At 41.4% G+C, this 59,993-nt stretch overlaps 5 protein-coding genes across 6 annotated transcripts; 3 read left to right on the top strand and 2 right to left on the bottom strand.

The window, feature by feature from the left end:
- Nucleotides 1-2,801: 2,801 nt before the first annotated feature.
- On the top strand, nt 2,802-13,515 carry mtmr7a (myotubularin related protein 7a). Its single transcript, XM_018675395.2, has 14 exons — nt 2,802-3,367; nt 3,707-3,829; nt 3,971-4,133; nt 4,264-4,421; nt 4,513-4,641; nt 5,952-6,086; nt 6,341-6,473; nt 8,568-8,677; nt 9,972-10,097; nt 10,507-10,556; nt 10,639-10,839; nt 11,037-11,171; nt 11,299-11,425; nt 11,545-13,515. Exons 1-14 carry the CDS (start codon nt 3,344-3,346, stop codon nt 11,884-11,886), a joined length of 1,956 nt encoding a protein of 651 aa, XP_018530911.1. The 5' UTR covers nt 2,802-3,343; the 3' UTR covers nt 11,887-13,515.
- A 774-nt stretch (nt 13,516-14,289) lies between these two features.
- On the top strand, nt 14,290-20,587 carry cnot7 (CCR4-NOT transcription complex, subunit 7). The gene is made up of 7 exons (XM_018675393.2): nt 14,290-14,462; nt 15,187-15,310; nt 15,407-15,600; nt 15,956-16,117; nt 17,293-17,437; nt 17,554-17,664; nt 18,919-20,587. The coding sequence occupies exons 2-7, from the start codon at nt 15,194-15,196 to the stop codon at nt 19,048-19,050; spliced, it is 861 nt and encodes a 286-aa protein (XP_018530909.1). The 5' UTR covers nt 14,290-14,462; nt 15,187-15,193; the 3' UTR covers nt 19,051-20,587.
- A 94-nt stretch (nt 20,588-20,681) lies between these two features.
- On the bottom strand, nt 20,682-32,327 carry zdhhc2 (zinc finger DHHC-type palmitoyltransferase 2). Its single transcript, XM_018675392.2, has 13 exons — nt 31,891-32,327; nt 28,482-28,508; nt 27,883-27,977; nt 27,012-27,132; nt 26,723-26,792; nt 26,580-26,612; nt 25,621-25,741; nt 25,138-25,270; nt 24,408-24,534; nt 22,750-22,842; nt 22,349-22,464; nt 22,152-22,226; nt 20,682-22,064 (listed from the first exon to the last, which is right to left on the bottom strand). The coding sequence occupies exons 1-12, from the start codon at nt 32,015-32,017 to the stop codon at nt 22,186-22,188; spliced, it is 1,104 nt and encodes a 367-aa protein (XP_018530908.1). The 5' UTR covers nt 32,018-32,327; the 3' UTR covers nt 20,682-22,064; nt 22,152-22,185.
- A 2,685-nt stretch (nt 32,328-35,012) lies between these two features.
- Nucleotides 35,013-52,710, bottom strand: micu3b (mitochondrial calcium uptake family, member 3b). Of its 2 annotated transcripts, XM_018675388.2 has the most exons (15): nt 52,384-52,710; nt 50,417-50,564; nt 48,343-48,374; nt 47,981-48,059; nt 45,857-45,904; nt 45,679-45,761; nt 45,518-45,589; nt 44,566-44,607; nt 42,573-42,668; nt 41,844-41,932; nt 41,441-41,612; nt 39,456-39,564; nt 38,246-38,403; nt 37,489-37,557; nt 35,013-36,241 (listed from the first exon to the last, which is right to left on the bottom strand). In XM_018675388.2, the coding sequence occupies exons 1-14, from the start codon at nt 52,627-52,629 to the stop codon at nt 37,489-37,491; spliced, it is 1,443 nt and encodes a 480-aa protein (XP_018530904.1). In that variant the 5' UTR covers nt 52,630-52,710; the 3' UTR covers nt 35,013-36,241. The 2 variants fall into 2 exon arrangements, with proteins under 2 accessions (XP_018530904.1, XP_018530906.1); XM_018675390.2 differs by lacking the exon at nt 42,573-42,668 and having other exon boundaries at nt 52,384-52,706.
- A 63-nt stretch (nt 52,711-52,773) lies between these two features.
- On the top strand, nt 52,774-55,811 carry fgf20b (fibroblast growth factor 20b). Its single transcript, XM_018675370.2, has 3 exons — nt 52,774-53,814; nt 54,104-54,207; nt 54,374-55,811. Exons 1-3 carry the CDS (start codon nt 53,529-53,531, stop codon nt 54,617-54,619), a joined length of 636 nt encoding a protein of 211 aa, XP_018530886.1. The 5' UTR covers nt 52,774-53,528; the 3' UTR covers nt 54,620-55,811.
- The last annotated feature ends 4,182 nt before the right edge of the window (nt 55,812-59,993 follow it).

Genomic DNA, 59,993 nt, shown 5'->3' with positions numbered 1-59,993 from the left:
TAATCAAATTGGAATTGTAAGTTGCTATAATGCACCAAGAACAAGCTGCAGTAAATCACTAAAGCTGGTGAATGAGTTAATCTGCTTGTTACACTAATCTGGTTTGAAATATTTCATTGCCAAACACAACGGGATTCTCTCCAGGCCAACCAAGTTACAACTATGGGACCAAACAGCACTTGGCACTTAAAAAGATGTCTATTTTTTGGACTATATATAATAACAACAAAACTCTTTTACTTTGTTCTAATAATGTCTCCAGTAAGACAAAAACACTTGCCTTTGGAATGGGCATTAAGTTTCTTCACATGCAGGTCGTCTCTGTAACCATGGAGAAGATGGAAAGGAGTCACTGGCTCACCGTATCTCATTGTTGACCTGCGCTAATTGTGTGAAGCCAATTGAATGCATTTGCCCTCCAATGGCTGAGTGACCTAGCTTCAAAAACGTGGATATGGTAAACAGATTGAGTGGTGTTTGCCTTGCGGACAGCGGGACTGCTCGCTCCAGTTAACACTGGTGTCACCAGGAAATGTTAGAGTGAACAATTACTGATAAGACAGACAACAGCTGCATGTAGAATCAAGACAGCAAGAGTGACCTCTAGATAAAAAAACACCAGTTGTTGGGCCTGGAGGATACTTAGACCTCAATTTGATGTGCCAAAGTTGACTGGATGAACACCACACTACAGGATGATCTAAACCACAACACCAGAGATAACTTGAGGTAATGAACAACAGTAACATCCAATTCCTTTAGTGAGCTATAATTACAGAAGAAAATATAGGGTGAATAAATATTAGGCAGACAATATAATATAAAGCAAATATGAAAGCAAATAAAAGCAGTTTGTCCAACATCACATGCTGACAATGGCAGATTGGATATGTAACCTTAAATCAACTTTATTAACTTCATCTTGTTCAATGTCACTAAGCTGAAAAAACAGAAAGACCACTCAGTATAAAAATAGGTGTGCTTGTTTAGGAGGCCAGTGTGAGCCATGGTTTAACCTCTTAAATTTAGTGTAATGGTACAAAGCTTCTTCATATTACATTTTAAGAACAGTCTGAGGACTAAAGCCTGAAGACATGAGCTGTTCTTACTTTGACTTAATACTCTTTTTATTAGGAAAGAGAATGAGGCATTATCTATGGATGTATCAATCGTCATCAGGTAAGATTCCCTCTCTCTGCTCTGCTGAAAGTGATTTCCTGTCTCTAGCTAGCATACAAGCTTTTTGCAAACATTTAAATGTAATAAAAATGACCTTTCATAGTTTAGGGCAAGAAGGAAACTACACTGGCCAAATGTCTGATTGTGGGTCAATAGCTTTAATCTTGGATTAATATATTGAGAATTCAGCACCATCAATCTTTTGTTTCGACACTTCTGGCAACAGAAACAGATTCCTTTATATATGATCTGATGTCCAAGAATCTTTTGGCCTGTGGGTTAATTGTGGCCTTAGGCTGACTTTATTACAAGTCCCTCGGGATACGCTGACCCTTCCAAAGTGAATTCCAAACTGAGAAAGACACAACATGGGTTACAGTAAAACTGGCTATGCAGGGGATTTCACAGGTTTACAAATCTAAATAAATATTTGGTTTCAAAATTTCCTGTCATGCTCATTTAGGATCTTTTTTTGGCCTTTTATTATGAGGCAATTTCTCCTACAAGACATTTACCAGTGATAAAACAAATATCACTCATAAACAAATATCACTGCAGTCATTAAGTCATCATTATGTACTGTATAGGCACATAAAACGATTTGTCATCTTGGCAGGGGCAAGTAATATCACAAGTGTTTTTTATAATCACGAGACAATCAAGCTTTTTTGGTTTTTCATGGATGAATACAGCACAGTCAGAGACGGCGTGCAGCAGGGGCTGCCAGGCGTCAGTAAGCCAATCATTTCTGCTTAGTTTAACTAACCACTTTTATTGTTTTTCTTTTCTGTCTACTGTCCTGCAACAGATGGCTGCTGTGCTCAGTGGTCTGCAAAATACTGCAGAAAGTGCTGTGAAAATTTGGTGTGACTTGCCAAAACTATGAGCATGTCAGAAGAACTCGATAAACTAAAACATGTCACTTGGGTGTACAGATAAAATGTGTGTACATCTAATTTAAAATCATACGGGATTCATTCATGTTTGCACAGGGGAGCTTCTCAAAATAGCTTCACACTCTGTTTAACAGTGAGACAATAACTTAAACAAACAAGATATTTTAAGCTCAGTGACAGAATGTACAATACAGTATCCCCTAAATTTAGCCTTTAAATAACATCTTCAACTCTCTGCTGGCTTTAGCACTGTCACACACCCCTGAACATCTGGGGCTGGTTGAATTTAAATGATACCAGGTTTGACTGTGTTACACCCACACAGGTGTTTCCACTTGTGTTGCCTGCTTTGACCTCTTCTCCTAACTTCATCTTTCTCCTGCTGACTTATGTTATACCTGATAACATGATAACACACCTTTATCATGGTGACCTCTTCTCAGCAAAGTTTCACCCAACATGAACCTCAGCAGGTCTGTTCAGCCAGAATGAATAAAAACACCAGTGCAGACTTTTTGTTGTTGTTTTCCTGCAGTATCGGCTGTCTGTGACCGGGCCTTGAATGTTTACAGTCAACAGGAACTTTTATACACAAGTTTTAACCATTTCTAGTCATGTAAACTACGGAAATTCATCTTTTTGAACCGGAGAATGGGCTCAGGCTCTGTCCACAACAGGAAGCTAATTGAACTCACCTGGCAGCACAGGTGTGAATTGTTTTTTGAATGAAAACCAGAGCCCTTGCGCTGGAAGATATTGTAGTCTTTTCTGTACAAACCTGTTAAATCATAGTTGTCTTAACAAAGTTACTCTTGGCATCATTAGTTCAATTAAGATAGCTTATTTATCAATAAACCACTTCCTCAACCAGTATGTCTATTTAGCAGTGTCAGTGTGTATGACGCATTTTTCTCTCACCTGGCCTGAGGTCAGTGAACGTCTGGTATTTACGTACCTTTCGTCGGTGAATACTCAGTAAAATTACATTTCAGTAGGTAAATGTGGTCAGCAGCCTGAAATGGCCTTTAACATTTCCTTCAGGCCACAGCTCGGCACTTGGCGGGCTTTAGGACCCTGCAGAGCGACTCCCGTGAAGACAGCACAGGCAGGAGCAATGTTATGGCAGGGTTCACCTGAGCGCTACTGACGAACAACCTTAACCATTTCACATACTGTTACCACCACTGTACACATGTTGTACTGTTGGTAAGTGTGTTGTCTAAGGTGCAGTGGTCGCAGGAAGCTGCGGCTCATCTCTTCAGCTGCTGATGGAACACATCCGACTACCAAAGGTAACCGCGGATCTCGTTGCAGTGATTAGCTTCAGTGTCCGCGCTGTACTCTCCACTTACACTTCAACACAAACCGCCATGTTTACTCACAGTTAATGCAGAGTTTTAGTGCAAAGACATAAGCAAACATACAGGCTTAATGTAAAGGGCGTGTGCTGTGTCGGGCCACGTAGGCAACCGGGGTCCTCCTGCTGCTATCAGCTACATTTGAGGGCTGGGTGTGTTTGTGATAAAGTGCAGTCAACACATGAGCACAGCTGTGTCACAGCCGTATAACAGCTGCTCATATTCTGAGGAGGACGAGGATATTTGATGCTGTTCTCCATCTTCCTCCTCCAGGTGGAGAATGTCAGGCTGCTGGACAGAGTCTCTCCCAGGAGGAGTAGGGTGGGCACCCTCTACCTGACAGCTACACACTCCATCTTTGTGGAGAATGAGGCTGGAGTGCGCAATGAAACATGGGTAGGCATTAGCTCAGTACACAGACTGGATGAAAAATCAGTTAGTTTGTGTGTGTGTAACACATCCAACCATCATGTTTTCAGTGTCTGCATGGTAAATCAGCATAAAGCAGTCTTTCACCTTCCATTTATCTTATGGTAGGTGCTTCACAGTTTGGTGTGCAGTGTGGAGAAACAGGCCGCCGCAGCCTCAGGATGTGCTCTCCTCATTCACTGTAAGAACTTCCAGGTTCTTCATTTTGTCATTCCACGAGAGCGAGAGTGCCATGATGTTCACCTGTCCCTGCAGCGTCTCTCCCAGCCAGGTGAGCTGTGGTGTGATGCCAGGAAATGATTAAGTGATGTTTTCACACAGAGCCTAGCAGAGGGCCCTGTTATCATCTTGGAGGTTTTGCTCATCGACCTTTAGCTGTGAGGCGGTGTTGTGTCTTGCAGAGAGTTACGCGGAGCTGTACTGTTTCTCCTATAAGCCTAACGTTGATGAGGAGGAGAGACGGCAGGAATGGGACTTCTTGGACCTCAAGGTCGATTACAGCAGAATGGGACTCCCAAATTCCCTGTGGAAACTCTCCCCCGTTAACCGACACTACAAGGTCAGTGAGCTGACATCTAGGGCCAGTTGTACTTTTTCATCCTAATAAGGACATCGCGGTCGCTCAGAGTTTTGTAATGTCATTTTTAAAGGTGAGTGACACTTACCCCGCTGACCTCTTTGTACCGGAGTCTGCCACTCCTCCAGTCATCGTGGGGAGCTCCAAGTTCAGAAGCAGAGGCAGATTTCCCACTTTGTCATACTACTCCAAAGAAAATCATGTAAGTTGGCTGCACACATTTTCTCTTTATTTTCCATATTGTCCATAATTCTAGGAGCATGAAGCATCTCTAATATTTCTCCAACTCAAAACAACACTGACAGAACCAGTCTCTCTGATTCAGACCCAGCATAGGAATGGTTTGATATTAAGCTTGTTGGAGGAGATCATGTATTAGGATGCAAAATATCACAATAACAGTACTTCATTTTTGCTTGCTTTGCGTGGCTGGTTTTTGTTATTGAAATGACTCATGACAGTCATCCTCAGCACCACCCTTCCTCTTAAAGCAGCCAAAACGTTTTTGTTTGCAAGGGAAGTGAGTTCTTAAAGTCAAAGACCCTCAAAATAAACATTAAGTCACTGTCACTGACTTTTGGTGCTGCCTGCAAATGTTTTCTGGTCATTTTTCAGGCAGTGAATGTCTCTTTTTATTTTTTTCCATCCTATTTTCCAGCTGTACATCTGATAAAGACACTAGGCCTGAAATGAAAATAAATCAAACTGATGATGCTCTGATGGCACAGCGGCAGCACCAGACTGCATTTGGCTTCTAATTTTGTAAGGCATGAGAGCAGTGTATCCTACTACTTAACTTTTTGTCTGAAGTGTAGCATAATGTTATTTAATTTGCTTTCCAAGCATAGTCAAGTTCACATCACTGAGCTACTGGTTCTGTTCCTGTTCAGCTGAGACTGACCCACTGATCATGTGGGTTAAGCGGTTGCCGCCAATACTGTATCTCAGCTATAACAGAGCAGAGGTACAGGACAATAATGAGGCTATTTATGAGGAGATGAAGCAAGAAAGATGTCTAATCTGCCGTCTCATCAAAACACCACCACCAGCTACAATTATTCATATTTGTAAAAGCCATATATTTGGATCAAGAACAAGTCATCAAGAACAAGCCAGAACATCCATAATTTATCCCATTAATCCCTGACTGGACAGTTGGGACTGTTTTATGTGTGCGAGGTCAGATTCCCAGGGTTGATGGTCTTGTGTGTGGATATCAGTTTGGACAGAGGGGCTCCACTCTGGTTCATGAGCCAGAAGAGAGAATCACAGAACAATCTCTGGCTCTTTCCCCTGTGGCTCTTAAAAGGAGATCCGCGAAGTTGTGTGGTTGATTAATTTAAATTGAACATGCAGGGAAAGAAAAAGCAGTGTGAATTTGTATTTACCATGATTCTCACAAATTGATTTTTTTTTTCTAAATGTCATGCAAAGAAATAACTCACTTAAAATCAGCTGTCAGACAAGTAAATGCTCCTGCATGAAACCTGAGTGCCTCTTGCATCCTCCCAGGCTGCCATCTGCCGCAGCAGCCAGCCCCTGTCAGGCTTCAGCGCTCGATGCCTGGAGGATGAACAGATGCTAGAGGCCATCTTGAGGTCCAATCCCCGCAGTGACTTCATGTATGTGGTGGACACCAGGCCTAAGGTGAGCCCTTTGTGCCTAAGGAACGGCCTGCAAAAATACAAATCTTACAGTACTATTCTGTGTGTTCAGGTGGGCTTTATTTTCCATGCGGCGTTTTGCCAGCTGGATGTGCTCACAACAAAAGTCTTGAAAACATCCTAGCTCTAAGCTAGCTGAGCCATGATCAGTATTATATAATGGACATTTGTGTAAAACCATACGTTTTTATTATTTTGCTCTTGAAATACTCTTGACTAACAGTCACGTTTTTCTAGCTGAATGCGATTGCAAACCGAGCTGCAGGTAAAGGCTACGAAAATGAAGACAACTACTCCAACATCAAATTCCAGTTCATCGGCATCGAGAACATCCATGTTATGAGAAACAGCCAACAAAAAATGCTAGAAGGTAATTATCATGTCCTCTTTCTCACACCAGAGTTTAGATTTGTATACTGTAGTTTATAAAGGCCACAGCAGTGCATTCATCGCTGTGTCAGAAATGTCTCACTACATCATTGTTTGTGGAGAGAAATGTATATTTTCAGGCATGGTCTGTTTAAATTAGCTGCTTCTTCCGTTACTTAAGCAGAGCAGGACCCCATGCTACCCCTGTGGCTTTCATATGCACTCATGCAGACTGGACTGTGCTGCAATCAGACCTCAAATGAGCTCACAGGAGAATTTCTGGGTATTGTGCAGGGGTGCTCCTAGGAGGACTTTGAATCCATCTGGGTTTTATTTCAGAGCTATTTTGGTTTCCCAGAGTGGACAATCCGGGACCTTATCCCCCAAAGAGAGACTGAGGGCGTGAGAATGATGTGATTTCAAGTTTGAAAAGTTATAGCTGTTCTTAGTTGTGATAACTCTTTGCCCCCTGGCAGCACAAGGGAAGTCTTAAAATGCTGGAGACAGCCCTTCAGAGCCTGCCTGACTCTCTCTCTACCCGATTGCACACTTCAATGAGATTTAGAGGACCCCCTGCCTGGCAGCATAAGCTCAAACATTTCTCCTAAGTAGAAGTACACTCCTAAGTGTTACAAAACCAAAGGCTGAATAAACCTGTTCACCTGCTCGCTGTCCTATCAGTGGCCTCACAGAGATTTTACAGGTCAGCAAACTCATGTAGTGTCAGCAGAAAACACTTTGTCACCTCAGTCAGCACCTTAATGAGTGAGGACACAGCAGATGTTTTCATACAGTTACCTAAAAGTGTCGGAGTTACGAGTGTTAATGTGATAAATTCTCCTCAGCAAATAAAATGTCAGCCGTGGAGAAACAGGGTCATGTCACTTTGCCTCTCAGTGCATTTGTAAATATTTATGTTGAACCCTGAAGATGGAAAAATAAATTTTAGATTCTGTTTTACAAGATAAACAAACAATGCAGGAAGTTTTATGGTACAGGGATGGATCTGTATTTAATAATCTGCCTTGTTTTTGTTATTGTACGTGGGTATGTCTTGTATTCATATTTTAAAATGCACAGTAATGTTCTACACTCACATTGCAGCTCTGTGAGGCTGCACTTAGGCACAGTAGTTCTTTTCGGTTAACGCTAACATCAGCATGCTAACATGCTCACACAGACATTGTTAACAAGCTAGCATATGTTAATTAGCACTAAACTCACTATAGTTCTTTTGCAGGTCATTTGGTCGAACACCGTATTTGACAAATTAAAGCAACTATTTTAAAATAACAGCTTCAAAATAATTGTTTTGTTGCCTGTTTTTGCACTATGTAACTTGGGTTCAGTGGGTACGATCTTTGAAGAAGCTAGCTCTGTAATTCTCTCCTTCATTAATCAACCCCTTTGATGAATCTTAATTTTGTTGCCTGAGTGATTGATAGGCTTTGATTCCTGTACATGAGCTGTTAGCTTCTAGGGGTATGCTGCCTCCAGGATCTGTAACCACTCAGCTGCTACTTAGCAAAAGTTACATAGTGTTGCTTTAAAATTTTGACCTGACAAAGAATTCAGGAGATGACCAAAGTTCTCATGCGCCATCCTTATAGGGGACGTGTATGAAAATATGAATGTATGAATGTCTGTACAAAAATTTCATGGCCATCCAATCCATCTGATAGTTGTTGAGATATTTCACTAAGACCCAAAAAATCTGTTGGTGGTGAAGGAGTCTTTAAATTTATTAGGTTTCATCCTCTAGTGACCATGAATGTCTCTACAAAATTTCATGGCAATACATCCAGTGGCTGTTGAGTTATTTCAGTCTGGCCCAAAGTGCTGGATGCTAGTGTGACTTAAAACACTGACTGTGGTCCAGATGAACCATCACATGAGAAGCTGAAGGAAATCTGTTTAGAAAAACAAAATATCCTTGCATGACCCATATTTTCCCGTGCCATGCACTGATTCCCCCATAAACTCACTGTCATGGATGTTGTCTTTATACTGAAAGAGAATGTGAGGTTTAATAAAGCCCAGTGATCAGGTATGCTCCATGTTTCCTGCCAGTGAGACAGCTGTATTGTGGTTACAGTGTGTGAGCTGCGTTCCCCCTCCATGTCCGACTTCCTGGAGGGTCTGGAGAGCTCAGGCTGGCTGAAGCACATCAAAGCTGTTTTGGATGCAGGCATCTTCATCGCCAAGGTCAGTCTGGAGGTTAATCCCTGCTGTCTGCTCCACCACTGCATTCAATATTAGCTTAGGTGTGTGTGCTTGTGTTTGTGTGTGTGTTATATCCTGCATGTGTTTGTATGATACACATATTGTCTGTATGTGCACAGACAGTTTTTACTGAGCAGTGCTTAGTTGATACAGAAACAAAGTATAATTCTTCTGTTGCCAAAAAATTAGTGTCACTTTGAGTTATTATACAATTAGCAGACTTTTGGCTCCAACTTGCTCTCTAACACTCTAGGTAGTACATGGCTGAGGTTAGGGAATGGTTGTGGTTGGGGTCAGTCAGTTCAACTGACAATCAGGAGTTGTATGCAGCCCAACAGGAAGTTCTGGTTACTAGCAGATTCCCCATCTCAAAAACTGCCATTTACCAGAGGGCTTTTAAACACTGATAAAATACCATCATCAACCATGTCAGTCTTCTCATATCAGATAAAAACACACAGGCCGCAAAATGATGGGTGAGAATATAACAACTATAAAAGTATAACATCTGTCTTATTGTGTTGATTGTATGTAGTATTATATATATTCAATCTTGACTTCCACATTTGCTTGCTAGCAGTGTTTCTTGCTTTTAGTGGCACACAGTGGAATCACAGTGATCAGTGGAACAGTATGAAACCAGCTGCAGGAATCTGTCTTGTGTCAGGTGTGCTCATGTGCAACATACTATATAAACATTGGGCACTCGCACGTAAGTCGCTCTATAGTGTTAATAGTGGCTGAAAACTACGCATGAAAATTTTATTTTTATGTTTTTTATCTGTCAGTCTGTCCCGTTCTCATGAACATGATATCTGAGGAATGTTCGGAGGGAATTTCTTCAAAGTTAGCACAAACATTCACTTGAATTCAGCAATAAACTGATTAGATTTTTATGGTCAAAGGTCGAGGCCACTGTGACCTCACAAAACACGTCTTGGGCCATCAATAATTCACATGCTCATTAACTGCCACTGGACTGGTTGGCAGCGGCAGTAATTCTAGTTTCATGTTGCAGCTGCAACATGATAGAAAACTAGGCAAAACTTTTTTTTTTTTTCTTTTTCAAGTCAGAGTCAAAGGACAAACATCTTTTCTGATAATTCACTGAAACTGAAGTACTATCTATTTGAAAGGCAAATGAGTCCCATTTTTTGCCATTAGAAATCCACATTGACCAAATAGTGGTGCTTGCAATCAACAACCCTGTCTGACATGATGATATTTTCATGTTTACAACGTGTGTGTGTGCGTGTGCGTGTGCGTGCGTACGTAGGCTGTTGCAGAGGAGGGTGTCAGTGTCCTGGTTCACTGTTCAGACGGTTGGGACCGTACAGCCCAGGTGTGTTCAGTGGCCTGTGTGCTGCTGGACCCCTACTACAGGACCCTCCGAGGACTCATGGTAGATACTGAATCTTTCCCTTTGCATCTAAAAAGTAGGACTGAATGTCACATAAACCACTGGTACACTCTGTATCATATTAATATATCTAGTTACCTTCTGGCTTTAGCTGATAGTAGTCTATACTGGGCTCATGAGGCTTGTTTCTTTGATCAGAAGGATTTGTGCAGGCTAACGTGGAGTCCAAAAAGAGCCACTGTGGAAAATAAATATAATACCGAGGGCTGCTTTTGGGAATTGCCCCTGAAGTCAGAGAAAAATGACCTCACACAGAGGTTGAAGTCATTCTGCAGGGATTTACTGTGCACTATGTCTGAACCTTTAATCGTGACATACTGGAATTCAAGATGTACAAAAATGATAGTCTTCCCTCTATATCAGGACATAAATGTTTTGTGTTTTTTTTAAGGTTCTCATTGAGAGAGACTGGGTCTCATTTGGACACAAGTTCTCTCACAGGTTTGACTCTAAACACGACTTTCATGCCATCTACGATTTGGATGTTTACTTTGATCTAACTGTATCTACCTCTCCAACCCAGATGCAACCACCTGGTTGGAGACCCTAAGGAGGTGTCTCCCATCATCGACCAGTTCTTGGAGTGCGTGTGGCAGCTGATGGAGCAGTTCCCCTGTGCCTTTGAGTTCAACGAGAGGTTCCTCATCACCATTCACAGCCACATCTACTCCTGCCAGTATGGCAACTTCATTGGCAACAACCAGCGGGAGAGGACAGAGCTGGGGTGAGATTTAAACCTGCTGCTACCATCAGTTTCTTTTCCTTTTCACAGCACAGACATCTGGTCTGAGAGAAGACTGACGACTGAAGAGAAGTGACAGCCAGTAGTATTTTACATCACTGGGCTGGACAACTCTAAGCTAGAAACTGAACAAAAAACCAAACTGATTATTCTATGTCTGCCATTTGACATTCATACAGAGTGCGTGAGAGGACTCACTCTTTGTGGAGTTATCTGTGGACGAATCGCACAGACTACATCAACCCTCTGTACAGGCCCGACCACAGCCAGACTCAGGGGCTCCTGCGGCCATCTACTGCCCCCTACTGCTTTAAGTAGGTTGTCACTAACAGCAAATAAAACACAGCTTAGTTTCAAGAATTAGTTTAGAAATACAGTTCTCAGTTGAATACTTGCCTCCCTGATGGTTAGAATTTTCACAGATAAACTTGTTTTGTATAGATTTTGGAGTGGCCTGTACAACCGATTTGACCGAGGGATGCATCCGCGACAGTCTGTAGAGGATTACCTGAGGGCCATCCAAGAGGAGACGCAGCAGCTGGAGGAGCAGCTGGCCTCACACAAGCAGGTAGGACGGTGCTATGAATTCATAGTTCAAGTCATTTCTCATGAGAAAAAAATGCCACTCCAGTGATTTTGCTTGTTGTAGAAGATGACTCTAGTCTTCATGCCTTATATTATTGATAGAAAATTGCTCAACTGGAGCAGGAGCAGGTGTGGAGTGTCACCCAGAAAGCAACCACCTTTGACAAGAGCCCGACAGCGTGGGCTCTCAGCAATGACATCACTGTGGCCAACACCCCTCAGGACTACACTGGGGGTTTCATCACCAGCAGCCCCTGTCAACCAAAAGCACCAGACAGCAGCCTAATCCTCCTGCCCCAAGACCTGAACCAAACATTGGAAGCCAGCCTCTCCAATGGCAGCGACCAGGAGTCGGGGATTGCAGACCTGAGCTGTCGTTCACCCCTCAGCGAGGACAGCACCAGGGATCCAGACTCAGACGAGGCCGTCTACTCTGTCGCCTGAGCAAATGTAGCATGTGGTTGAAGCCACAGCAGCTTCACAGCCACTGAACAAACACCAATACCTTTGTACTCACCAGGTAATCCAGCTATTGGCTGACCTTAGCGAAGAGTCTTGTTCGGGTTACACAGGTGACTTGCACTTTTGTTTGCATGTAGTGTGGTGTACTCTTCCTGTTACCACATACATACTAGTTAAATGTTTTGTGCTGTAGCTGATCACATTTTATTTCTTTAGACCAGTGAAAGAAATTCTGAAAGGCTGTACACAGATGATGCTTCCAAGGCCACAGACACACTTAAGTATTGGAGTGATCTCAGCAGAAAAGAGTTAAATTAAACGCAAGTTAAGAACAATTCAGAACAGTTCAATGGACATGTAAACTGAGTGTGTAAGTATGAGACCTTTTTACTATGATCTTCCATACATTTAATTTACTCATTAGGCCTTTGGCTTTACAAACACTTTTTGAAAAAGGAAATCATTTTAGGCACACTGATCTTAAAGGCCACTAAATAATTTAATGAAGTGGGATATTAGGACAGGATCAAACAACAAATGCAAACTAAGGGATAAAAAGAGCAGATGTGTGCAGAATATAAGCTGCTGTCACAGTGTATTAAGAGGATGAGTCATCTTTGTTGCAGTGTTTGCACAGATCGATCTCCTTAAGTTCCTTTTCTATTAAGTGTTTTGATAATTTTGTCTAATATCTGTTTAAAAATGCTGTTGCACCTTATGTTCAGTGCTGGTCCACAGGCAGTCTGCGTTAGAGATTCAGTTGGGCCTGAAAGAGCAGCAGTGATCCTGCTCTACCCGAAGTGTGGTTCAAATGGCAATGTAGCAGCATTTCAGTCCCAAAGGAGGTGTTATGAACCAAAGTCACTCAGCACACCACAGTGACCTCAGCTGGGTTTTGGAGACATTACACTACAATAACCAGTGGTCAGCTGTGCTGACTGGCACCTTATGTTCCAAACCAGGGTATTTCAATATAATACACAATATCATGTTATATTAACTCCACAGTATGTGAAAATGAGCTTTGAATTTTTACTGAAGTCAGGAGAGCTGTATACATTCCTGCCCAAAATATATCTCAACAACAGATTTGTTACCATCAAATCAAAATGTTTTACCAAAAGGAATCAGCTGTCTGCTGGTGTAAATGGTGCAGAGTACATGACAGGACACTGAACCAGCAGATTGGAGCATGTGAACACAAATATTCTGTTGTTTAAGGAAGCAGATTACCGACTGACTTTTTGATTATTTGTTCCACCTTAATTGTAAAATTAGGATTAAAACTACTCACTGTTATAGTGTAGTACACATTACTGTAGGTGCACTCCAGTTCTGCATATGAACAATGTACAGAGCAAAGCATGTTAAGATATTTTTGTACTTTGACCTTTTTTTTTGACTACTGTAATTTTGCTTTGATGCATGTTGTTTTTATTTGTATCAGAGGCTTTAAAATGTTTGACCCTGTATAAAAGAAAGAGCTTTATATTGCTGTGTTTATTTGTTCAGATGGGAATAGAGCCAAATTTATCAAACTGACCTAAATGCAAAGTTGTGTCACTTGTGTCCAAGTTCTTGTGAAATAAATAAATACATCATTGTCAGTTATATTGTTCTAATGATAAATAATGTGTTAACCAATGAGCTGCACAGCTTGGCATGTCGTCGATGTGAGACAGTAGAGCAGATGTGCCTCACTCCTGTTTCCCATTTCCCACTTCCCACCACATTTAAGCCTTGATACAGAGAGAGGTGCTTTGTCAAACACTTCATGTCTGAACAACTGTATAGACAGACAGTGTAATTTTAACCAGTATGAGTCGGTCTCTACCAGCTTTTATGACATTTTCAGTCAGGTTCAGTCAGTGGCAACAGAGGCTATCGCACATTTTAGGGATCACAATCTCTGTTGTTGCTGAACATCTGCCCAGCTGTACTGGCCATGAGCCAGATCCTGAAGCCCTGCCAGTACCAGTGGTGCTGTTCTGTGGCTCACCCAGCTGTCTGCTCTCATTTATTATCTGCAAGTAAAAAGAAGTTTGCTTTGAGTCTCAACATTATAGTCTTTAACTGTAGTCACAAAAGTCAAGTCTAAGTAAAAACAAAGTGCAAGAAAATGCTAATTATTATGTATATACAAAAATATAACTCAATGAGAAAAGGGAAAATTAATGGATCTTAATTTAAAGAAACAGCTGCTGCAACTTGTGTGTTTAAATGCCTTATTGACTTCTTTAGTTTAAAAATAAAACAAAAACAAATGTTTCCAAATGTTCCAATGTTCTCAAATGTTTTAAAGTTATTGAAGCAGGAGCTGTGACGTGGGTGATACGACCCTTAGCTTACATACATCACGCACATGACGTTTCCGTTTTACGTGATGACGTCGTGTTGTAGGTTCAGCTATGATGGCAGCCGTGGGTTGACATCGGTACAATACTGAATATAAACTATTTAAAAGTTAGCGGAACAGCCCCGACTCAGTAACGTAGAACAAAGTAACCGTTTTCAGATAGTACAGGCTTTAAACACACACCCGCCCGGTTTGGGGAACGGTAAGTTAACGAGGCAACAGCAGCTTTGCAGAACCAAAGTGGCGCCGAGTGTACAAATATATATGTGTATATGTTTGCGTGTGTGCGGCTCGTTAGTCGTTTCTTCCATGTTTTGCACACACTTCTATTTATCTTACGAGCCAGCTGTCTGCATGGGAAGTGCGTTGAAACTGTGCACAGCCTCCGACCTGAGAGCTCCCACTGTCCTGTTCATGTTAACCAGCGCTAAGCCTGTAGCCTGCTAACTGCTACAGGTAACCTAGCTAGCCTAAAGTGCTGCTGAAAACTGCCTGCGACGACCCAGTGTTTGTAACAGTGGCTACATAAGCTACGTCCTGCATGTCAGCTCCTGTTCCCACTATCTGTTTGCTTTCATGTAACTAAATGTTGATTTAGCAGTTACTGTGAAGTGTCCGAGCTGAAAGGAAGCACCTCTTCTAGACTGTGTTAGCTTCCCCAGTGTTGAGACTGACATTGACATATCTGTGATCTGACACCCAGAGCAGGTTATGTTTCCTGCAATTAATATTATAACGTTACATATTGTTAGCCAAATGGTTTGTCAGCAATTCTTGGGTATCTAGGGATCAGGTGTTCAATGCCTTTGTGCTGCCACCTTTTATTATTTGGTCTGTCACAGGTCAGGGGGTACAGGGGTAGGTCTGTGAACCCTACTGTCTTCTTGAAGCTTCTGTCTTTCTGTCTGTCTCTTTGCGTGGTGAAGTGGCACTATGCCCGCAGCTACTGTGGATCACAGCCAAAGAATATGTGAGGTTTGGGCCAACAACCTGGAGGAGGAGCTGAAGAGGATCCGACATGTCATCCGAAAATACAACTACATTGCTATGGTGAGTGGAGCTCACAGCAACACATGGAAAAAAAAATGTCTGACACTTCACTTTTTGATAGATTTCCACTGTGCATAATAAACTGTCTTCTTGCAGGACACAGAGTTTCCAGGTGTAGTCGCCAGACCGATCGGAGAGTTCAGAAGCAACGCTGACTATCAGTACCAGCTACTGCGCTGCAATGTGGATTTGCTCAAGATAATCCAGCTGGGCCTCACATTCATGAACGAACAAGGGGAATATCCTCCTGGAACATCAACATGGCAGTTCAATTTTAAGTTTAACCTCACGTAAGACGATTTTCCTGTCTGTTTCATCCCAGTCATTTCTTATGTTATGTGTCCAGAAATGTAACCTGACATTAGTAGAACTTACAATTAACCTGCAACAGTTTGAAACACAGCTTCTAATGCAACATCTCTGCACGTTATAGTCATGTAGTGAACCAGAATTTGCGTTACCCACATTTATGGTTCAGGTACTAGATCTGAGAAAAACATCTCAGCTCTTTCAAATGCAAAACATTAGCCAGTATGTTAATACTGACAAACCTCTGACATTGTTGTTGACAACTGTTATCATACCTGCCTTGTTGTCTTTTGTGTTTGTACTAATAAAAGTGTGACATGTGTTGTGTCTCATCAGAGAGGATATGTATGCACAGGACTCCATTGAGCTCCTGACCACTTCAGGGATCCAGTTCAAGAAGCACGAGGACGAAGGCATCGAGACGCTATACTTTGCAGAGCTGTTGATGACATCAGGAGTGGTGCTCTGTGATGGGGTCAAGTGGCTTTCTTTTCACAGGTATCATGCTTTTGCAGGTTGTAGCTATTTCTGTGTGCAGAAAATTATACATAATTTCTGGCAGCTATACTGTAGACGGCTGCATAGCAACAGGACTCATACTCTGCTCATAATATTCAGAGAATCTATAAATTCACAGAAATGACAGATTCTCTTTCCAATAACGTCACTTCTTTTTTGTCTCTTCTCTTGCCAGTTAGTTAATAAACAAGCCATTATCAGACATATGAACTTATGAAAAACGCAGTGTGTTAACTCTAGTATCAAAGGTTATCATTTGACTGTTTGCTCATCACCATATACATAACTCACAGTGTCTTTTATCCAGACCATCCCTGTGTTTAAGTTTTAAACCAATGCAGTGCAATACATGAATGCAATATATTGTACAGTTTGTTTTTTGTCTCATTGCTAAGATGTTACGCAGAACTAGGATTGTTTTGCTACAAACATATTAAAACAAGAAAATATCCTGTTAAGATTTACTATTAAATTTGCTGTTTCAAATGTAATTATTGGTGACAAAGGAACATTTAACCCGTATTTGGTACAGTCTGCTGCTTAACATCTTCATTTCGTACTCAGTTTCCCACTGTGTCTCCATGGCAAACTGAGGCTAAAGATAACCAGGCTTTGGATATTAAACAAAGCTTAGGTTTGAAACATCACTGTCGTCTTGTTCAGGTATTGATAACTCACTTTTACAAACAGGTTTTAATGTCATTTATATTATGTTCTTATTATTTTTGTTGATTCTGGTTTTGCTATCATTATAATTATTAGTTTCTTTGTTGTCTTTTTAATTCTGTGTAAATCCTGTTGGCTCACTGGTTTGTTTTGAATGAACTGAGAAGCCACTGATTAGTAGGATACTTGTTATAAAGTCCACATCCAACATCCCATGATCTTTTGTGGGTAATGAAGTGGCTTTGTGGAGTTATTTGCCCTTGCATGTGTAGTGGTCTACAACCCCAGTACCCAGCTTGAACCTTATGTATAATTGACATAAGCAGGTACTGGTAAAAGAAAAAGAAAACCAGTCAGCCTGTCCTTAAATAGCTTTGTGTCATTGCACATTTGAAGTGACAAAATCTCTTGAAGCCTGCTGCGGTGTGCTCTTTAAAAACATTGTTCAAAGATGTGCATGTGTTTGTGTTTATCTGCGTGTGTTGCAGCGGCTATGACTTTGGATACCTGATCAAGATTCTGTCCAATGCTAACCTACCCGAGGAGGAGGTGGACTTTTTTGAGATTCTACGCTTGTACTTCCCAGTCATTTATGATGTCAAGTACCTCATGAAGAGCTGTAAAAACCTGAAGGTAATTTGATCAGTATTACAGCAGGTAGCACAGAGTGCCTCCTGTGTTATTCCTTGATCTCTTGAGTGTGGCTCATGAGCCTGGATCTTAAGTGACTGACAGTGTTTTGTTTTCAGGGTGGGCTGCAGGAAGTAGCTGAACAGCTGGAACTGGAGAGGATTGGACCACAGCATCAGGCTGGTTCCGACTCTTTACTCACAGGCATGGCTTTCTTCAAGATGAGAGAGGTACGCTCCTCCACTCAATGAAATGAAGGATGTTTTAAAAGTGTGTTGAAAATCCTACTTAATTAAGCACCTTTTATACATGCACTTCTTCAAATTAATCTAATGGTAGTTTAACATGTTGGTCTCATGTCTGAATAAACACCTTGGTCACGTGAATGCCATCAGATTAGGCATAAGGTAAGACATGCAGAGAGAGAGAGTGAGAGAGATGTGCATCTTGTACCAGCTTCTAAAATGTCTTTAAATACTTGATTATCTCACTGAGTGTAATAAACTTGAAAACACAGTGAAAACCTTTGGGGCAGAGATTCTCCACTTCTCTCTCACTCACACACTCGTGCACTAGCTGCCAAATACTACACAAGAACGCAGCTCTTTGTGTAAATGTGTGTGTCATGTTTCTAAACATAAACGTTACCTGAAGGAGACAAAGCCGACACTCTTAACCTATTAGACTCAAAAAACAACTAAAACGATTCATATCATTATCTGATATTAGTGCTTTGCAAGGTTAATGAAAATGAAAAAGACAAATAAAAGATCAACTGCTGACTGATTTAAACAACTCTACCTTCACCACTGTGCAAGTAGAGCTGGGCAATAAAATGCTAACAATAAATATTGTGGTGCAAATTTATATCACAATATAAAATGACGATATATTCGATATAACTTCCCTTGACAGAAACATAAATGGTGGATAAATGTTGGATATTGTTCATTTCTGTGCTTAGACTGTATGCATGAATAGAGGTATACATTGCTCAAATTAGATTTAAATGAGTTAAGTCAGATTTTATTATAATTGTTTTAAATGTACTGCAAAATGTTTTACTGTTTGTCAAGTTCATATTCTGACCATAAAGATTAGTTTAAAACCACAATTAACCATCTTGTTTCTTCAACTTTGTCTCAGTCTTAAACTTGAAAGAAATAATGATTTTACATTTATCGTGATAATTATCGGTATCCACTGATATGAATGTTTTTAGCACAACAAAATTTTTGGCCTTATCACTCAGCCCTGTGTGCCATGTCACTTTAAACTTACCACTCAATGAAGTTGCGAAGAAACACATCAGCACCAGAGTTTCAGACGATGGTGCTATCAAAACCTTAAATTTGCAATCAGTTCCAGAGAATTTAACTTTTGGTTGTTAGATAAACCTACGATGTATTTGATGATATGATAGTAAATTAACTTGTCAGTGTCTGTTCTCATTATCTTGTGCTTTTAAAACTGTTCTCCTCCAGATGTTCTTTGAAGATCATATTGACGATGCAAAGTACTGTGGTCACTTGTACGGGCTCGGCTCTGGCTCGGCCTACGTCCAGAACGGAACAGGAAACGCTTACGAAGAGGAGGCTAACAAGCAGCAGTCGTGACATCACCCTGAAACTCTCCCATCCTGCAGTTCACACCCAACAATCAGTGCGGTGCTGAGGCTGAGGCCGAGGCTTCGACAGCCGGATGAGAATAATAATGGAAGATCACGAAACATATACACATCATTTAGCAAGCTGTTTCTCATAAGCTCTGCTCACCTTAGACAACTGAGTGTGATGGTCAAAAAAAAAAGAGAAGAAAATCACAGCTGCGCTCACACATGCCTCTGCTGCGTGTGTGTGTGTGTGAGTTTAGTCTTTTATTCCTTTGGGGCAGCGTTAGACAAGTCTGGTTGGTTCAGTTACATTTAACATGCTTGAAAAGATGGGATTTTAGTTTTCCTAAAATGTCCTGTAGAAATGTTTTTGCACTTTAAAGCTCTAACCTGATTTTATATGGAAAGCTGAAAATGTTTCCAGTGTCTCTCTCCTCTTTGTTGCCTTCTCTATGTTCCCATTTTTACATTGCGAACATGTAAATCTTTGCTATCACAGCAACTGCTCTCACCACGCTCAGCCTTAATATTAGCTGGATTCTTATCTTTTAAACTTTAATTTATTGTGCTGGTTATCTGACAATGAGTAGACGCCCCATTCAACACTACATGTCAGTATGCTTGTCCCCGACCACTGGAGTCTGGTAATGACAGAGGGAGCTCTCAATGAGTGTGTTTACATGCACACGAATAGTTATTCATAAAAAAATCATGTTTCTAATGACCTTAATAAGCTCTAATCCCACTGTGAGAAGCCTTTAACTGACAAGCTAGTGTATCATGCTTATAGATGGGATTCTCAAACAAGTGAACACCATTTCCTCTCTGTTATTATTGTTTGTGTTGGTAATGATGCTCAGAACAGTTATATACAAGGATATTTTACAGTATGTACAGAGATGCATACAAATGATTTTCGTCAGAGAAATGTTGAGTATTCGTGCATGTAAACACCCTCATTGACACAAGCACATATGAACACAGATGCATCACCTCTCAGTGTGGTCCTGCACTGATATTTGACCAAATTCACCAGACCTTAAAAAATGTATGAACAGTATTTAAAACAAACTCTCACCTGCTTTAGGACATGCTGAGGCTTCCCTGAACTACTCTGTTGAGAGTAAAATTTCATGTTTAAATTGAAATTAAGGATTTGTAGAGTTTTAGTGTTGTAATAATAGAAGAAAAAACTTTTACTCATTGGGAAAAACACATTGCTTTTTTAACATGCAGCTTCTCTCTCCAGTGCAGTTTCATTTCACTTGTAGTTCTGGCCTTTGAATGACACCCTTATTTTGTATTGCTCTTTCCAGATCCATGCTGCCTAGAACAGTCGCATGTACTAAAACCTTTGAATAAATGCTGTTGTTGAATAGTATCCTGAACTTCCATAGGTGTGTGTTGAAGTGTAGGTTCATGACTTATTAACCTCCCCCAGCATCGAAAACTGATATTCTTTCTTGCTGCAGCACATTTCTCACATTGTAAAGGAGTAAAAGAAGAATATGCAATAAAAAAAGTGGATTGTTTTTAGATTATTTTGTAAATAAAGGCTTGAAACTTTTCTACCATAAATGCTCTCGACCGCTACATCTCTTTAATGACTCTTTAAAAGAACTGAATGAGAAGACAGAGGATGAGCCCATTTTATTTCTTCTAAGGCATCACAACTGTACAGTACATTGCCTCACACATCCATATTGTCTCTTGAGTCATACAGACAACAATAGAAAAATATAAATTGACACTGACTTGTCACCATGAAGCTTTTTTTTTTTTTTTTTAAACAAGCATACATTCTTTAAACTAATTTTCAGTTATCTTTTTAATCATTTCCAGCCCCAGACAAGAACAGACAGACTCCTCAGAAGGTGAAAATAGACTGTACAAGGCGGCTGGAGTAGATATTCTTTTTCCTTTTTTTTCTTTGCTCTGCAGTACATCCACAACATCATGTTGTGAGTTAGAAAAACACTCAACAGCTCAACAGTATCTGCTTTCTGACATTGAACAGATCTGCAGCAGCATCACACAGAGGCTTGTTTTTGCTGGCGGCCAGTGGCTGCCGGGCCCTCTGGAGACAAACAGTCAGGAAGCTTTTTGGCCGGCAGTTTGACGTGTACTGTAGGCTACCAGAAAGCAGTGTGTAGATATTTGGCAGGGGGAGGGGGGATGCACGCTGTACAGCTTCCAGGTGTTTTCAATGTGACAGCAACATCCTCACTCATGCTATACAAGTCAGAAGAGCCCTTATTCAAAAAAACATAATTACTAATGACTACACTTTTTTTTTCGTTTTGTTTTCAAGCAAAAGGGGAGAACATCTTGTGGTACAGTTCACTACAACAAGGTGTGTTTGTGTTGACATCCTGAGATGAGAGCATGCATCATTTGAACTTCCACAACACCAATACACTCAACAAGGCGGGTAGAAAACCTGCCCCCCCCCCACATACACACACAAAAAAGCTTCACCTAAAAAGTAAAATAAAGACTAAAGGAATGTCATTTACATCACATTAACACCACTACTAATTTATACTCAATGTGCAAATGTTTGGCAAACTTATAACAGTACTTACTAATGTGCTAAGCTATGAAAATAACAGAAAACAAACAAACCTCTTGGAGCTAATTCTGAGAGTCATGAACTGTAAGATACAAAAGCAACTCAGATTGATTTACCAGTATACAAGGTGCAAAACATCTCCTCCTCCACTGCTGCTCTGTGCTTATTCATATAGAAACAGAAGAAATGTGACTGTTGGAATGCCATTTTCATTTCAATCCACTTGTTTCTGAAGCCCAAATACTTTCAGATAGCAGCAGCGAGTGTTGCTGATAAAAGTAACAGTGACTCTGATAATCACTTGTTTTTCTCTGGTTTGTGTGTGATGTCAGTCATGTAAACCTCTCAGAGGAGGGGGTCAAATATGGAAAACAACAAATATTGATGATGTCACCAGCACGTCACGTTCTGATAGGCATGAACACTGAGGTGGGGGCAGCAGAGACCTGCAGGACGAAATGCATAGTTGTATATTACTGATGTTCATTTTAAAGCTTGATATGAGAAGGATTTCCCTGTGATGGTAAACTTACTTTTCTGGATAAAAGGTGTCGACATTAACTCTGGTTATGCCTCATTTTCTATGGTCATCCCTGGGTTGCTGGCACCTAAACAAACACACAGGTGGCATTAAATCCACCATTTAAGTAGAAAAAAAATCTGTTTTAAATCTTAATAATGTGTTTTCTGGAGGTTATGTAATCAAGTAGCTGAAAACCAATCATCTTACCTTTCTTGTCTTTGTCTGTTGCACTGTCACTTTCTGTCCAGGAAGGGGTACTGGTGAGCAGTCGACTCTGACTCTCTCTCAGCGGCTTAGAGGGGAACTGGCGGCCCTCTGCTGCACTGCAAACACATGAAATACCCATGAGCCCGGATGTAGCCAGGAATTCTGGGCCTCCTGCTTCTTTAAATAAAATAGTCCTAAATCCTGTAATCCTATGATCTGAATGATTAATTTAAAACTGCAGGGCCAAAACTGCTGCAAGGTGATTTTCCTGCATCATTAAACCTGCAGGTTAATAAACCACTAGGGGCTGACTTGGGACTTGTGCAGACTCTTGTTTTCTATGCAGTGCTTGAGTTAACATTTTTAATGGATGTGTGTGTCCTTAATTTTTTTTTACTCACCCCTTGTTTGCAGGGTTGGAGCCAGTGGGTGAGGACGGCTGCTCAGGGTCAAGATTCACCAGACAGGTCGGGAACGAGCACCCGTCACCTAAACTGGAGAACCAACAGAAAGAAAAGGAGGAGTTACAGCTTGGTGTTTGAATAAGTAGCTGGTAATAAATTTCCGTTCAGGTGAGATTATAAACATCAGTAGAATTACATGTTATAAATCTAATTATATGTATGTCGAAATTGGGGCTAATGAAACCTGTAATTTTTGTTAAAGCGCCTGTGTAACGTGCTGAACAGTGACGACTGTGGCCACAAGTGGCAATTAAATTTGACAAAAGTTACACAGCCTCGCTTTAATGTCACTATTTCTAGGGAAAAGTAGCTTTGCTTTGTTTGAGTATGACAGTGATTTAATTTACCTACAGAATAAAGAAATACATAGTAACTACTTGCCTCAGAACTATCTTTTGTTTTTATAACAGTGCCAAAAAGCTGTGTATTCATAATATTATTCATTCTGTCAGCATGAATGACTAATTTTGCAAAACTGGAGCCTCTGCATTAATTCACAGTTTTGATGTTGTTGTTTACTGGAGCTAATGCTCTCTTGTCTCCTTGAGGACTTTTCCTTCTTTTGAACCATTTTGTTTTAGTGTAAGTGGCAGCGCTCACTAATCCCCACGGTGAAGAAGCTTCTTCCATTCAAGACTTCTGTGACACCCTGAGTTAGATTATGTTGAAACATGACTGAACTGCTTTATTTAAACTTGAGAGGCACCGTCTGAAGAAAATGCATATGATTACCGTGAACATTGATGCTGATTGGCATGAAGTTTGGATGATTCTTTTAATTAATATAAAAACACATTGTCCTCATAAGAGTTCTAGTTCTCAGTGCAATAGGAGTGAATGGAGACTTAAAAACACCTTAGTATTAGGGTTTAATACAGTATAGTGTATAACTGTACAACCTTATGTTGAGTAGATGAATGAATAAGCCTCCATAGACATGTGTGTATTATATAACTCACAATAACTCATAAACTGTACATGTCAACATATTAAGATTACATAGTTGATCAGTGTGCAGGACTGAGCAAACTGACGTAATATAAATGTAGTAGATGTCTGGTGTGTAGTATGTGGTGTGATAGATAATCTGCAACAATTTAAACTGTTCCTGAACATAGCTGCCAAATCCTTTAAAATCTGCCTGTGCATCAGTTTTTGCCTTTGTTAGAGCTGGTGGTAGAGACATGAAAGAACATGTCTGACATCAGGTTGTACAGTGACAACTCTGCCAATCTAAGACACCATCTAATCCAAATCTTAGCATCTCAACAGGTTACAATTTTGATTTAATGTTCTGATCTCATTTTTAGCACAGCTGGACATCTTAGCCACACTGCAGATCTGTGACTCTCAAAGCAAAGCCTAAAGTCTTTGACCTGACTCTCCTTCAGTCTAGACTTAAAATTACATGCCACTGAGGCTCGTAAACTGTAAAATAACCTCCCTGAAAAAGTTATTAATAATTTCTTAAAACAGAGACTTGCTGTACTGGGATTTTTCTTTGCGCCCACCTTAAATCTTATCCTGGTTATGTTTAATCTAATAATCTTTTATTTGATTGTTTTCCTTTGAAAACTGTTAACAAATGACCTTACCTGGAGAAAACAGGAATAGGCCAGTATTTCACCTCATCACCAAAGACCTGGCGGAAGTTCTTACTGAAGCCCAGACTGAAACCGTTCTTATCTGTGCCGTGACGAAACACCGGTGCACGTACAGCCTCTGAGAAGACACAGAAGAGAAGAAGAATCAGTCTGATGTGAAGAATAAACACACCGTTCCTTATTGCTTAGACTGCAGCAGCTCATTCAGATAACAGATCAACACATGAACCTGAATGGCTGCATCAATGGAACAACACTGAATGAAAGTGTCTTTGTTCTCACACTGTTGCACCAGGTGTGACGTCTCTTCCTTGCAGTGTCTGTTACTAAGCTGCTTACTGCTCTGAGCTGTGTGTCTTTGCATTACACTGTAACATATTCCTCTGGATAATCTACTCTCCTCAACACACAGAGACAAAGTATTCCAGTGTGCGCACATAATGAGAAACTCCTCTGTCTGATAACGGCCCGGGGAGGTTCATCAAATCACTGTGCTGATGAGGATGGTGACTGACGGCGGGAAAAATGCAATGACACATCCGTCATCATTAGCGCAAAGACGACACTGTGTAAACAATAGGCTGACTGGAAGCAGATACTCAGGATACACAAAAAAAGAGAGAGAGAGAGCTGCCGTCCACCTGAGGCTGTTTCAATACTGTGGCTACTGACAGGATACAAAAATACACACACACACACAGGTATGAAGTACACCACCTACCGAGAGTGGATCTGTTCTTGCAGACGAGCCAGCAGTGATAGGTGAAGAGAGAGGCGAGGCTGACTGAGAACATGGAGGCCGAGAAGAAGAGGAACAGGATGTGGAACTTCGCCTGAGTGTCTGGGAGGCCGTTCTGAGGGGAAAAAAACACATCAACACAACCACACAAGCACAAGAGTGGACACTCAAATCAACTGAAGCGGGTGAAATCTGGGTACTGAGTAGGATCTGAGAGATTTCTACTCAACTATTCTAGAGAGGGCTTTCTATTTCGGCGCCACTAACTACAGTTGGCTGGTTCATACCAGGTATTCTTTCAGACGGAAATGTGCTCTACCTCCAGCCTTGAGGAAAAAAATCACATGCCACAAATGTAACACAGATGTCCATTAAGATTTAATTCAAGAGATTATGTGCTAAAAACAGTTTCCCAAAAGAAATACAATGAAATGTTCATATTGTAGCAGACAAAGTTATACTTACCGTCCAAAATTTAATGAAGTACTGAAGATCTGTAGCAGTTATAAAAAGGCAGTAGAGTAGCGAATATGCCAAGAACAGCATGAAAAACTTGTAGTTGGAGAATCCCACACAGTTGTTCACCCTGCAGAAGGGATGAAAGGATGGGATGGGTTGGTGCCCGAGTTGTTACAGAATCAAATGTCACTGTATCTAGTACACGCATTTTAATCAGAGCTCCCTTCAGCTTTTATTAGTAGCTTTTATTTTATTCTTCCACATCTAAATTTGCCCGATTCCAGTTCACGAGAATGCTTTTATTATAGTCATAGTCATTGACTTTTTGGTATCCAGCACTGATCCTACTGAGATTTTATGGCTTCAAAACTTAACCAGAGAACCTTCAATCAACAGGTTTGCTTCGTTTACATTAGATTACCCAATATTTTCAGCCAATCAGGTTCTAATATTTTACATTACCTCTTGATGTGATGTATAGCAGAGCTAAAGACATGTTACAGACAGCAAATCCTGGAACTTATTGATTTATGAGTGGTTCTCTTGTTAAGTCATTTTTCTTCTTGGCTCCTCTTGGTTTGAAAAACAAACATGGTACAATATGGCAAAGGGAGCAGAGAAACCAATTATGTTTAGCAAAAATTACACGGACTGAAATCAGATTTGTTTTGTCTCCCTCTGCTGCCAAAATTTGTCATCTGGCAGAATGAGAGGTTAAATTCTGTCCAGTAAACAAGCTATTTGTGCATCCATGTGATGCCTGTTTACAAGCCCCTTGAATGGGCAGTGTGAAACTAAAGAAAATAACATTTTTTTCCATGAAACCTGAATTCTGTGATGGCTTAAATAAAAAGGAAATGATACAATAACACACCATGTGAGTACACTGTGGTACACTGGTGCAGTGTCACTGATCTTTGTTTTAAATCCTATTGCCTGTTTAATAAAAGAGTGTCACTACATACCAGGGGCAGTGGTGATCCATCTTCAGGATGCATCTGTAACACAGCAGGGTCAGACGTCAGTGTAATTGAATCTTACTCTGCCTGCCAGAATGCAATATATTGTGCGGTCCTTTCTCTATAGGTGCATGAGCAGAGAGCCATACTTATCACAGACTGAACAATGGTGACATCGATCAGGCTTCAGCAGCTGGCAGCGGTCACAGAAACGGATTGCTGAGGAGACACAGCCAATTCAGTCACACTAGCCGTCAGCAGCGGGCCTCTCCTAACGCCTGACCACAGACTAACAAGGTGACGGGGGTGAAATGAGCTCTGAGAGCTGCACGTCAGTCTAGACTGCTCCTGTTGTTCAGCATCAGCAGCAGTGTGTGTGTGTGTGTGTGTGTGTGTGTGTGTGTGTGTGTGTGTGTGTGTGTGTGTGCTGTACTGTACCTCCAGAGTTGGTGCGGGTGTAGATGGGCAGATCCTTGGCTATCCTCCTTAGGATCTCCTGCTGAGACTCTCCCCGATCTTCACGCTCCAGCAGCTCCTTGTCAGAGTAGGACAGGTGAAACTATGTAGGGCAGAACACAGAGAGAAAGACAAACAACACCTGTGATTTATCAGTAACTCTGTATGTGAGCAGCGCTGTTTATTTCTAATGAATCATATCTGCACATTTGTCAAAACAGTCAAATATTTTGTCAGATGAGCTACAAGCTATGTGAGTATCAGTGATGCAGGGATGTCTGTTGTGAAGCTGCAGCACAGCAGGCAGTGAAGGGTATCTGTGTTTCTTCCATTTGTTTCGGCTGTTTCTGCCCCAGCAGGCAAATGGGGGCAAAGCAACACAGAGCTGTGATATTACTTTCAGCCACTCAGGCGATTTATGATTGAACAGTGGAAACAAATAACTCTGATGATAACTAACAATACAGCACCCATGAAATTTGACATTTTATTACAATCTCAAACCTCAAGTGATCCAGTGATCACATCTCATAAAGGAAAGCTTTCATATGAAGTGATTATGGCCTGCATGTGCGCTTCGCCTCAGTGGAAATTTAAAATGCAAAGGTGGCTTTTCTCTGAGTGTCCTCTCTCCAAGATGTATGCATGCTTGTGTTCGCCCTGCAGAGCCAGAGTGCTGTGGTCAGGATCAGAGCCATTAGAGTGCAGCTCCAGGCACTTCCTCTGGAAAGTATTATTAGTCTAAATGCAGCGTTCAATCACACGGGGAGGCTGTAACCTACATCTGCACTTGCCTCCATGCCTCATCATCCCAGTCCGACTGTAAGGTCGCCTCGTAATCAGACGCACTCACCTCCTTCAGGGGGTTCATGGGCTTGGTGAAGATGGTTTGCCAGTATGCCCACACAAACATGATGAAAACGGCATGGTACACCAGCAAGTACACGACTGAAAACACAAAGAGACATAAACAAGTCATCATCATCACTTCTGTTAACAGAGGTGTGCATTCAACCATTCATTCACAGTTTGCAGCTTCATTGAACATTAATAATATGGGTGTGATTTGATCGTGCTGCTAGAGGCATAGTCAGTAGGATTCATCACAATGAATGTTTGTAAAAAAAAAAAAATTAAAAAAATGTAAAAATTGGTCTTTTGGTCGCTTTCAAATAATCTCTGCTCTTTGCATACTCAAAAAAAAAAATGCACCGAATAAAAGTCTTCCTTAAAATATATAACTGAGGTAATGAAAAAAATCTGATGACACACTTCCAGCTGACACAGGCTGATTGCTGTATTTTGATGGGAGCTGCCTCTGCACAGACTGAAGACTGCTGAACCTCCTCTGACCCAGAACTCTGCTCAGCATGTGACAGATAATGAACAGCTGGAGATGTTTAAAGTTTACATGATTCCTCTGGATGTTAAACAGCATTATAAAACACTTACCCTTCTGTCCTGTATCTTTGATGGACTCTGAAAAATGGAAAATGAAAAGACACGGTCAGTGTTGAATCAAAGAAGGTGAAACATGCCGTGGGGCATCGTAGGGTATTCCCAAATGTACAGGCCAATGGGGAAAATGTAGGTTTTATTTTTCTTTTAAATCCCTCACACAGAGAGTACCTCCACGTGGTGGTGTATTTTTTGACATGTGATACACGTTTGACAGTCTGTCTGAATTCAAATTAGTAAAGCTGAAAAATGCTGACACTGTAGACCCTTAATCCCAGTGTCCAATACCACACCATTCACAAAATCAATACACAGCATGCTCCCAGTCAAACAGTTTGACTCATTGTTCCTCTTGTATAGATAAGCATGCATTGACAAAAGGCATCGAAAACAAGAGGGATATCCTGCACAGTTTGTATGTGTGTGTGTGCGTGCCTGTACTTCTATTTTTATGAGGACCAGATGTGTCCTCACCTATGTAGTGAGGACACATCCTCACAATTCTTATTAGTTTAGGGTTCATGTTAGAATTAGATTTAGGTTAGGGTTGGGGTATGATTTGGGGGAATGTATTATGTTGATTAGTGTCCTCACAAAGATAGAGGCACAAGTGTGTGTGTGTGAATGCTGACAGCTGCAACTGCTCCCACAGAGAGTACCAAGCTGCTGATCATCAGCACCCACACACTTGATGAGCACCCCAAAACCTGTGCAATAAAACACACATAAACATCTGGACTCAAACATAAAAAAGAGACAAGTGGAGACCTGTTGGAAGATTAGCTGACACTGTTTTATATTGGTTCTGATATTTAAGCAATGATTAGCTGAGCATACAGAATCATCCATCTTCAGCAATTATGCTGTAGAGCAGCACACAAACACATACACACACACACATATACACATATATTCACGCAGCAGGAACTGAGGAAAGGTGAGCCAAGGAGCTGAATCAAGGCATGCAGCCAAAAATCGTGTGCATGCCACCTTGCCAGGATAAAAACCCCAGAGTCTGATAGTGAAGCATAAATCTGTGTGAATGTGCATGTGCATGTGCATGTGCAAGGATATATATTAATGAGTCTATGAGAGCATTATGGTCACTGCCACACATCAGCTTTCCCTTTTTCTTGTTGCATTCTTGATACAAGGTACATGTTCAATCACACACTGACCCCAAGAAGCCAAACATTACCTGATCTCACATTTTTAACAGTCTTGGTTGAAAGAGGACCAGCTGTTCAAAGGCTGATGTTCGGTGTTTTTTTTTTTGTTTTTTTTTTAAAGTGGGTCAACCACAGATTGCTTGGGGTGAGTTATGTAAGCCAGACAATGGGATTAACTGAGCTGCTGAACGAGAGGTATCAGCTGACGATACTTTCACACAACTGTCTCTGTGTCTGTCTGCAGAGCACACACTGGCCTTGAGCAACCACCGTCCTGCCCTGCTGCTGTTGTTTTCATCTGTCCATCCCATGTGACTCTGGGTTTATCACAATTTTGTTCTCGTTCTGCAGGATGCAAAACAGGATGGTTCAAAAAAAAAAGATCCTGACCTGATCAAACAGTGATATTGCTTTTCTGTCACCCTGAAATAATCAAAGATGTCTCAATATCTCATGGATGGTGCATGGAGTCCTGTAATTCTAGAAGGGGTTCATCCTGGGACAGATGCTGTTCTGTCCTCTGTGGTGACTGAGGTACAGTTTTAAAGAAAAATGTGTTTAGACTCACATTTAAAGTTCTGGATTTTGGCAATAACAAACTCTGCATTATAGATAGTCACACTGTTTATTCAGTGGAATAACTGAATGCCAAAAAAAACTTCAAATATTCTCATATGAAATGATATCAATAAGTGGGTGCTATTTGCATCTGCAAATATCCTACAGCCATGAATGTATTATGTGACTGTGGGTCCCTGGACACAGACATGTAGGCTTCCACAGACTCCCATTTAGTTTGTATTTAATTTGTGGTAATTTGGGGTCTATTTGTGGTTGTTTCTCATCTCCTTATGGCCTCTTTGTGGTCGTTTTCTGTTTCTTTGTTTTTTGTTTGTTTTTTTTTTCTTTTTGGTAATTTTTCATCTATGTGTTGTTTTGCATCTTTGTGGTCATTTTGCATCTAATTATGACCATTTTGTGCCTCTTTGTAGTCACTGATTGTCTCATAGTTGTTGTTTTGTGGTTGTTTAGCATCTATTTGTCATGGTTTTGTGCCTCTTTGTGTTCTGCATTAAATGGGACCAATTAGATTTCAGGTGGGGCCCATGCCACCCCTGGCTTCCCCTCTGTCCCAGCCCCTGCCGGCAAACCCATTGACATGGCACTATGACAGCACACTTAACACTCACTGATCAGGTGTAAAGACAAACGTAAAGGTGTATACTTTCAGCTGAAGCTGGATTACATGTCTGGCTAAATTTAGAGAAGATCAGATTTCAGAACAAACAGCCAGAACATCAGACCCTCCCCTTCCTGTGTTTTCTTCTGTTTGGTCTCATTAAACCGTCTCCATTTCATCCCCCTTTTTGACAGAGGAGATCTTCTTTCCTCGTGGTCTGACAAGCTGCCAAATGGAGCAGAGGAGTAGGCTGCTGAGACTCCTCTGAGACATCCTAGAAACCATTACTCACTATCCAGGTCAACTCTGTGTTCACCGTTCACTGAGGACGCTCGCTGTCTGTGACCGCACCATCCAATGCTCAGCAGCCAGAGGGAGTGTGAAGGCCTGACTCAAAAGCCATTACGGTCAGACTTCTTGCCAAAAGATAATGCTGGTGGTGTTGTGGTGGTGGACATGAATTCAGATAATGAAGCTCAGCGACTACATGAGCCTGAAGCTATTACAGTAAGTCTCTCAGATAGTGCTGATAGAGTGGTAGTGGTGGAGTCAGATAATGAATCTGAGACACATGGTCTAATCCCATTCTGTACATCCTGTGATAATGTCACAAGAATGAAACCAAAGCTCCTTCACAATAAAAGCAGGGTGTCAAATCATTCTATAATCATTCATTCATTCTATCATTCTTCTGTCTATGTTATGATTTGAAAATATTTACTTGGAGTTTTTCATGCAAAAATACATCACTGCCGCTTCCCCATAATAATATACTGACACCCCCTTGTTTAACTGTTATTGTCATGTGACTGAGACTGTCCACACACTGCGTAAACAACAAGCCTGTCTTCTGCATAAATAAATATATAAATAAAAAAAGAATCAGCCTGGACCACAAACTGCTGAAACAGAAATATCTCCCCCACCCCACAAAACAACAAAAACAAACACACACACACACACACACACACACACCAGTCAGAGGCTTTCCCCCCTCACACTCAGACATACACACACAGCCTCCTCATAGTACCCAGACAGCTGATTTTCTTACCTATGCAAAGCTGCAAAACATAGGCGTAGTATGACCAAGCCACTATGAGGGCGATGAAGAGGACCGGAATCCAGTACAAAACTCTCTGACAGCCCCGCTTGATACTACGCGAGCCCGACGGTGCCATAGTCTAGGAGCGGATCATTTCTCGTGCGCATTCGTGTGCTGCTCTCCCTACCCTCCACTCCCTCGCTCAGTGTTTGTGTGTGTGTGTGTGTGTGTGTGTGTGTGTGTATGCGCGCGTGTGTCTTCCTGTAGACTGTCACTGCATCGTAGCTCTGGCTCTGATCAGTCTAATCGGCAGCTCAGACGCAACATCCTACACCAGCCTCCCGCCCGCCGCCGCCGCCGCTGCTCTGCCGCTGCTGCTGCACTGCTCTCCCCCTCTGATCGTCCTGCTCCAGCCGCTGGTACAGACTACAACAAAATATCAGACAGCTCTTACACACTCATGCACACACACTCGGAGTCAGCACCGCCTCTGCTGCCTCCCTACAGGTTGCCATGACGTCCGCGGGATGCTGCAAGCCTGGCACATTTTTCACCGTGAGCAGATGGGTTCAATAAGTTCATACTCGCGAGTGTTCAAACAGGGGTCTGCTCTGTCTCAACACACACACACACACACACACACACACACACACACACATATGTAGAGTACAGCTGCACCACAAGTTGTTTGTCAAGTTTGAGTGTTTCTTACAGTCTGTCCTCTCTATAGTATGTTTTGGATAGATATAAATCACTGTTTCTCAGGCTGTGTAATGTTGTTTGCCGTTGTCAGAGGTTTTGTTGCCAGCATATGGTGTTTTATCATTACCTGACAGTGTAGGTGGAGGTCTGCAAGGTACACCTGCCTCTGCTGCCTCACACCCATCTGCACCTGCAAAATATTTTTGCAGTCCTGCAGCAGCTACATCCTGCAGCTCTCCTGCCAGGCTGTAATCTGTGTTGTTTGCCTGTCACCATCATATTTCACTGAATCATTTCTGATGTTTGATTGAAGAGCTCTTAATTTAGTTGTTTTTTTTTTTCATAAATGCAGTTTGAATGTGAGAAAGATTGAATCTGTGATTTACCACCTGTTGTCAGTTGCTTGTGTGGGTGGCAAACTGCAGCAAGCCGACAATATGCACCACAATATGCATGTCTCAGTCTTAGATAAAAGACAGATGGCTCAGTGACATGTCCAATCTGAAATAGCCTTGATGTTCTTTAAAAATGTCTGAGCAACATAGTCTAGCTGACCAAAACAGGCAATATAATACCACGGACCCAATATATGACAATCACTGGTTTTAATAAAATAAAATAAAGAGATTTCACTTAGTACATGTTTTTCACTGCATCTTAAACTACTTACACACAGAGTAGGTGTTTAGCTGTAATTCATAAATCTGTGATAATTCTGGTGACTTTTATAAAAATCACTGTTCCTAGGGGGCAATTTCGCTTATAGACATCAGTCAGTAATGGTTAATTGCAAAAAGAATACAATAATGAAGAAAAACAATAATCAACACAATGTACACAGTATACATGAATAAACACAGGTTAATGTCAACATCATTGTTGTCATTGTCACTTATCACCAAAACCATCACAGAAAGCAGTGAGAAACCAGAGGCCACTGTCTCACATTCATGGTTGGTCACAGGCCAAATTACATTTTGTTTAAAAAGCCAGTAGGTGATGGAATAAAAGACGTCATATTTGTGTCACCTCCAGGGAGGTAAACCTCCTGCCTTAGAAGGTGCTGGGAGTGCAGCAGGACACCTGAGCTTTCTGCGTGTCTGACTTGAGACAGGTTGCAAAGATCATTTGGATTTACATCAGTGACTTTACAGGTTGAGTTACATGTCATGTAAGGTACAAGTCAGTCTGTGAAACAGTTGTATGATGTGCTGTGTGGCTCTGAATTACCTTTTTAAAGAGTGAGAAAGTAACCCAGCTGATGTCATCAGGGTTATTTTGGGTCGGGCTTGAGACGCTTTATCAGAAAGACTGAGTCACAAACTTGGCATGTGGAGCTTGGAAGATGTAAGAATTTACCAGGCAGGGATGATCTAACAAAAGACACTACTGAGTTGCATTATGGGAATTGTATGATGCAGTGTCTTTTGGATTTTCTCTACACAATAAAGAAAAAAAACAGGCTATATCTGCTGCTTCAGTTTTGACCATTCTTTCTTTAATCAGTCTCTTGTAAGTCCCCCAGCTTAATGAAAGTACATTATTAATTTTCTGGAGTATCCCTTTAGGCTCCCTTTCAGTGGGTACAGTATTTTTATTTTTTTACATCAACTGGATTGTTCATGCTAACGGGAAAGTGAAAGCTCTTTCCCAACAGCCTAGAACTGGGCAATAGTGGGTGAAAGTACTGGTGCTGTCATACAAACATGGGTGAATGTTATTAGAGTGTGCATATGATGATCAAGCAAACACAGCATTTGTTTTTTCTTTCACTCAGCTAACAGGCAAAGTTCAGAAAACTGTATCACTGGAGTTTTATGTAGCTGTATAATCTGGTACAAATAACATCCTTCTTTACAAACTTGACCTGACACATACAGGCCTCACTCCATCGGGTAGAAAAAAGGAAAAAAAAAAAAAAAAGCACATCTTTCTCTCAGTGCATCAACTACAAATGAATGGCTGTGAATGAATGAATGAATGAATGAATGAATGAATGAATGGGCATTAAAAGAAAACTTTTCTTTATATTTCAGGGATCTGTTACAGATTCCTTAAAGAGCCCCTTTCACATTATTTCAGGAAGTGCAGGATTAGAGTGTGAGACAGCAAATTATTACCCTACTGAATTAATCATTTAAAGATAAAAAGCCCCTGATTAGAGTCTTGAACACCCACACGGCCCCAGGTTCCCAATGATTAATACTGTTAATGATTTGCCTTCAGGTTGAGGATAAAACAGCTAATTTATTCTACTGTGGTCCTGCTGCCAGTCTGTAGTTAAGAAGAGGTTTGTCTGGTGAGGGTGGTGAGAGCTGTTCACAGTTTATCAGCTGACCTGTGTAAAAACAGCAACTGAACAAGCAATTTTCAGCTTGTGTGTTTTTGTGAGATTGACAGAGAGCAGAAAATAAACAAGAAGCCACATATTATATTATTCATTTATTGCACCATGTCATTCTAAATGCTTCTGCGTTGTAACATCAGTGTAACAGTCAAAGCCCAATTTAAAGGAATAACATATGGCAAGAAGTTTCCAAAACTCTTAAGGAAGTAGAATAACTAATCTACACATTCAACATTTAAACAGAAAGTAGTCAGAAATACAAATACATCAGTCAGGTTAATATAAGAGCCTGTACTATCTTGTTTGTAATATGTTGATATCTTCAGTCTTTTCCAGAACATAACTCCACCCAAAGCAAACATTGCACCAGGAAACAACAGTCATCAAGAATTCCTCAGTAACACATAAATGTAATGGTACAAGAGTGGGTTTCTGTAAAGAAGGTAAAGTGTAAACTTATCCTTACAGAGCCTAAAGGGGAGGTCATTTTAATATATTGCTCATTTAAAACTAACACTAATTTAAGCTGAGTGTCCCAAGAGTGGAACAAACATATGGCTTCAATATTTTGCATATTTATAAAGAGGTCATCCCTGCCAGTGGCATGAAAATAGCACTTGTGTTTACTTGCCAAGAAATGATTAACACTGTAGCTGCCTGTAGTTAAACAGTGAAAAAAACACAGCCTGAGTGTGTGTGTTCAGGCCTGCTGGCTCTGGGGGATCCTGGAGGATTTTAGCTGCAGCGCTTAGGGAGAGGAGGAAGAGGAGGAGGAAGACAAGGGGGAGGGGAGGCGCTGCTGATCTGTGCAGGGGGCTGCAGAGCTGACAGAGGACAAACTATGTGGGTAATGCTGCCGCCATACACAATAAACTCAGGCCATGAGGAGAATCAAACTGAACAATAAGCACTGGCAGAGCAGAAGTAAGACAATGTTCAATCTCCAATAAATAAATAAAATTAGTGCTAACAATCTTATCTGGTAAATACATTTACAAGTAGATGAATCAATAAATAGTTCTGAACAGGCAAAAGTGGTTAGACAAACTAATTAGTGCAATTTAGAGTCCTGCAACACTGAGTTAAGTAGATTTTCTCAGTAGGTTCATGATGGGTCACTTGTGTTTGTTTGACCACTTCGCATTAAGTTAATGACATCCTGTTTGTGCCACATCCTGTTTATTTTAAAACTTTGAACATAGTGCAATAAGATGCTGCAGCATGCATTGACCCCTCTGTCCCTGTGGAGAGCACAGAGGAGGCAAAGCTCATTCAGTTTGTAAGACATGCACTGATGTTAGGGATCTTCACCTGGTGACAAAACAGAGAGAAAATGATACATACCAGTGATAAGTCCAGTGTGACTACATGTAAACCAGCAGATTATGTTGTCATGAAGGCAAACTGTATCACTCCTACACTGAAGCTGCAGGCAATTCTTTCTCATACAACACACCAATAATTAGATACTGAAAGACTAGAGTACAAAAACTCTTTGCAGTCATGGAGCACGAGTACAGCAGTGGTTCTGCAAGTGTGCAGAAAAAAATCTGGGTCTTCTGCAGTGACTGCACCTGTAGATTTTCAGCATACAAATCCCCATATGACTTTTAAACACACAACAAACCCAGCAGCTCCTTCAAATATCTGCAGATTTTACTGGATGTCTTGAAGTAACACAGAGTGTATTGTAATTACAGAGGTATGTTCACATGTTCAAAATTATCAAAATGAAGGGTGGTGCAGTAGGGGTGTTCTACATAAATTGTAGAAAATTACTCTGCCAAGTAGTTTGATATTTTTAGAAATTCACCCACAATATCTTTTATATTAGATGAGAAGATTGATAACTCTCTCACATTTGTCTGTAAAATATAAAGCTACTGCCAGCAGCCAGTTACCTTAGCTTAACATAAGCTAAAAGGGTAATCTAACCATCTGCCAGCTATAGCTTCATATTTATCTCTCAGACATGGGAGTGGTCTAAATCCAAAATGTCAAAAGAGAATTTCCCAGAACTTCAAACTACTCCTTTAACAGCTGACAAGGTTACACAATGTGCCAAAGTGACACTGACTGTTCAGGCCACCAATGAGGATAAATGGAGGTTATTTTCTCTTTTCTCTCAAAAACACAAAATTTCTCAAACTAGACATTTTCATATTGCAGCATGGTTGCAGAATTATTCAGATCATGTCCTTTCCCAACATTTATCAAGGCAAATTATCAAGCCCTCTCCAGAGAAGTGCATTTCCTTTGAAACATTTATACAGCTTTAAACTGCACTGCTCGCTGCTCATGTATGCAGACTTAAGCTGGTATCTGGTGGCAGTTGATCAGGCGTTAATATTACAGTGTAACTTAATGCCTCGGGGCGAGGAGAGTGTGGGCCTCAAAACACATCTGAAAAGGCTGACTGTATACTGCAGTAGTGTGTCTGGAAAAAGTGTTAGAGAATTAATGTTGCGTGTTTACGCCTCACATTAACCATCGTTAGTATATTTTTATTCTTGCCTCATTTATCAGAGAATGCTGACAGTGTGAGAGAGCACTTTTACCTATTTGCCTGAAAGCTCCTTCTTCATGCAGGACTTGAAAGAGGTGAACTTCTCCTCTACACGGACGCCCTGTGAGGGTGTGTGTTTGTGTGTGTGTGTGTGACAGGGAGAGAGAGAGGGAGAGAAAGGGGGGAAAATACCATGAGCTCAGTTTCCTGATGTCCCACTAGGTGGCAGTATAATTTCACAAAAATCACTAATCACAGAGGCAGAGGTGACATGGGTTTCAGTAATAAAAAGTGGCAGGAGTGTAATTTAGACATGATGGCATACATTACCTAAAGAAAAGAGAGGCATAATTAGCGCTCACTTAAAGTTGTAATCAAACAGGAAAGATGGTGTTTGTGTTGATAATAGGTGCTTAAGTAAGTCTAATTGTGTTAAAGCACCATGTTGTGAAAATAAACATGTATTTCTGAGCTCAGCATCAACCCATATTTGCTGTTTGTCCTTCAGGTTAAATCTGACTTTGCATCCAGGTGTCCAGCTCTTTTTGGCAACTCTACACAAGTTCCACATCAAGAAGCAGCTAACAGAAAGACTGATAATGCTTGTATCTTTCCCATCAGCCAGCGCAGCTGTGGAGTCCTGACACCAACACCTTTGAGCTGCTGTCCTTCGTGTCAGTCCGCTGAGGACCTGCTCTCTGAGGCTGACGAGGGAGGAGGAGAGTGGGCCGAGCGGACACGTCTCTGCTGTCACCTTCAGTGTCATAAAACAGAGATAAATGGCATTTAAATGACCTCTGCTGTCTCACCCCGTCTCCACGGTGCAGCCGGTCCTTCATGACGCCGATGAACTCCTTGTGGCTGAGTTTATCATCGTGATCCTCGTCGAAGATCTTGAAAACGGTGTTGACCACGTGGCGGGTCAGCTTGATGCCCGTAGCCACGTAGACAGCTCGGTTAAACTCCTCTGAATAGGACATTTAAAGTGATAAAGCAAAATCTTAGAAGCTGCATGTGAGCTTTACTCAGTTCATGGATATATTTGAGATCAAGTAGCAGCTCATCTTTAATGGAGGGAACTACACCTTCTTTAATGATGACAAACTTGCTGTTTTCAAATTATAATTTTATTCTGAGACCATTACATTCTGAACTGTGTCTCCTAAAACTTCATATAAATATAGACCAAGAGGAAAGACCCACCAACTATAACTACATCTGCTATTTACAGGACAAACTCAGCCACAGACACCAAACATTGTCCCTGAGTGAATGACAGCTGCTGGAATGAACTTAATCAAATATTAAAAGGGCACTCCATTGATTGGTGAAAATCAAGGAGGTCAGTTTACTTGGAGGGAGCACTACTCCTTCTAACTGTATAATCTGGTCAAGGTTGAAAAAAATACCCTTGTGATGTTATCAGATTTTTTTTAAATACTTGAGAAATAAATGACTGCAAACAGATTCACTATATCACCAAAGAATCAGGAGTCAGATCCATAAAGAAACGGTTTCTCAGATTATTGTGGAAGAACTTGACCAGCCTCCACGAAGCTCTGACCTCAACCCCATCCAGTGCCTTTGGGATCAACTGGAACTTATACTGTAAGCTGGGCTTTATCGTTCAGCATCAGTGTTAGACCTCAATAATGCTTTTCCGGCTGAATAGGAGCAAATCCCTGCAGCCAGGTTCCAAAATCTTGTGGAAAAGCTTTCCCCAAAGAGTGGAGGCTGCTACAACAGCTACAGGCTGTTTATAAAGAATATTCAACAGACACATGAAGTTGTGATGGTCACGTGTCCACATACTTTTGGCCACATAGTATAATTTCTACAGGAGACGTGTATAATAACACCAAGAATTAGCAATAAACTAGGGGCTCACTAACTTCACTGCAAACAGAGACATGAAAAAAAGCCTAAAGGGTGGGCCTAACTATGAGGAGGGAAAACAGTAAAACTAACTCAAAACCAAACTGTCCAGTCTAAGTACATGACTACAAACTGAGTCTTTACCTTGACCAATGGAGCGGTTGGCAAAGTTGTACATCTGCATGGCGATGGTAAAATCCTCCAGGTTGTTTAAGAACAGGAAGAAGGACCTGAACTCATCAAAGGTGATTCCCTGCAAAGAGATAACAGCAATAAGACAATGACTTTATTTATGAAACTTTAACCTTGTGAAATGTAACATGAGAAATTACCTCACAAAGCAAACAGCTGCATGTGTCAACACTCCAGCTAAGGATAGTGCTACAATTCACACAATGCATAATAATGTGCTTCCTTTCATCCTGTGGGGGAATCCTTTAGTGTGTGTGGGACCTTGAAGGCATCAGATAGATAACACACCCAAACAGACAAAGTATACACTGCTGGATTTTCCCTGCGCAGTATGGACACGCTGAGCTGTCAGCAGTGGGGGGAGGATTGTAGCTTTTGGGAAGAGGTCAGGCCGTTTGCAAACTTTTCTAAAGCAGATTAACCTGATACTTGCATAAACAAAAACAAAAGTGATGAATCCCCAAACATCTCAGGCTTGGCTGATGACTCAAACATTGAGCCTATTGATGTCCACTCAACCATCCCGCAGCTACTAGCTCCTTCTCTTGCCGGGGGCCCCATCGAACAGGCTACACACACAGCCTAACAAATGGAGTAATGACTAATCTGTGACGCTTTGCTGTTTTAACAAGGTGAGGGCCATAAAATATCTCTTAGCCTAATGATGAGACCCACTTGATTATCAATGGAGATCTAGCAACAGGCTACTCGAGGAGGCTGAGGAGCTGCTGGCGGCTTTTCATGCGGGTCAGCGTGCCAAGAGGAAAAACAAATTAAAGCTCAAATGAGGATGCTTCACTCAACAGCTAATTCACACAGTGCTGTTGAAAGAGACAGAGGACTAAAATAGTCACATATTCACACAAAATAACTACAGTCTGTTTCTATAACTTACCGCCATGTGTAGCTGTGTTTATGTTTGTAGAAAATTAAGCTGCTAGTATGCCTTTCTATGGGGGTTTGTTAGATGGTCACATAGGTTTGGAAACCTGCTTTGACTCTGCTGCAGTTTACACTTTTTTAGCTGCTCTCAATGGTGAACGATAAAATCCTGGACTGTGTCAAAGTCTAATAAAAGCTAATGAATGGTTCAACGTCTTGGCAAAAATACTTCACTTTCTTTCAGTGAGTTAGGTGAGAAGATCATCACCCCTCTCAGTGACTGTCTGCTACATATGAAGCTGTAGCCAGTGTGCAGTAAGCATAGCTTAGCATACAGGCTGGAAACAGCTTGCTTAGCTCCCTCTAAAGTTAAAAAATTCTTTCTGGCAGCATCTCAAAGGCACAGCTATTAACACATTATATTTTGCATTAATTCATACAAATACCAAAATGATTTTTACTGGCAGTTATGTGCTGGAACTATTTCTTGGCAGGGTGGAGTGACTTCCTGGAGTCTTGTCATCACAGTGAGGGTGCCAGGTGCGGTACCATCATGTCTGTGCAGGCACTTTCCGTATATCCCACTGGCTGTATCTGAGTTACAGCCAAAGATGCTGCACTGGGCAGACAGATAAACTGCTGTTTGTCAATCAGCTCCAACACATGACTCCCTTTAAACCACAAACTGAAATGTAAAATCTATGTAAGTTAACCAAATGAGATACAACATGTGAATCTGTCAGTTTTACAGGGGATGATAGACACATCTTAACTATGGACAGAGCCAGGCTAGCTGTTCTTCACACTTCATGTGCCATGAAGGGAGTGTGAAGAACTATCAGAGGTAATGATAAGGTTACATGACAGGAGCTGGATTAAAAAAAAACCTGAACACTAATAATAATAATGTTCAATTTAGTCCCCTCTGCATTTTTTGAGGCTCAGGTTTTTAATACTGTTCTGGATTGAATCATATTGTAAAGTCTTGTACTTGAAGATGAGGAGTGGGAGCTGTCAGTGGTATCATCATGACAAAGTAAATCTGCAGGAAAAACCTTTTCATCCGGCATGCTGTGTCGCACATTCTCCAAGTATCCGCTGACGTCGTCCACGTTGGTGTAACGGAGGAGGATCCGAGCGAAGTCCTCCTCGCTGATGGTGGGCATGCCTTTGGAGTAGGAGAGGAACTCAATCTCAAGCACCTCCGTCTGCAGGTTGTCCATGAACCTGGAGGAGCGAGACAGACGGCAGCTGCTGACAAGAAACGCCACCACCAGGAACTCACACGCACAAAGGAACACTTAACATACTTAACATAGTCCCTAATAAAACTACTAAAGGTTTAGCTGTCGGGCGTTCAATGTGATATGAAAATGATTAATGACAATATTACAGTGTTAGATTTTCTCAGGGACATCATGATTAATGACAGAGCAGGCAAAAGGTTTCTCAACTCACTTGTAAAAATCTTCAAATTTCAATTCAGCTTTGCCTTTTTTCCCAAAGAAATGCACCAGCAGCGTTGTCTCTGTTTTTTCATCCACATGCTACCAGAGGAAACAAAAGGTAACTGCATTATCACTCCTTAAAGATTTAAACATCCACCCCAGATGTCATGTAATTTGTAAAAGCAATGATTACTGTGATGCCAAACTTTGTCTAAATTTGGACAAAAGCTCAGTTCCTGCAGTCAGGATAAGATGTTCTGTCACATTCAGGAGTATCATGGTAACACCAGGTAAACATTAACAATGACATTTATTTAACCATGCTGAAACTTTAAGTAAAGATGTTAGTTAACAGCCGTACCCAGATTCAGCTATTGAATAATTACTCAGAGTTAATGGTTAATTCTCACTGTGCCTGAAACCAAATAGTGGGCCAGCATTTCTCATTTCTTCACGATACAAACATGTGCCATGCAGCAGATTTATTGCCCATGCTACACCCCTCGTCGCAGATGCTGCTTCTGTTAGAGCAAACATTAGAGGAGCTCTCTGTGAGTATTTACTCCTACTAACAAGAGAACAGATGCGTAAATCAAGAACACGTTCCACTGTCAGAACCTACAGGAATTTCTACAGAAACAGAACAGTAAGGAAAGTCAGATGGTACAGCAGGACCTGCTGTATACATTACTGCATAATAGTCAAAGATGAAGAAGCATCTTAATGACCGCTTCACTACCTCAGTGAGATCAGAAAACACAACTTGACTTGTGCCACGTCTGAGAACATCCCACATGCCCCGGGCCTTCACATGCTGACTGTCTTTTTTAAGAACCTGTGGTAGCAGTTGAAGCACAGCTGTTAGAAGACAAAATACATCTGGCACACATTAGCTAGTTTAGTGAAAGGAATATGGACAGAGAAACACGAAGGGTGCGCACTGTGGCAGGAGAACACAGACTCACAGACTAGAAACCGAGTCAGAGACATATAGCAGATGACAGACAGATAGGTGAGCGTGCAATCCACAGAGACACGAGGACAGACAAACAATCTGACATCCATCCATACTCAAACAGGCAGAAACAGACCGGGGCTGACACCGGTGTATCTGAGAGGCCCATCAGCCCTGACATGAGCCTGCTCTGCAGCGATGCATGCAGCCTCTTGGCAGGGTACTGAGCCAATACAGCTAACACATGTCCAAAGCATGCAGGGCGTAAGACCTGGAGGGTGATTAATGCCAGGTTAACTATGTAACTGAACCCACCCAATACATCATCATTTGATATTAAGCTGCAATGTAAATGCAGGTTATCAGACACCTGCGATCCACACTTCTGTTGAGAAATAGGCTCTGATTTGATACTGGACATTTTTTTTTTGGTAATTTGCACTGTGTCACATTTGCTGCTTGATGCTGTCTGGAACAAAGAAAACACTCTGCTATTTTTCTGAATGAGGTCACGCTCCTGCTCTTGGATTAACCAATCATTATTATTATTACAGTTTACGCTGCTTCCTTCACTCTCCCAGCTGCTGTGGCACATAACTACAGGTACACTGGAACACAACTGTCAACAACAATTTGCTTGTAATTGGTGTCATGTGCAATAAAAAGATCACAGACAATCTGTCTTCCAAGTAGTAAAGAAAAACTAGGATTTCTCACTCCCAGTTATAAACCAACATGTCGGTGTGTTTCTCTCTCTCATTCGGCCTTTTCAACCTATCATTTCTTCAGCCTCTCAAGTCTCGACATCACCTCACTGAAAAGCACACAACCAAGCAGAAAGAGTCAGCCGCCATCGACACGTGTTCTTAAGTATGGCTTGCTTCATTTCATAATATTTATTTATCTTATTGAGTTTCTTTCTTCTCTCAGGCCTGAGGGGGAATGTGAGGCTGGCTGATAAAAACAGCTTTTCCTCTGTGCCTCATTGCTTTTCACTAGAGAGGGAGATTTATGACATGATCCCACAGCTAATTACAGAACAACTCTTTAATGCACCGCGCTGGTCCCATCTCATCCCATGAAAAGATCCTGATACACTTGTTAAGTAGAATATGTCGGGGAAAGCCCAACCGCAGCACTGAGGACATGCCTGTTATGTGTTTTTGAAAAGATCTGACTTTTGAACTTTTTGCTGGAAAGATACCTACAGTACAGAGAAGAGGAATCAAAACAAAAAAAGACACACCTAAAGGTAAAGTCTTCAAACAGTGCTCTGAAAAGATGGGTCTGTCCCTCTGTTAGCTGTAGGCTCTTCTCTGTGTGTGCTGAGTGCTTTTTCACAGTGCTGCTTCTCCTCTCTGACTGGCACCTTCATGGTCAAACCCATCTCAAAAGGTAACCTGAGCCCAAATACCACTCCTCAAGAAACTGTAAAAATAAAACATGGGGGTCTGGGTAAAAACGCTGACAGTCTTCAGGTAAGAGCTTTCTGAGGTGGAATCTTTCTCCCAGCACTGACAAAAGGCAAGTACATAAATCATCCCCTCCACTACCACACACACACAGTATGTCGGATAATGTTGGAGTACACTGTGATGTATTTCAATTTCAGTGAATGTGAATGAGGCTATCTGGTGTTAACAGAGACAAATAGGGGTGGTGTCAGCCATGTGTGTTTTCTCTGCTAACTCACTATGCAAAAAATATTTTCATGCCAAAAACACATGCAACAAGCGGAACTGTTCATTTTCCTTCAGGGAAAAAGAACAATACATACACTGTGCTGCTGAGATTTGCGATGACCGTAAAGCTGCAGGATCTGAAGAGCAAAAGAGAGAAGGTGCATGCATGACCAAAGATTCATTCATAATTCACAAACTGTTTTAGACCAGGAAGATGGTTGGAAATGAGTTTGGAAGCTATCAATTGATTTTTTTTAAAGCCAAAGTCATCAAGTTTATATGACGTGACTTAAAAAGTCAAGCAAGATTAGTCCTCCTTTTCTTTACCTTTATGGATTCACCCACAGCATCTTCTTTAGTCTCAGCTTTGTCCTCTTGCAAAGCATCATTATATTTCCAAATCTAGAGTACCCATTCTAATGATCTTTTTGATGGTTATACGGGCGTCAGATTAATTCAAGACTGTCCAGAGATGCTAACGTTTGTCCCAGCGGAGTAAGCTCCTCCATGTTGTGTTTGTGTGATAAGACCTCAAAGAGTGGCTCTTATCGTTCTATTCAGTTCTCCCTGTTTACATCCACCTGCATGCGGCATAAAACGGCCTTAAAGAGATGAAAGCCTAAGGCATGTTTTACCCTGTATGACCACATTCACCTTTGTGCAGCCAGGGTGTCTAGGAATACTGCAAGTGTTGCAGCAAAAAGCTAGTGTGGAGCAACATTAGTGTTCATTTGGAGCTGTGTCTGTTTTGGTCTCCCTGAACTACATGTTTGACTTTCTTTGCCAGCTAGTTACTAACTTTGGTTGTCTTCCATTTAGGCTGCATGTTTTTATTGGAGTTTTTTTTTTTTTTTTAACAGAAACACCTGCTGCGACAAAAGAAGTTGTTTCAAAAATGCTGCAGACTGGAAAAACAACACAATGAGTTAAAAGATGCTAAAAGTCCCATAATGCTGAGAAAGTTGGGTGATCACCACTGGTCATGTCAAAATGAGCAATTCCTTAAACATTACACACAGTCATTTGGTCCTTTGTAACAGTTTATACCTGCTGGTCCAGTCTTTGCACATCTTCACTAACTTCTTTTCTGTCCTTTTTCTTGCGGAAAATTTCTTCCAGCTGGAGAGAGGATGATACGTTATGATGCAGACTGTAACAAAAGTGATCAAATGCATTTTATTATATATATATCAAGATGCGGTTCATACCACCAAGAACTCCCTTTTGTCCACCATTTCATTCCCATCTGCATCAAACATGTTGAAAGCAATCCTGAAGCCTGCATGGGGCTCTGAAATCAAATAAAAATAATGACATTGTTACCTTTTAATCTCTTAAATAAATTCCGAGACAATTCTGTTTAAGTCTATTAAAATTTATACTTACTTGTTAAAATGCAGAGCAGGAAGAGGTATTCTGTGTAACTAATGACACCTGAAGAGAAAGAGAAAAATTAGTCAAGCTGAGAAACAAAAACCAAAATGTTCCCTTTTCCACACAAGACAGCATCAAATAGCATTAACAACAAGCTGTTTACAGATGTTCAAAGTCATGCGGCCGAGATGAATAAGTCATCCAAAGAAAGAGTGCACGCCTTCAGACAAGAGTAATCTTCTCGCGCTCACTGATAACATCTTAAAAGGTGCCTTTTACTTCGTGCTTGGTGTTCCTCTCACACAAACAGGGGCTTTACAACTGAGCTGACCTATCTGGACACAAACCCAAACAAATTTAAAGCCTACGGCTTCTGATCGTGTTTGTGTAACAAGGTGTAATACATTCTCAAGTGATCTGTCACTGATTGACAATGGCCGATTCAGGTTTTGTGTCGCGTCCTTCAGCTCCCTTTGTTGTGTGACACGGAGAAGGGAAGAGTAAGTGTCAGGAGACGTCTCAGCCGACTCAGGAGGCTTCTCCCCTCTGACTCTGAAAGCATTCCCAAGCTTTTGTTCGCTCGGGAAGATAGAGAATCGAGCTCAGATAGTTCTGGGTGACTGCTCTGAGTGTTATGGGAAAAGAATTCAGGCACAGGGTTTGCTGCAGGGAGATATTTCCATAAAGAGGAACACTCAAGGCAAAAAAACAAAATTGGCAAATGTAGATGTAATTTTTACTCTGTCTTACATTTCCTCCAGAGGCGGGAACTATGCTGTTAATGGGATGATGTAAAAAGCAGTGAAACACATGTACATACTGAGGTGTGAAAAGTAAATTAGTGATGCGTGCCATTAGACAAAGTTCATCTAAAAATTCCCCACGACAAAGTGCTCCATCTTCTCACCCTAGCTCTCACTCTCTGGCAGGTATAGCTTTATAATGACAACAGATCTCTAGCTTCAAAGCCTTTAAAGCTTAAATGGGTTGAGGAGAAAAAAAAACTTTTAAGATTCCAGCCATGTCTCACCAATACCACACACCTTCACTCCTGGAGGGAGCCCACCCCCCTGCAGCTCAGCCTCTGAGCTCAAGTAGATGTTGTTAGACAATACAAAGAATTCCACAGAAACACTTCATACAGAGTGGCAGTCCCGGAGATGTAATCCAATGCCATTCTTAGGCTTCATAATGTCCGTGGTGATCAGGGGGGTGGCCAGTGGGACATGCCTCAACATAGCTGGGTTCAAACAGCTCCCTCATTCTCTAAAGCAACGCTTTGTTCACAGATCAATCCAGTCCTTTTTTCCCTGACAAAGCCGCAACGTTTAACAGCAGGATTAAAAGCCCCAAATCCCGGCATTGGCACTTAGCTAAAGAAACAGAGGAGAGAGCACAACAGTGAGATCTGATGCTCCACTGGCTCGTCTGACCTACTGAGCAGCAGTGTGCAGGCCCAGGTGGGAAAATTTAAAAAGATTTTCACTCACACTGACGACTTCATTTTCTTCATGCAACGTTACTATGAACTGAGGTTTGCAGTTGCAAAGAGCATTAGTTTCACAACCCGCATTATGTGAAATCAGATTTTGAAACACACCCATGAAGACTCCACATGTGCAGAGTGCAGAGCTCATACACTGTGCCATTTGTCTACAAGCTCGAGGAGTCAGATCAGGAAGTATAGAATAATTTCTAATCTCTTTCGGAAATCTTTTATAATTTGGTGCTAATTATAGGAGAAGCAGAGAAGGTAACTGGGTCACTTTCAATTTATTAATTTCCATTAATTGCTAACACTGTCAGTTAACAGTTCATCTACGCATGCAAAAATGATGTGATGTTTGTCATAAATAATTCATAATTTTAGAAACAAGGGAGGAACCACTGACTAGGTTCTCCTGCAAAGGTTACCTGAGAATGAATCTACAACATGTTACCAGACTGATGAAGAGATAAGATAGCATTTATAGCACACACTTTCTGCTCTGGATTATATGAGGTTGACATGCACAATAGACAGCACTCTGAGCGAGACGTGGAAGGCCTTAATACGACAGCTAAAAAAAAATAAAAGCATAAAGGGGAATTAACTTACATTCAAGGGATTTATGTGTACAGCTCTGGGTTCTTTACCTCGTTCTCGAAGATTCCTAAACAAATTGGATGATCCTTTCCAAACAGGTGGGGTATCAGCCAGCATCTTGTCTAATTCCTTAGTGAATAGAGGAAAATCCCAAATCAGTCATTCATTTCAAAACCTGGGATTTCACAAAATAACACAATGTTTATTGGCATTAGAGGCATTACAATAATTACAGAGGTAAGGAGAGGAGATTCTCCCAAAGACCAACAAAAATGAAAAATCGACAGTCTTCTTTTATTGTATTTGAGCATTAATCTAGCTAGAGTACTTCCTTCAATATAAAATATCTTATATTAACAGGAGTTGTTGACTGTGAAACAGTATTGGGTGTTTTTATGACAGAACCACTCACCTTTTTTGTTAGTGACTTCCATGCTCTTCTACCTAAAAAACATAAGGTTAACAGTTGACATGTTTGTACATTTCACTGTTGAATTATATATATATATATATATATATATATATATAAGAATACAGAACAGAAACAAAAGTGAAAACAGGTGTTTGTGTGGACAGCAACATAAGCTCTATATCGCCATGAACACATTCCGATGGCCAATAAAGCAGAAGATAAGATGGACATAAAAACACCTGGCTGGGAAATCATGTTGATAACAGTGACAATAACCCTCCACTGACACATTTTAAAGCCTGAGTATAAAGCTGGGATTATGATTTCCATGTAATGTCTCACTCTCTTTCCAAAGTGAGGAAGGAGTTGAAATTATCCTCAATGAATGCATGTATTTGATGCTTTCAATTAATGTTTCATAACCTGCAATTCCTATGGATCTCATATGAATAATTTACATGACAGCACTTTAGGTTTCAACTCAAATGATTCACTACTAAATGGCAATAACAGCACCAGCCTCTGCTCTATGTGTTGTCTCTGAAATTAAACCATCACTGATGCAAAACGTTCATGTCCAAGGTCATCCTAAACATCCACTGGAATGACAAAACTCTCTTTTTACAGCTGCAATATAACCATAAAACACCACGATTAGCATTTTACAACACATTAGCCATTAGCAACCACAAGATAATGACAAAAGGCATGCTGTTCCATTAGTGCTTCTTGTTTACCTTCCTCATTATATGACCAGTGAAACTATGGTCACAACATTACAGCAGGCCACACACCAAATCATAATCCACCACAGTAATCAGAATGTATGATCATTATATTTATGACACCCATGCTAAGTTGTTTGGTCTCTCTGGGTCTCTGCAAGTTTGTTGCCACATAAATGAGCCATAAAAGTGGGGTTGCAGGTAAAGATGTCTATCTTTATGCAGGTGTTATGACTGAAGCACTTCAAGCCGCAACTTATTGTCTGATGACACTTTCCAGGCCCTCAGCAACAAGTCCTGTTCCAGGAAACAACAGTGGAGGTTTAAAAAAAAAAAAACCTCATGTAATGGGAGGATGAAGGAGCAGGGATTTATCTGATGACTTGACGGAAGTGTAATTAAGCAAATGGCTGCTGATAAATATAGCTGATTTCTCCACAGAGCTGAGTCGTATCTGCGGTGCAGCACCCAGTGACAGTCAGGAAGAGTAAAGAAAGGTTAATCTGCTGCCACTGGAGGTTAAATAATAAGTTGATATTATAGTCTGCATTTTAAACAAACTGAATTATTATTATTATTATTATTATTATTATTATTATTATCTTTTTTTTAACCATCAAAGGAAGTTTTCAAGAAACCAAATGACATTCACAGGAACTTTACCTGTGTTTCAACTAAATAGTTCTCTCATAGTTCCTGACCTTAAAAAAGTCTGTCATCTGTGGATAGTACTGTCAGATGGCCCAGGAACTATTGGGAAAGAGTGAGCAGTACTCTTTTCCAGCCTTCTACAGCTTTTGTACTGAATCAATTCATGTAGTCAGCAAGCACTTCTAGTGCCATTAGAATTAATATTAGAATGAGGGACGGATGTTACTTGTGATGATTATTCATGTTAAAAAACATTATGTGTAATTTCCTAACTACTCTAAACATAAAGGGATCATGAGTGAAAACTGTGCAAAACAACATCTTTTATCTTTCTAATGTTGACAGTTTTTATGGAAAAATCAAGCCGGGGTACACACATGGAATCTTGGTTCCTAGATTCATTCCTGATTTTTGTTTCCATGGCCCCTTAGTTCTTGGAACTATTTGGTCAAAAAGAAGTAAATATTTAACATTGGGAGGACTGAAACTAATTAACACTTTAATTATCAATTAATCAAGTGATTACTTTCTCAGTTTACAGAAGAATCATTTCTTCTATAGAATGACATGGCTCTGCCTAGAGCCCATTGTGATGCTCTTCAGTTAGTTATGTTAGATCAACAACTTGAATGTCACTTTCTTGTGTATTTGAATGTTTAGTGTTGTGGGAATGAGCAGAGTAAGAGAGGGCCACTCACTTTTTGGTTCGTTCAGAGTGACGGATTCGATGAAGTTGAGAGGAGTCATGTAGAGCTGGCCATCGTACTCCACTGAGCTGAAAAGGCGAAATCTGTTTTCATAGGACGACATGTATACATCCCCATCATCCAGACCATAGGTCCTGGCCTGTAAGCGCGCACACACACACACACACACCATCATGAAATATTGCAAATCATATCAACAGTGATAATACTGTCTGAAAGATGCTTTTTGTGAAATTCACGGAAGCTTTTCTTGTCACGAAAAGCCTCGCTCACATGGAACAACAAAGAGGCCCATGCTTTAATTCAGTAATGGGCCGCATGTTATGTCAGCCCTATTTTTCATCCCCATGCACCAGATAATGTCCCTACAACTGTTCAAACCTAGCCAGATCAGAAGGCTGGATTGGTGAAGACAGAGTGGATCTCTCTGTTAGGTGGCGCAGTGCCAGGTCCACTGGGCACAGAGCAAACACCCAGGGAATGTGTGCCCCCCTCTGCTTAACCATTAAACCCCCTCTAACCACCCCCACCTCTCATCAAATGTCAGCCCCTCCGCCAAGCCCCAGTGTCCAGTTTCCTATGTCCCTGAATTCCTGCTGCCTGTGGACACCAGTCAAGCTCACCTCCCTCCTACCCGCAGATATCAAACAAGGAATCTTCTGTAGCTGGAGGTGTGCAAGCCAGAACTGATTTACATGTTTGTTTACATCTCCTGTGATCTGTGAAAATCATGTCAACATTGTCAACACAGGTCTGAGCTGGAGATTTGGAAGAGCTGGTATGTAGGTTAATAGGGCCAAATACACATTGAACGGGGGCAGACAAAACAACTTGAACATCTGGCATGCAAAGAGTTACAAGTGCTGTGAAAACCTGTTTAACTAATTAGTGCTGGAATAACTAGTAAATGAAATGATTGGTCAATTTAAAGACAATTTACAAACAGCTCTTTATATAACTGCTTAATTGGGCAAGACATTTAAAAAAAAAAAAAAAAGTAAAGCGTCAGTAATGACAACCTTTCCTGGTCTCCTGGTCGTCACTGACAACAACAGGAACTATCATCATTACTGATGACAACATCTATCAATTTGTTTGATTAATCTCTCAGTGCCAATCACAAGTTCATAAACTCTCCGGGAAAAAAATGTCAAATGTTTTGTTCTGACAAAATGTTGCTAAATCTGTTGACAGCGTTGAAGGCCATAAGATAAAATGCACTGGTCTCATAATAAAGTTGTTGCTGGGGTTTTGACACTTTGACACTATTTACCTTTTCCCTTCACCTTGGAGGGAGGTGACACAGTGCAAGGAACTCCTGCTTTGTGAGTAATCTATGAATTGGCTAATTATTTCAGCTCTGAAGTAGATTCACTTTCTACTTGGTTAAGCTTCTCATGTATGAAGAGTTGCTGCTTGAATTTCAATCCCAAAAAATAAAAAATAAAAATACATAAAGTATGACCTCGACAACTCTCTGATATAGTATCAACAAATTTTGTCCATTATTTTGACCATTTCTTAAATTATATGAATATAATATAGTGTATATAAGAGTAATACAACTATTCTTTCTTAATTTAATTAAGATTACGAATTAATTGTGCGATTTAAAAAAAACAAAACAGGCTAAACCTTCAATTATGGCAGCCATTAGGTCACGTGCTCTAAGACGCCTTTGACCATTTTTGTCATTTCAGCACCAAAGGTCGAGGATAGCTCCTGATGACGACACATTATGATTATTGCTGTAGTTTCACGTGCACGTAATGATGTGAGATAAGCTAATTAACGGAAATGCAGATGCTCTAGTCAATACAGCGATGTTCTGAAACGAAAAATTGAAACTGGAAATTGAGATTCAAGCGTTTTTGTTGGCTGTAGATGTTCCAGTCAGACAGTATGTGAGCCCTGTGTTGTCGCTAAAGCCCAGCTGCTCGATAAATGTCCCACTGTACCTTCTCTGTGGCAGAAACTGACGGCAACGCCAGATGCAAGAGTCGAGCCTCGACATGACTCTTCAGTCCGGAGCGGCTACCGACAAACGAGCAGCAATAATAAGCAGCACCGGCCGCGGCGGTGACACACGCTCCAGCTGCGACAACTTTCAGCGCTTTTGTCGCACGAGGAGACGTTTGTTGTTTCCACGCCGTAAACGTCCCTGGTTTGGTGAATGAAGGAATAAGCCTGCGCAGGGCAGCCATGGCTGTTTACACTGAGGTGTCGTAACCGTTAACACACACACACACACACACACACACACACAGAGCAGAGCAGCGCAAGCGAGCCTCCCGCTGCTCCGAGCTCGCGAGAAATGCCGTGGGTATTTGGGATTAAAGGGCGTCAAATTCGTATGAGTGAAAAAAATGTTGAATTTCTTTAAAATAAAGACGGAAATCGACACTGAATTATTGCTCATTACTCGTAGGCTGATTTAAAGTATAAAACATTTAATAACAGCAGGTTTTATTTGAATTTTAAGTGATGTCAGAGCTCAGTTTAAGCCCCCGGCCCACCATCAACTCTCTCTCCCTGTGTCTCTCTTATGTTATGCCTTGAGAGAAGGAAAAAAATCCCTGCCAGGGCACGTCTGAACTGTGACAGCCCCGCCCATTACTAGTCCTGTGGTTTTGCACCTGCCTCACCACCCCTGCCACTTTGAGCGCAAAACCTCCAGGAGCTCCTTTACCTGCACTGCAGCGTTTATTCAGCCCTCAGCGCTGAATCCTTTTCGACTGTGTCTCTTCCACGGCTCCACTGAGGCATCACCGTCCGCTGTGAACAGGTAGGATATGCAACATGAGGGCTTTCTGAAGAGCAACTGCAGCCCATCTACAACTAATGAGGACGCGGCGGTGAAAGAAGGGGAAAAAAGAGGAGAAATCGGTGCAGCCAACAGCGAAGATTTTGGTGAGTGTTTCATGTCAGAGGGGAGAGAAATCCGTGCGTCCGCGTGTCTTTGCACCACGGGGACACGTGCTAAGTAACGGAGGAAGGTGGACGTAAACATGCAATAAGTGACAGTGGAAACCAGGTAGCCGACTACGCAAGAGCGCTCCCTCCGGACCTCCTCGCTGAACTTTACCCGCTGAGCTTTGACGCGATGGCTGCTGCTGTTGCTGCTGCTGAAGTTGGAGGCGTCTTGCACGGCATCGATGGTGTCGCACACGTCGGGTCCCATTTCCTCCTGACCCCTCTCGGGGACAGCCCGACTCTGCTGGGGGAGCACCTCATACCTGGGGACAGGCTCTCCCGGAGCACCACGGCGGATTTAACGCACCTCAAGGGGATTCTCAGGAGGAGACAGTTATACTGCAGAACTGGATTTCACCTGGAAATACTTCCGGATGGCACAGTGCAAGGGACGAGGAAGGACCACAGTCGTTTTGGTAATTACTGAGATTTATTTTCGTGGTGTGTGGTGTGTGTGTGTGGTGTGTGTGTACCAAAAACTGAAGCATTATAAAGTCAGCGACAAAACAAATAGTTAAAAATAATCAGCAGCATAGAAAGAGTGAACAACATAATGAGAATAACAATGTCTGATATGATTCTGTTGATTAAAATGTATTAATTGGGCTGCTGACAGAGCTGAAACGTGATTTTTTTAGCTTCTTTGATAATATTCTTTCATCTTCAACAAAGTCTGTACAGAACAACTGTGTTATTCTTCTCCAGGTATTTTGGAATTCATAAGCCTTGCTGTTGGTTTGATAAGCATTAGAGGGGTGGACAGTGGACTTTATCTTGGGATGAACGACAAAGGAGAGCTGTATGGCTCTGTAAGTACCATCTTTGCTTATTCATGTTGCCCAAATCCTCTTTTTTGATCACATGATAACACCAGGTATGTGTTATTTGCAGAGTGTGTTTTTCAGGGAGATAAATGTAAAGAAATAATGAAATGTACCATGTGTTTTTCTCTCATGTTGTTTCCTTTGTTTTCAGGAGAAGCTCACAGCTGAATGTGTCTTCAGGGAGCAGTTTGAGGAGAACTGGTACAATACATACTCCTCCAACCTCTACAAACACGGAGACAAAGGGACGCGCTATTTTGTGGCATTAAATAAAGACGGGACACCAAGGGATGGGACTAAATCCAGGCGGCACCAGAAATTTACACACTTCTTGCCCAGGCCTGTGGACCCTGACCGTGTGCCAGAGCTGTACAGGGATATCCTGGGACACAGCTGAGACCCGGTGAGGCCTGGGTGCAGATCAGGAATAGCTGCTGAAACCCCTCGCAGGCAGGGAGCAGAGAAGAGAAAAGAGGGATGCAGGCGGGGACATGGCCCGGTGCAGGCTGGTGGACAGCAGCCCCGACCGGCAGGGATAAAGGTACCAGGGCCTCTTGTAGGAATGCACGGGCCATCTCTCAGCAGCCAGGGAAGACAGGCTTAGAATGTCTGCACGCTCAGCATGAGGGGGCCGTTTGTTTCAGAGGCCGGACGACCCTAAAAAAGTACCTGCGTGGAATAGGAGATGAATGGGAAACAGAGCTGAATGGTCAGGGAGCATCTCCTCTGTCATCTGTCGGACAGAGACGTCAGTTGATGTGGAGCCTGTGGGAACTTATAGTATCACAAGACAGTACTTTTTACTTGGGTACTGTGTCAGAGAGCCGCAGTTTGTTCAGAAGGACTTTGAAGGAATTCTGTTTATTTTTTTCTTACCTGTGTCTAGACCTGTTTAAAAAGAGCAAAGTGTAACAAATTATTTATTCCTTTTAGATACATATATTTATGTTATATATTTATTTATTTGAGAATATATTTTTACAGTTAGATTCATGCAATATAGAAAAACCACTAGAAACTGTATCGATTATATAAAGACTGAGACACTGTACCACTGTTATGTGTTTTATTTTGAAAAAAAAAAGCTCAGCCAGTGATATACTGTAACATGGCCAAAAATATGAAACATAGAAGCAAATTTTGGAAAAGATCCCCACATCTGAGATGCATTTTATCACAATAATGTAACTGTGAATCTTTTTTTTTTAAATCTTTGTCTTTTTGACACAGTGATTATAACCAAACTACTGTTACATGTGTTATAAGCAGAATCTGAAGTTGACAAACTGACAATACAAACAATAAATTGCTCAAAATGTGATCAAAAAGCTTTTTTTGTCAGCCTATATGATCACAGATGAACATTCTTCATTAGTTACTCACTATGTGTCCACTCATAACCAATGCTTCTTTAAATAACCCACATTTTTACTTTTAACAATGCAAACTTGAAAAGAAGTATACTTTACTGGTTTGCCTTTTTTCTCAGAGTTTAAACATATAAACCTGCTTATGAGATCAATGTTGTCTTTCTTTATGGGCGCCATTATGCTGAGGGATGAGTCGTAGACCTGGATGCACGCATAAAACTTCAAAGCGTCCCTCCTGAATGCTGTGAATGTGGAGGCTGCACAACAACACGATCAGGACCAAATAAAATCTGACCTTTAGCTGAGGCCCTGCAACTTTAGCAGCTGTATAAAAGTGGAGGTCAGAGCGATAAGGATTAAGTAACCTCTGCTGACAGTTTGAGGATTGCAGACTTGTTGAAATGTCTTATTAAACCGTGGAATGCAAAGGTGGCCGAGGCATCTTTAAAGTCTTTGAGTCTGTTGTTTAAAAAAGTTGTTCTGCTGTACCATCTTTTTAAAGTTACAGTTGGATTTTTTGGGGGTCAACGCAGCTGAATTTGTGATTTATTTTTTAAAAGCCACCATCTCATATCTGCACAGTTTCCTCCACGGTTGGGAGCAGATCTGTGTTGAAGCATGAAAGCCTAGCCTGTGATCTCGGCGAGCAGTGTGTGATGGTGAGCCAGTGGGGGTGTCTCGATACAGGGAGTCAACCCCGCTGCCAGCTCTCTCTCCCATCTGCAGTACAGCGCAGCGGGACTTTCCCAACTTGCACACCTTGAACATCAACATGCTTCTGTCATCGATTAATGACAGCATCCCAGAGTGTATTATAACCTGCGTGCGCATGGACATCCCCCTGTCCACGGGGTAAACACACACCCAAAGCCTCTTACGACATGAAAAAGGATTCTGAAGCTTGTTTTTGGAAAGATACTGTCACTGCTCGTCTTTCTTTGGCTTCTCAGAAAAGTTAACAAGCATGAAAATGATGGACAGGGCGTGCTTCATTCCTGTCTTGTCCCATCTTTCCAAGCTAAAGAGTATGTTGCCATAATAGTTTGTCCATGACTTTGACCTGCAGCTTTTTTTTTTCCTGTTGTTGCAATACCTCCAAAGAGACTAAAGTTTCAGCGTAGGGCTCGTCGCCATTACCTTTGTGGCCATGAAAAGCAGACTTTGTACAAATCTAAGAGCGTAACCCCCTCCGCTCCCCCTTTGACATTTTGAAGGTCATCTCTCTAAACACACTGGAAATCCTGACTTGTGATACCTGATGCTCAGAAGTGCTCTTTGGCACTTGTTTAACCGATGTTTTTGGAGTCTACCTGGCCCTTAGACAGACGCTTTTGTTCCACCTCCTGTGCCTGCTCCAGGTGGTCTGCGGCTCCTCACTGAAAACACTTAAACCCCCTCATCCGAACCCACTCTGGAGGGCCGTCTCACACGTTAAATGGACGCTCCCTGACTTTCACCACCTCCTTGGCGGGGCCTTAAAGGGCTCTCGAGGAAACCCAATCAAGTGTGTGTGTGTGTGTGTGGGGGTGTGTGTGTGTGTGTGTGTGTGTATATATGGCATGGGTCCACCACGGGCAGGTGTGGAAGTCAGTGATCTTCCGTGTCTATCTTCACAGTCCAGTCAGACAGCGCAGGTGTTCCCTCAGCACTCAAGCTCTCACACTCTGATCTCAGCCCTGCTGTTTGTCAGCTGGGGGATATAACTTTGCAGCACTAGGAGGAGGAGGAGGTGGTGGAAATATGGCTGGCTTTGTTGTCTGCCCCCAATTATCAGAGAGCATAATTTCTATATTTAGAAGGCTGCGTTGGAGAAGACAGGGGAGGTGCCGAGGAGCTCACCTGTTGCTCTAAAGCCCGTGGCCACTTCTAAGAGTGTGTTTGCGCAGGGATGGTGCCTGCAGCTTTGTGTCATTTGAATCCTGCAACTATTGATTTCAGGCTCTTTGTTGTTTGTTTATTCCTTAGTAAATTGCCGTGCACACAAATTATGAGCTGCATGTGTGTTTATAGGGATTACAGCAGAAGTGTAAGTATAGCGTTATCCACTTGATACTTTTGGGCTTTCATCTGAGAGAGAGAGATGCATTCTGGAAAAGTCTGCAGCCAGTGGTCCCAAATATCATCAATTCATCCATCCTTCCTTCCTTCCATCCATCCATCATTCATGTTTTCTGGCCTGAAAAAAAAATCATCTTTCACACTTTCTGCATTGTACTCCATTTGAGTTCAATCATTTTTAGTGTCATAGCTAAGAGGATTTTGTGGTCTGCCTTCCGCAAGCAGCAATTAGACCAGCATACCTGATTTACTGACACTCCACACTGCAAGCTGTCAGCTCCAGTGGAAAATATGCTCCTCTGTTTGCCATCTCCATGGAGACATTAGTAGAAAACAACCATGTTTAGGTGTTGTGGGGAAAAAAGAGAAAAGGGAGAAGAAGAAGCTGAGGCACTGTCATTGCTTCAGAGTTTAGTCTCTCGGTTCTAACGAGGCACGCATAGTGAAAAATGCTCTCGTGTGTTCACAGTGACTGACAGTTGTGACTGTTTTGTTTTGCTAAAGGGATCTGAACACACACAACTGAACCTGGAGGAGACTGAGCAGAAGAATCTGCACTGGTACAACAACACACAGCTGCCATCTGCAGCATCTATAACACAAGAGGTAACATAGATATGGATTCTGTAATCTATTTTTATATCTAACATGGTTTTGAAGAGATATAAACACTTTTAGCCTAATGCAGGAAAGTTGTGGTTAATAAAATGACAAAAAAAAAAAATTATATTTTATGGCACCTTACCATAAAATTGTGAGGTACTACACTTGAGTATTTCCATTTTTATGTTAGACTCCTACTCCATTGGACACATAGTAGATGGTACAATAATTTTTACAGCTCCAGTTAAAAACTTTATATTCAAAATTTATATTATCATCTTAAAATATGATGTGATGTTGTAGATGAAACTACTTCTGCATGTAAAGTTAATAGCTCCACTTCAACCAGCCACAACATTAAGAGGAAATAGTTTAACGTTTTGGGAAATGTGCTTATTAGCCCTCTTCCTGAGAGATGAAAAGATAGACCCCACTCTCACGCCTGCAGCTAACTGCCCGCTGGCCATAGTTTTATATTTTCCAAACAGACATGAGAGTGGTATCAATCTTCTCATCTAACTCTTGGCAAGACAGCGAATAAGTGGATCCTAAAATGCTAAATTATTAGTAGTAATATTTCAATGAAAGGAGCCATCCTGCATAATCATTACTTTTCGTTTTATAATTCAGTAAATGTTTCCATCAGTACTTACGCACTTTCACCAAAAGTTGGACGTTTTAAATGTAGAACTCATGACAGATATAGTTACACAGTTACACAGTTACACACACAAGCTCATTTTGGAGTTTAGGTTTTGAAATTCTCTTCTCCATCTCTTTCAGTCCTTAGTTTTTTTTTAACTCCCACCCGGACCTTCACATCTGCTGACCAAACCAGTGTGTGAGCAGCCATGTCACCCCATCCTCTGGCCCATGGGTCCACATTACAGAGTCACAAATTAGGTCTTGACATTTGGGCGCTATAATTGCCCCCTGAAAAGCATGAGGCATCAATTAGGCTCTCAGCACCATGACAGGTTATCCCTACAGGACATAATCGCCCTGCTGGACTGCTCGGCTGGACTGCCCCACCAGGGCACACACACACACACACACACAATTTGTTGGTGAACTGTTGGGTAGCAGTCAAGCCAAGACAGGCCACAAAAACTGCCAACATGATCTGTCTATAAGTAGTTTGACTTTCTGAATATATATCAAATCAAATCCTCATGTTGAAATGATAGCTGTGTGACAACAATGTGTGTGTGTGTGGAGGCCATGCTGGAGGAGTGGCAGTAGGTCTCAGGGTGCCGCTGCACTAATAACAGCATAGATCCCTTTGATTTCCCTACTCTGGTGCAGCCTGACAATTTCTGCTCCCACAAGGCGTGGAGATCTTTAGGGTCAGAAAAAAAGGTCAATTGGTTCATTTCCATAGCTTCCACTTTCAACATTCTTGTAGGCTTTGGAAGCAATTCAATCAGCAGTGAAAACACTGGTTAGCAGCGTGGAATTACCAGCCGTCGTTAACGATGCAGCACACTCATAAACAAGATGGATGTATCCCACAGAGGAATACAACATAAACTGTGTGAAGCTCTGCAAGACTTTGGGATATGAACTGGATGTTTTTCAATGCTGAGAGGTAGTAGAAATAATTAGAACATTGTGCATAAATGAATAAACAGCTTTGAATATTATGAATGTAATGTATTAGCAGTGAAAACCTGACTTTATAAAAGACACATAGACACAGTGATTTAAATGGCAAACAAATGCAGAATGATGATCTAAAAC

This window comes from Lates calcarifer, linkage group LG8 (assembly GCF_001640805.2).
Source record: "Lates calcarifer isolate ASB-BC8 linkage group LG8, TLL_Latcal_v3, whole genome shotgun sequence".
Classification (NCBI taxonomy): Eukaryota; Metazoa; Chordata; class Actinopteri; family Centropomidae; genus Lates; species Lates calcarifer.
Note: the sequence above shows the minus strand (reverse complement) of the source record. Positions and strands in the feature narration are given on the sequence as shown.

What these genes read in the sequence shown, in the direction of transcription:
- mtmr7a (XM_018675395.2), top strand. Translation starts at nt 3,344, where the DNA reads ATGGAACACATCCGACTACCAAAG. An exon ending in GAGTGCGCAATGAAACATGG is followed by an intron (nt 3,830 to 3,970) that starts GTAGGCATTAGC and finishes ATCTTATGGTAG; the next exon opens with GTGCTTCACAGTTTGGTGTG. An exon ending in CCGTTAACCGACACTACAAG is followed by an intron (nt 4,422 to 4,512) that starts GTCAGTGAGCTG and finishes TCATTTTTAAAG; the next exon opens with GTGAGTGACACTTACCCCGC.
- cnot7 (XM_018675393.2), top strand. Translation starts at nt 15,194, where the DNA reads ATGCCCGCAGCTACTGTGGATCACAGCCAAAGAATATGTGAGGTTTGG. An exon ending in AAGTGGCTTTCTTTTCACAG is followed by an intron (nt 16,118 to 17,292) that starts GTATCATGCTTT and finishes CGTGTGTTGCAG; the next exon opens with CGGCTATGACTTTGGATACC. An exon ending in AGAGCTGTAAAAACCTGAAG is followed by an intron (nt 17,438 to 17,553) that starts GTAATTTGATCA and finishes TTTTGTTTTCAG; the next exon opens with GGTGGGCTGCAGGAAGTAGC.
- zdhhc2 (XM_018675392.2), bottom strand. Translation starts at nt 32,017, where the DNA reads ATGGCACCGTCGGGCTCGCGTAGTATCAAGCGGGGCTGTCAGAGAGTT. An exon ending in ACTTCATTAAATTTTGGACG is followed by an intron (nt 25,271 to 25,620) that starts GTAAGTATAACT and finishes TTTTCCCCTCAG; the next exon opens with AACGGCCTCCCAGACACTCA. An exon ending in CCTATTCCTGTTTTCTCCAG is followed by an intron (nt 22,843 to 24,407) that starts GTAAGGTCATTT and finishes TTGGTTCTCCAG; the next exon opens with TTTAGGTGACGGGTGCTCGT.
- micu3b (XM_018675388.2), bottom strand. Translation starts at nt 52,629, where the DNA reads ATGGCTGCCCTGCGCAGGCTTATTCCTTCATTCACCAAACCAGGGACG. An exon ending in TAGGAATCTTCGAGAACGAG is followed by an intron (nt 45,905 to 47,980) that starts GTAAAGAACCCA and finishes CTTTCTCTTCAG; the next exon opens with GTGTCATTAGTTACACAGAA. An exon ending in ACAAAAGGGAGTTCTTGGTG is followed by an intron (nt 45,590 to 45,678) that starts GTATGAACCGCA and finishes TCCTCTCTCCAG; the next exon opens with CTGGAAGAAATTTTCCGCAA.
- fgf20b (XM_018675370.2), top strand. Translation starts at nt 53,529, where the DNA reads ATGGCTGCTGCTGTTGCTGCTGCTGAAGTTGGAGGCGTCTTGCACGGC. An exon ending in GAAGGACCACAGTCGTTTTG is followed by an intron (nt 53,815 to 54,103) that starts GTAATTACTGAG and finishes ATTCTTCTCCAG; the next exon opens with GTATTTTGGAATTCATAAGC. An exon ending in AAGGAGAGCTGTATGGCTCT is followed by an intron (nt 54,208 to 54,373) that starts GTAAGTACCATC and finishes CTTTGTTTTCAG; the next exon opens with GAGAAGCTCACAGCTGAATG.